The 72,089-nt window shown below is 36.9% G+C and overlaps 3 protein-coding genes across 4 annotated transcripts in view; 2 read left to right on the top strand and 1 right to left on the bottom strand.

Annotated features, from left to right (window-relative positions):
* The window catches only part of ptprga (protein tyrosine phosphatase receptor type Ga), a 308,651-nt gene extending 292,342 nt beyond the window's left edge, over positions 1-16,309 (top strand). For both annotated transcript variants that reach the window (XM_067388598.1, XM_067388597.1), the window contains 14 exons: positions 4,010-4,106; positions 4,335-4,417; positions 4,514-4,648; positions 4,748-4,882; positions 6,884-7,056; positions 7,146-7,281; positions 7,377-7,523; positions 8,315-8,408; positions 8,738-8,814; positions 9,274-9,402; positions 9,613-9,759; positions 11,063-11,205; positions 12,595-12,730; positions 15,222-16,309. In XM_067388598.1, the coding sequence (XP_067244699.1) occupies positions 4,010-4,106; positions 4,335-4,417; positions 4,514-4,648; positions 4,748-4,882; positions 6,884-7,056; positions 7,146-7,281; positions 7,377-7,523; positions 8,315-8,408; positions 8,738-8,814; positions 9,274-9,402; positions 9,613-9,759; positions 11,063-11,205; positions 12,595-12,730; positions 15,222-15,368 (1,779 nt within the window). In that variant the 3' untranslated portion in view covers positions 15,369-16,309. The remainder of the gene's footprint in view (positions 1-4,009; positions 4,107-4,334; positions 4,418-4,513; positions 4,649-4,747; positions 4,883-6,883; positions 7,057-7,145; positions 7,282-7,376; positions 7,524-8,314; positions 8,409-8,737; positions 8,815-9,273; positions 9,403-9,612; positions 9,760-11,062; positions 11,206-12,594; positions 12,731-15,221) is intronic.
* Positions 16,310-22,225: 5,916 nt separating this feature from the next.
* Positions 22,226-44,539, top strand: cse1l (CSE1 chromosome segregation 1-like (yeast)). The gene is made up of 25 exons (XM_067387471.1): positions 22,226-22,317; positions 23,148-23,237; positions 25,531-25,673; positions 26,682-26,783; positions 30,263-30,408; positions 30,831-30,921; positions 31,033-31,140; positions 31,215-31,307; positions 31,429-31,596; positions 32,386-32,515; positions 32,642-32,707; positions 32,786-32,988; positions 35,214-35,298; positions 36,821-36,882; positions 36,976-37,112; positions 37,192-37,295; positions 37,412-37,509; positions 37,989-38,139; positions 40,938-41,146; positions 41,267-41,364; positions 41,455-41,540; positions 41,652-41,733; positions 41,866-42,012; positions 43,469-43,700; positions 43,842-44,539. Exons 2-25 carry the CDS (start codon positions 23,153-23,155, stop codon positions 43,929-43,931), a joined length of 2,916 nt encoding a protein of 971 aa, XP_067243572.1. The 5' UTR covers positions 22,226-22,317; positions 23,148-23,152; the 3' UTR covers positions 43,932-44,539.
* Positions 44,540-45,460: 921 nt separating this feature from the next.
* LOC137021280 (retinol dehydrogenase 10-like) lies at positions 45,461-53,354 on the bottom strand. Its single transcript, XM_067387557.1, has 5 exons — positions 52,905-53,354; positions 48,447-48,545; positions 48,208-48,356; positions 45,694-45,825; positions 45,461-45,584 (listed from the first exon to the last, which is right to left on the bottom strand). Exons 1-5 carry the CDS (start codon positions 53,352-53,354, stop codon positions 45,461-45,463), a joined length of 954 nt encoding a protein of 317 aa, XP_067243658.1.
* Positions 53,355-72,089: the final 18,735 nt, after the last annotated feature.

Raw genomic sequence — 72,089 nt, 5'->3', positions numbered from 1 at the left:
ACAAACATATAATCCTCCGATGTGATCCGGGACGCTATTAAATACAAACCAATGCTGAGATCCTTCTGAAGTCTCTTCATCGCTGTTCAAACTGGACATGTCACACATTATCAACAGACTCAAGTGCGCAGAGTACGTCCAGTGTAGTCCAGTGTATCCAGTGTAGACAGTGTCAGTGATTATAATGGGGTCTATTTGACTGCAGCACCTGTGGACTTGCTTTTGGTTAGCCATGATTGTTTTGTTTTTTTACAGAAATAGAATGTTCTTTTTAGGCTTTAGGCTCCCTAACGATCCCCAACTTCTTTATACTGATGTCCGGTCAGCGGTATAGAAGATGGATGGATTTACATCAGTAAACAATGCTATACAAACAATCATCATCTGTGTAACGAATCATCACTCTTGCTGGGATCCATTTGCATGCTTTCATTAGTAAGAGAGTGGTAATACAGGCAGGGTCAAACAGGAGCAGACAGGTATAACAGGGACAGGCAGAATCGTGGTCAGATAACAGGCAGAGGGTCAGGACAGGCAGATATCACTCACAGAACAAGATTGCAGGTGGGGGTCAAAGGCAGGCAGCAGTGATCGTAGACGGGTAACAAACAGGATCAGCAACAGGAATACAAACAGGGTAATAACGCTCAGAAATGTTCACCAAGGCAAAACAAGACTTCGCAATGAACTGCAGGGCATGAGAGTCTTTTATAGTCCAGGTAATGGGTATCATTAGGCACGGGCTGATGGGAAATGTAGTGTGTATGTGCGTGTGTGTGTGTCAGTACTCGGGAGATGGGTCCCTCCGATGGCCAGAGGAGGGAACCACGGAGTTCATCTCTGTGACAATCTGTCATATGGAGGATTGAATTAATATTCAATTTCTTTTATTAAGATGAAAAGAAATATATCAATGTACCCCGGTACCACTTTTTTTTTTTTTATTTAACGAGTTCGTTTGCCCATATAATCTTTAGGATATTAGGTTAGCTAATTTGGCTTGCTGTCCACTGAGGAGGGGCTCGATGAAGCATCTTCAACTCGAGCTCTGATACACCCCCCAGTGAATAAATATAGGATGTGATTACATAGGGCAAGGTACCTGAAATGAAGGTGGAGTTTGGGGAGGTGGAGGGATGCTGAAACAGCTGAGACTGAAGAGAGGTAAGCTATACTCTGGCTGTTGATTGGAAGATTAGATGGGCTCGCTCCTCCCTAAATTACGTTTAGGAACTTCACTTAACTTAACTATTGATTAAAAATCACAATCTTTTAGCTTCATTTTAAGTGAGCAATATAGTCATTTTTAAACAATAGTGAAGTTAAATAAAACTGCCCAGCAGGTTGAGTCAAATATTTAACCCAACTGCTGGGTCAAAACAAACCAATCGCTGGGGTTGTCTATATTTAACCCAACTTGGGTAATTTTCTTAGAATGTAGAGTTTTTGAAATATGACATTTATTCACAGACATCAAAAAATGATTAAAGATATATTTGATGTTGACTAAGTTAACATTACATTCATTTCTAAATACTGAATTGTAGAGTTTGACATGGACATTTGGTCAATTAACTAAAACGTCTCAGTTATCAGTTAACCATTCACATCGAGATGCTCTCCAGGGTGAACTTGACTTTCAGCCTCCTCGTCTTGGTCATCATCTCAATTCCCTGCATGGCTTGATTTCTACTTTTTTCCTTTTCACAATCGCCTGCAAAGTTGCATTCAGATATTGGAAAGCACACTTTTCAACATCCAATCATTTCCCAATGAAACTATTTTCCTTGCTGAATACCTTTTCATTCCAGTAAGTAAAATAGGTTGGTTAATGGGTTGTTCGTGTTGACTTTAAAAAAGAAACCTCATGTAATACCACCAGCATCACGTACGATCTCACAGGTCACGATTGAATAGAACTGACAGTCGTGGACCATCCTCACATAAATGTTTCTTTCTCCTGTGGCCTTCTGTGAAGTAGCCGGATATGAGCGGGGTTAATTCAGGTGCAGGTAACTAGAAACCTCACAGGTGCGTGTGTGCAGACGAGAGACTCATTGAAAACAGCCCCTGGCAGATTTTCAAACATCTTGTGGTTTTAAACAACCGTGTCCACACACCCTCCAAATGCAATACAAACACACATCCAACCAATGCACACACAGCCAATTCTTGTTTTCCGGTACATCAATTAAATGACTCGGTGTTTTTGTTGTTAACAGACTGTGTCATGTGTTCATGTGTTTATTGAGAGATCTGTTAACAGCCTCAGGATGTTAACTCTGCTGAACCTGCTGTACATGCTACCTACAAACTACAGAGAATTTGCTATTTTCTTTAATACTGTATGTCACATGTAACAATGTAGGAATATCATTGTATTAGATAACAAAATATAAAACCAAATTGGAATTAAAGGATTAGTTCACTTCTGAATGAAAATTTCCTGATAATTTACTCACCCCCATGTCATCCAAGATGTTGGTGTCTTTCTTTCTTCAGTCGAAAAGAAATTAAGGTTTTTGAGGAAAACATTCCAGGATTATTCTCCATATAGTGGGGTACAACAGGGTGAAGGTCCAAACTGCAGTTTCAGTGCAGCTTCAAAGGGCTCTACACGATCCCAGACGAGGAATAAGGGTCTCATCTAGCGAAACGAACAGTCATTTTCTTAAAAATAAATAAAAATGTATATACTTTTTAACCACAAATGCTCATCTTGCATTAGCTCTACAAAGATCATGCGTGACGTAGGCGGAAGTACCGATCCAGTGTCTACAAAGCGAACGTGCAAAGATTAAGTTTTAAAAATATACGTTTTCCGCCCTACCGCGGTACTTCTGCCTACGTCACACAGGACCTTTCAGCGTAATGTGTGGTGCATCACAGAGCTCATTAGGTGCATCACAGAGCTCATTTGGGCTGGGTAAAAAATATAGATTTCTCAATTTTAATCGATTCTCATTTTTACGAACCGATATCGATTCTTAAATCCCAAAAATCGATTAGTCTGTTTTCATTTGATGAATGAGCAGAATATGTAGCGCCTCCCATCCAATAAATCGCAATAATCTTTGTTACTTTTTATATGAAGCAAAGTCTCAGATTTCAAATGACGCCCATCCTATTTTGAGATTCAAAAATAAAATTTGAAAATGAAAAATAAAAAATAAAAATTAGAGATTTTTTTTCCTCTAGAAAATTTGCCATGTACCGTAACTGAAATACTACATCCAAAATAATCAACAAACGAATTGAATCGAATCAAAATCATAATAGAATTGAATCACAAGCATGTGAATAATAATCGAATCGAATCGTGAAAATTGTGTCAATACCCAGCCCTAGAGCTAGTGCGAGACAAGCATTTGTGGTTAAAACTTTTTTTGTTGTTGTTGTTTTATAACCGATCGTTTCGCTACACAAGACACTTATTCCTCATCTGGAATCATGTAGAGTGCTTTGAAGCTGCACTGAAACTGAAATTTGGACCTTCAACCCGTTGAACCCCAGTTAAGTTCACTGTATGCAGAATAATCCTTTTAATATAATTAATAAAAATAAAAAATAAAAAAATAATTTCTTTTCGACTGAAGAAAGAAAGACATGAACATCTTGGATGACATGGGAGTGAGTAAATTATCAGGTAATTTTCATTCAGAAGTGAACAAATCCTTTAAGCAAAACAGCAAATGATAAAAACAATATATATACTGTATAAAATTAATCATATTTGATCACTTTCTTGTTTCATGTAGTAGTTAATGTGATGAACTATTCACTTGTTATATTCATCATTGGAAGTCACTTTGGATAAAAGCGTCTGATGAATGAATTATGAATTATTTTAAAATCACCTTGAAAAGGATCATTTGTTTGCAGATAACACTTGGTTTGAGTATTGGGGAAAATGACATTTCTTTCTTTCCTGCTCTGTAAATATTATGGGTTTTTTGTATGCCAAACTATGAAAATGAAATTCATGATGTCTCATACGCGTGTGTTGTAGGAAGTGCAGCGCTGCACAGCAGATATGAAGATCACATCAGAACACTCCAACCACCCTGACAATAAGCACAAAAACAGATACATCAACATCATAGCCTGTGAGTCTCTTTCTATGTCTCTCACACATATACGGTAGGGGTCCAAAAGTCTTTAAAGTCTTAGAATTTAATTGAAAATGTACATACAGTAGAGTATAGATTCAGTTTGGATTTTTTTTGATGGAAATGAATACTTTTATTCAGCATTAAATTGATCTAAAGTGACAGTAAATCAGTAAATAAAGATCAGACGTGCCTCTCACTGTCCATCTCTCTTTCTTCCTCCAGACGACCACAGTCGAGTGAAGCTCAGGCCTCTGGCAGGCAAAGACTCCAAACACAGTGACTACATCAATGCCAACTATGTGGATGTGAGTGATGTCTGCAGAGCACATTGATGTGAGAGCTTCATTGTGAATAAACTTGACTGTGTGTGATGTATATTTCTGTTTCTCTCTCCTCTACAGGGCTACAACAAACCCAAGGCCTACATAGCAGCTCAGGGTCCTCTCAAATCCACATTCGAGGACTTCTGGAGGATGGTGTGGGAACAGAACACCGGCATTATAGTCATGATCACTAACCTGGTGGAGAAAGGCAGAGTGAGTTCTGACAACCATTACAATTTCTGAATCGTCGAAAAACCATTTGTTTCATATGGCCTCTTTAAACTTTGTTCCCTTTTCGTGTGCATCTCACAGAGAAAATGCGACCAGTACTGGCCGACAGAGAACAGTGAGGAATATGGTAATATTGTGGTGACGCTAAAGAGAACCAAAGTAATGGCGTGCTACACACTCCGCATCTTCGCTATCAGAAACACCAAAGTAAAGAAGGTATACAGTTTTCATCTCGCCTCCATCTCTCATGCACATTCTCATGCTGTACACTGAAAATGGGTTAGAAATGATTTTAGCAATGAATAGCTGATGCCAACTTTTATTATTAATTAAAACAGACATTGTTCGAAACACATTTTTTGACCTTTCCCCGCCCGTGTATTTCCAGCCTCTCCAAGTATATGAAAATAAAAACTAGCAAATTAAAAAATCACAGACATATCAGATAAGCATGTCAACACAATGGCCAATCTGAGGTGTTTACGAATCCGCTCAATAGCGCTCAAATTTTTTACATTTCAGTACCAATTGGTACCGAAGTCGGCACTTTGACAACTCTAATGTTTGTTAAATTAAACTGTCAAGCCTATTACCTTCTCGTTTTGATTCGTTTCACCTTCATGAAGGGTCCTAAGTTCTCAACAGATATTAAAATAAATTTAGCTTGCAATAGTACAATGTGTCATATCATTGTTTCTTGTTTTGACTGCTATGTATACGTTTGATTTAGTGTTTGATATAGTTTAATAAACTGTTTCTGTTTTTTGGGTTCCTCATTGTTCACACCTGTGTCTGTGTATATAAGCCTCAGAGTTTGGTGTGTTAGGTTGTCAGTTGTTTGTTGTGTTCCTACTATTTGTGTTCATTAGTTCCTGTTAAATATCCTGCACTTAGTTCCTATTCTCAGCCTGCCTCCCTTGCTCCCCTGTTACACAATGCCATTTCGCCACCTTGGAATTATAATGTTCTATCTGCATTCTGAGCAGTTTTGAGATATTGAGCTTCAAAGTTTTTGCATTCCATACTCCTTTGTAGATATAAGCTTTTTGTTTTCTAAAAAAAAGCACAACTTTGAAAAAAAAATTTTGAAAAAAAAAGTTACAGAATAAGAATATTTTGACAAAAATGTCAGATAGAACCTTTATAATTCCAAGGTGATTATTTATTATCACTTATACACAATATTTGTTCATTCAGATAGACTGTTGTATATACATCTATTTTAAAATCACCTCATTAAACTGGAAAAGGCACTCATTTAATAGAATGATCCATATAGTAATTATGCATGGTTTGGCTTGCTTTCCTTTACCTGTGTGAAGGATTGTGGCAGGGTTGAGCATTAAAAGCCAGAGGAAAATATCTTAAGGAGCTTATGCAAGGCCCTGGCCTTCACAGCGTCAGTGAGAGCGATCTGCTTTCTGTGTAAATCTCTTTCATAATACACAGAGCCACGCCAAGGCCACTGGCAGCAAAGAAATAAGAGTCTTTTTATAGCAGCCAGTTAGATGTGAGTTTAGGTGCCACCTTTTTATGCGGCAAGGAAAAAAGCATGTATGGTAATGTATGGTTAAAAAAAAGAAAGAAATCACACAAAAGAAATCATTTGCGCTGCAAGTTTGATGTCGAGTAAGGGTAATTTGAATATATGGAGATTAATCGAGTGTTTGTGTTTAATGACTGTCATACACAATTGCATTGTGTTGTTTAATTTATTTATTTTTTTATTTATTTCCCAAAAAAAGCATTTTTTTTTTTTTTTTTGCTACCTGGCAGGGCCAAGTTTCTGAAAATATCCAAACAAATATTTAAAAAACTGACTTAAGGATGATTCTCACTTGAAAAAAATAATAAATGAGTCAGTATTGCAAATATATTAAGGCTTAGGTTAGTAAATATGCAATACGTTGTCAATTTAGAATGTAGCCGGGTTTAAGAATTTTTGGTTGTTATTTGGCTTTGCTTTGCTTAGTTTTGTTTTGTTTTGTTTGTTTGCTTTGTCTGTTTTGCTTTGCATTGTTTTTATTTTATTTGTTTATTTTGTTTTGCTTTGCTTGTTTCTTTGTTTTTTGTTACTTAGCTTTGCTTGTGTCAGATTGTGTTGTGTCTCGTTTTGGACTAATTTAAAAACAGCAGACATCTGTGTTCTAATTCTTTGTCCTTTTATGTTGAAGAGTCATATGTAGTTGTGAGACTTTTGTCTGTTTATGTTTGCAGGGTCAGAAGGGTAACACTAAGGGCCGTCAGAGTGAGAGAACAGTTCTGCAGTATCACTACACTCAGTGGCCAGATATGGGTGTCCCTGAGTACACGTTACCTGTACTCACCTTCGTCAGGAAGTCCTCTGCCGCACAGACTCCAGAGATGGGCCCCATGCTTGTACACTGCAGGTAATACACACACACTTCCACTGGCTAATTGAATGGCTAAAGAGAGCAAAAACAAACAGTTTTACATGTTTTTAATGTATTTTCCTCAGTGCTGGAGTGGGCAGGACCGGAACTTACATTGTGATTGACAGCATGCTACAGCAGCTGAAGGATAAAGGCTCAGTCAATGTGCTGGGTTTCCTCAAACATATACGAACTCAGAGAAACTACCTGGTCCAAACGGAGGTGAGTCACCAGTCCAAATCTGTTCTGTTTGTGTGTCATCGAGCATGTCTCTTTATCTCTCTGTTGTTTTTTTTTGTCTGTCTCTGTGTGTTTAGGAGCAGTATATCTTCATCCACGATGCCTTGATGGAAGCCATTCTTGGGAAGGAAACAGAGGTGCCCTCCAGTCAGCTGCACAGTTACGTCAACAACATCCTGACGCCAGGCCCAGGGGGCAAAACACGACTAGAGAAGCAGTTCAAGGTGGGGACTATCTCTTCCCGTATGCAAAGTCATTTCGACAAGCAATTTGTCTGTTCAAACTGATTGCAGAACTGCTATGTGTGACACATTCTCAGCATATCAGAAGATATTTTATTTTTAATGCACATTTATGCAGAGAAGAATTTTGAACCAAAGTAATTGGCTCACTTTTATCGCTTAATACTTTATCATTTCATACCCGGTTAGCACACTGTGACTTAAACCCCAAGTCTGACAGGTTCTGTGTGGGAAAAATGTGTGATATGTGGTCTGCTTGAGTTTCATGAGTTTATAAAATGTTTTATTGAGCCCTGAAATTTTCACTTTTTATAGTTCTGTCTGGTACGGTTTCAATACCCAAATATAAATCCACATCACGTTTTACAGCTGCGGCACATATTTCCTTCCTGTTAAGTTCCAAAGATTTGAGTTGCAGTACTTAATGTTAGGAATATTTTGTTTTGTTTTGTTTTGTGTTTGTTTTGTGTCATAACAAAATCTTTTGTTTTGTTAAAAATAAGAAGGTCCAGCTCATTGTTTTTTTTTTGTTTGGTTTTTTTTTGTTTGGTTTTTTTCTTTTGGTTTCGGTTCTTTTTTCTTCTTTTCATTTTCCTTGTTTCTTTTCTTTTCTTTTCTTTATTGAGCCCTGAAATTCTCACGGTTTATGGTTCATAGACAGCAAATGGACATATTTCCTTCCTGTTGAATTCAAACGGTTGGCTTTGTCTTATGTGATGTATTCATGCTACTTTGAAATAAAGAAAAAATAATTCTTTGTCCTTAATGAACAGTTGGTGACTCAGTGCAATGCAAGATTTGTGGAGTGCTTCAGTGCTCAGAAAGAATGCAACAAGGAGAAGAACCGCAACTCTTCTGTTGTCCCATGTGAGTAACATAAGCTAAAATATATGACAATTAAGGTTTATTAGCATTGAAGCATCTGTTGTAACCTAAATGTAAATGTAATAGCACACCCAGTTTATTTATCAGGTATTGCTTATTGTGTACTGTGGTGTCTGAGGCCATTTTCTTTTCTTTTCTTTTTTTTTTTGTTCTTTTTCACATACCTTGGCCCTTTATGACAGTTATCTTTACTAATGTTCTTGAATACATCTTTCAAAACTGTGCTTGCAGCACTGTTTGAGCTAATGAGATCACATCACTGACCTGCTTGGTTATTCTGCATCATGATTGGCTGTTTTTGTCCCTCTCAGCGGAAAGAGCACGTGTTGGTCTCGCACCGTTGCCTGGAATGAAAGGCACAGATTACATCAATGCATCTTATATAATGGTGAGTACCCAGCACCCCCACTACAGTTAGACATTAACCTGTATTGGATGTCTAAATAGCACTCAGTGTTCTGGGGAAAACTGTTCTGTTTTACGCTCGTACGAGTGAACATTTGCTGCAGTGTTGGTTTTACAGCACCTGTGCTTTGGTTTTGAGCACACCTTTTTTTTTTTTTTTTAAATAGTACATAGAAAGGGGTTTATACATGGCTCAAAGATGACATGTCAATGAGAAAACAGGCATTAGGAAATCGAACACAAACTTCACATTGTATTTTTTCATTTTTAACTACTACTAAGTGATATCCTGAGCCCTAAGATTTTTAAGTGACTGAAATTAACTAACTAGATAGGGTAGGTAAATTGGGGCACTTTTTGAGTCTCTTTTATAGATGCTACCTGTTGTATACTGAAAGCCAAAATAATTGATTGCATTTTTTGAACGTTTTCTTACTACTAGGGCTACTACCGGAGCAATGAGTTCATCATTACCCAGCATCCCCTGCCTCACACCACTAAAGATTTCTGGAGGATGATCTGGGACCACAACGCTCAAATCATCGTCATGTTACCAGACAACCAGGGCCTGGTGGGTATTCAATACTATCTGCAAAGTTCCTTGAGTGATGTCATGCCTCTAAGGAGGGAAACTCAAGATAATGTTATAGACTGTGCTCCTCAAGGTCAGCTGATGCCTTATTGTAAACAGTGAATTATGGTAATTGGTTGTGAGAGCATCAGTCTTTCTGAAAGTCTTTAATTAATTTGCGTCGATGCTCACTCACGTTTGTTTCCGCAGGCGGAGGATGAGTTTGTGTATTGGCCGAGTCGAGAGGAAGCCATGAACTGTGAGGCATTTACAGTCACCCTTATCAGTAAAGACAGACTCTGTCTCTCCAATGAGGAGCAAATCATCATTCATGACTTCATCCTGGAGGCCACACAGGTCTGTTTTTGAAGGATAAGATGTGGAATGAAACTGAATAGAATATATAAATAACTTGATGTTTTTCATCTAATATTATGTTACTGTATATAATATAATATTATAAGATAAAGTATATTTATTATAAATATTGTTATAATATCAGTAATTGATTATATTTAAATATTAATTTTAAATAATTATTAATATGCACTACCTTTCAAAGTGTAGTGTCGATACAATTGTTAAATGTTATTTAAAGAAGTCAATGGGCCAGTTTCCACCTGGTATTAAGATGCGTTTTGGTGTTTATTAACCCCCTTGGCGTTCGCAGTACGAGTTAATAAACGGAGCCTATTATGCTCAGCAAGGCTGCATTAATTTAAGTAAGCAATAAGGGAAAATATTCTGTGCTGTATCGTGAATAAGTCAAGGCTGAAGGGGTACCTTGAGTACCTTTTTGCTTTTATAAAACGGTTACCACACAATACAAATATTAAAGCCAAAAATATGTATCAATGCAACTTTCATGAAGTAAACTTTAACTAAAAGTCTTCCTTCCGCTGGAAACAAATAGTCCCTGACCGTGAACAGCAACAGAAGTTACATTATTATGCCATTAGATGGCGGCAAAGAGTGTGTCAGTCAGTAGATAGAAGACTTTTACATTGAAAAGACTGAATTGTTGTGAACGTGGAACAAGACACAACTGACAAACGCTTTGACTAGCGCTGAAAACCCCTTAACTGTTAAAAGGACAAGATAATACATCAGACATTTAAACAGATTTTTTATTATGAACATAGGACATAGGAAATGCTAAATCTGAATGCAGGTAATAAACTCGCTCACTCGATCTCTTTCTCACAATTCTCTTCTACATAACACAGTAAGCTTCAATGAACATTATCAATTGAAAACATACAGTTTACGTTGCTAAGAGTGGTTGCTAAGGGTGTTGTGTAGTGATACACAGAACCGTTGGGTGAAGTGGTCATAGCTGTGTTTTATCGTGAATAAAACACGGCTATTGACCAATCAGAATCAAGGACAGGAACTAACTGTACTATAATCAAAAATACAATACCCGTTTTAGTTAATAATTTATTCCTAAGATGGCAAAGCTTCAGTGTCACATTATCCTTCAGAAATCATTCTAATATGTGGATTTGGCGCTGAAGAAACATTTACTATTATTATCCATGAAGGATACTTAGTATATACATTAAACAACAGTTGTGCTAATTAATATTTTTGTGGAAATGATGGTGAAACTATATAAATAATTTGAAATTATTATCTCTCTCTTCCTTTCTCTCTGTAGGATGATTATGTTTTAGAAGTTCGTCATTTTCAGTGCCCAAAATGGCCAAACCCTGACGCTCCCATTAGCAGCACCTTTGAGCTCATCAATGTCATCAAAGAAGAGGCCATGACCAGAGATGGACCCACTATAGTGCATGATGAGTAAGTAATGCTATTTTATTAAAAATGTACCTCTTTTAATTTACAATTTGGCTTAGAAAACCTGTACAAGCCTGATCAATCACAATTTGCATACTAACTATCTGATATAATATATGGCATGTCAGAAATGTAACATACTACAACATTTTTTCTTGAAGCTTACTTCATACTCGCTTTATAGTGTATACTTTTTGTACCTAATGTGCTAATAGAGCATTAACATTAACTCTAGATACGTCAGCTTTTTGGCCATCCTTCATGTTCAGCTCATTCTAGAAATTGGATGGATTTAGTCTCAGTTTTCACTGAGTGAAAACAAATGGCCTTCCATTTAAGACTACAAAGAGTTCACATTCCTTCAAGCCAGAAGTAGCTCTCTGTCAAACCCCAGGGAGACGGTGAGCGCAGAAATAGCTCCACAGGAGAGCCAGATCTTTGCTTCTGTCAACAGCTTCTGCAGGAGGAGCATTTGACAGACTAGCTTATCTACACCGCTAATGAACGCGATGCTAATTAAGACAGCCATCTTTTCGATAGCTCTTAGGGTGATACCATAGTAACATTACACATTTTGAAAAGCTCAATTAGTCCGCCATGTTTATCAGATGAGGCAAGCAGACCTCATTAACATAATGAATAAACATGAAGGGGCCATTGTTAGTCGTTTTGTTGCAAAGTGATGTCTGCTGAAATTTAAGGATACTCGTTAGAGCTAATTGGATCACAGCATCTTAGGGTGTCAAACAGTTGAAACAGTAATGAAATCAATTCCCTTACACTTAAATATAGTGTTTATGGTGGGAGACATTACACTGCTGAAGCAAGAACACAAGATGAAATGAGAGAGAAAATGGCCTGTACCAGATGATCTATAAAAAGAAATCTGTAGAAATAGAAACTTTCCGCTTATAGCGAGCAGCCGTGTCAGTTTCATTCCTCCATCCACTTCAGCTGCCTCCATAATAATCTTCTGATACGGGCCAGAACGTTAGGTGAAATATGAGTGCAGGCCAACCAAATAGGTTGAACGACATTTATGTTTATACTTTCAAAGGACAAGTTGTGATGAATAAATGTGATGTTATTTCCATCAAGAAGTGCATCGATTTTGGGTTAAGATCTTGTATTGACAATGCAAGGGGTGAGCACTCTGTAAAGTCTCCTCCAGCACATCCCAAAGACTTTCAATGAAATTAAGGACTGGACTCAGAAGTGTCAATTCATGTGTGAAAATGACTCTTTAACCATTCTTTCATAATTTGAGCCTGATTAATCTTGACATTGTCATCCTGGAATGTGGCCATGATGTCTCTTCCTACATGAAAAGCTACACATATCAGGCAGTGTATATTACCGTATACAGCAATATAAATGTTTGTGTGTGGACAGGTTTGGTGCAGTGTCTGCTGGGATGTTATGTGCTCTCACCACACTGTCACAGCAGCTGGAGAGTGAAGGAGCTGTGGGGGTCTATCAGGTGGCCAAAATGATCAACCTCATGAGACCAGGAGTCTTTACCGACATTGTAAGTGTTTATATTAAGGTTTAAATGTTTATATACAGGTCGTATTTAAAGGTTTAGTTCACACACAGACACACACACACAAATTAATCATTTACTCACTCTCAAACCTAGACTTTATTTCTTCTAGAGAAGAAATGCTTAATAAGGCACCAAAATTCTGACCAAAATGAAATTGATCAGCAAGCATTATTTTACAGAGCCCCGCACATGACATGCAGAGAAAGAAAAAAACATTATTTGATCCATGGCTAACTAATTTGTTCCCGAATTAATCACAAGGGAACGGGTTAATAAAATGTGGTCAGAAAATTATTTCCCAAATTAGAACGAATTCAGACAACTTAGTGACGATTTAACTAAAATGAGGAAACAAATCAATATAATGTTTCCACAAATTCATTCACATGACTTATTCATTCTTGAATTAGAATGAATTTGTACAACATGGACTAAAACAAAGGGACAAATTAGTAAAATGTGGCCAAAAAATGAATTCCCATGACGTATTCATTCGTTCTCGAATTAGAATGAATTAGTACAGTGTGGTCACGACTTAACTAAAACGAGGGAACAAACAAATTCTTAATTTGGGGTCACAATATCTGTTTTTTTCTTCTGTATGTTATGTGCGGGATCATTCATTTAACAGCAAAACTGTGATCCCTTGTGTACCATTCAGCACTTCACACTCCAGTCCAATAAGTTATGGAAATGTTCTCCTGCTTCTTTCTGACATTTCTACACAAACATACAAACAAAAAAAGTGCGTTTCTGCCACCTACTGGACTCGAGTTGGAAAGAGGGAGCAGAGCCATATCTAGAGACCAGAATCCTGAGCATCCTAGTAAAATCATAGCATTGTGGCAGCGAATTTTGCACGGCCAGGCATCACTCACATGTTTGTTTGTTTTTGTTAGTTTTTCAGAAAATGTTAAAATATAGTAGGGCTGCTCCCTAAAAGTCGACTAACCGTTAGTTGACTAGAAGAGGCTTGGTCGACCAAGATTTTTTTAGTCGGTTAGTTGCAGAAAAAAAAAACCTCCATAGGAAGTGACGAAGTGATGCAGTCTGTGAGGGACGGATCGTTAACAGCAGGAAATCCAAACATTCCCTACTTTTCATCACCCTCAAATTGCTTATTACTTGAAACATGTAAGTAGTAGCAACATTACAAATCCGCTCGCTCTAATGTTAGCTTAGATAAATGTGCGCTATTATTTCACGCATATCCAAGTGTTTGTGTGGAGAGCGCACTTACTGCATGACATGGAGGCGCCGGTGCGATCACTTGCATTTAAAGAGACTATATGTAAGATTTTCACTTTAATAAAGCATAAAAATACCCCAATATGTTTGCAGATATTTAGGAAACATGCTAAGTTCACCTACTTGCTTCTCAGAAAAACAATGCTACAGCCAGACATTCTACTTTGAAATGTGTGTTCCGTGTCGGAACGTCTGTATTTGCTTTGGTCCGTGCAAAACCATGTGCTGCCAGTTTATCCAATAGTATTTCGACATCACAGGTTGCCTGTTGGCGGAAAACACAGCGTATTGCAGCCATGGAAACCAGCAAACAAACTGGGTCAGAGAATTGCAGATTCTACCTGACCTAAAAAGCCTTAAAAATTTCTACGAACGACAGCATATTAAAACACAGATAAATCAACTCATCAGCTTACAGTGTGTAAGTCTCCTCAGCTTTCATTGTCAATTGCACTCCCTCTTGTTGCGTGTCCTCAAGCTGGCCACCCGCATCTTTCATGGAGGGGGCGGGGCAAACAATATTTTGAATTTGGACTGCAGTACCTATTTCGACCACTAGGTCATTCCTACATATAGCCCCTTTAACTTAAATTACTCCGTCATTTTGGTCATACAGATAAGAGTAAGAGTAATGCAAACTGTAAAGGGTCCACTTTTATTTCTGTAAACTCACAATAACAGCAAAACGTTGTGCTTTTGTAAAATAATGAAAAAAGTCAGGATTACCTTTCTGCTGTCTCAGTGAACTTAAGAAACCATGAACCAAAACTCAGAGTATACTTGCCTCACAGACATGAGAAATACTAATTCAAATGGAAAATAAATATTTTCAGATTATGTAAACCATACGAAACATGCATATAGGTGAGTCCACTACTGCGGAGATGAAGAGATTGATTTAATCTCTACACCTGAAAACACAGAAAACATTATCAGTAAATTATTAAAATGTTTAGACAGTCTCCTTCTGTTTTCTCATGACACACTCATAATCATTAGGTTATGTATTATATATATAGGCATTTAAAGGCTCATTATTATGATTTATGGCTTATTAAAATAAACAAGATTAATCGACTAATGGCTTAAATGAGCGACCACTAGTCGACTAGTGGAATCTTTAGTCGAGGGCAAAAGGGCTAGTTGTCTAGTTCTCTAAACGAAACATTACTTTCCTCTGTGCCCCGTTCTATAGTCATGTTGTACGTCTCCCTCTGTTTTTCAGGAACAGTACCAGTACCTTTACAAAGCTATGCTCAGCCTGATAAGCACGAAAGAGAACGGATCCAGCCCCATGTCCTTGGACAGAAACGGCAGTTTGGCCATGTCTGACGAATCGGACCCGGCTGAAAGCATGGAGTCCCTCGTCTGAAGCCCCCGAACAGGCGCGAAGAGGCACTTAATCTAACTTTGTAAAACTTCAAAGACTAAGACAGACTTTTTCTGAGGCCTTTTTTGCCAGAACTCTTGGTTAAAAGAATAACCTGATTACTTTTTTACACTGATAAAAAGTTTTTGATATTTATTTTTTCGCCATTTTATGTCTTAATGTTATCCTACTGAACATTTGCACCGATGTTTTTTGAGTTCACGACAAACAAAACAAAATGAAACACAGTTCTGTCTAGTTTGCACTATGAAACTATCAGTGTTACTGCCTACTCCACCATCTCGACCACAGTCAGTCCGTCTCACTCGCTTGAACTCTCACTGTCACACCGTTGTTTTGACATTCCATTATAAAGCTGCTCTCCGAAGCTTTAGAAACGACCGCCACAAACGAAAAACGATTTCCACGCACACCTCAGAAGCTGGAAAAAGAGATTAATCCCACGGCCAACTTGCGAAGACTCGCCACAAAACGTCAGATTCACCGACGAAAGACCATATGAGCTATATGGACTGTTACTTTTGGTTTTTGTTTGCTTTGATCATTTTGCGCACCCCAAATAGTAGATCTATTCATTATGCTTCTAGTTAAACTCATATTTACTTTTGAAAAGGTGGTATTAAAACAGCTACTGTGAACTTTTGTATGATTCATATTCTGCTTTTAATATATATGAATATATCGTATATCATGATAACTTGTGCTTTTGTAAATGTTAACTGTCACAGTCACTGCGCTCGGTCGAAGGATCCGCAGAGCTCATGACTTCTCTAGCACCCCCTGCTGGTTTGATTTCGCCATTGCTTTATGCTGCAAGCTGCTACTTGTGTCACTTGAGTGCGACCGAACAGGTAATGATATCGCATTACCTATGGACTCATAATGTAGGAGTTAATTCTGTTATTTGCCCACTTAATTTTGTAATTTTATACTCCTCTACTTTGTCCTAGTTTTTTTTTTTTTTTTTTTTTTTTTTTTTTTTAGATAGTTCTCTGTCATAAGCCGTCCCATAACTTTGAGAATAATGTATACAAGTCTCTCGATGCCTTCTGTACAGTCTCATTTCACCTCGGCAGGTGTGTGTATGTGTGTGATGTAGGTGTGTGTTGTGTTTGGTATTGACTGGTTTTACTAGAAACCTGTAGACTAAGCATTTCTTCACTAAACAGACTTCTCACAGTGTCATTTCATATCAAAGATCCTCAGATATGCTAGGAAAAATGGTTACTGTAATATCATAAACGGTTCTCTCATGCCATACAGCACAAAGGCCTTGCTAATATAACATTAGAATCAGTCTTAAAAAACAGGGGACCCGTGATTCATTAATTTTTACCAAAGACTAAACTGTCACTCCATTCACAAAACGTGTGAGAAAGTGTTTAAAAAGAATGTTTTTGGTGGTGTCTGGAAAAACAATGTTGAAAAGGATGATTCCACAGGCAAAATAAAGTTTTTGTTTTTTGCTTTTTTTTTTGACAAAATCGTTTCACTAAAATTGTTTGTTTCACATGTCACTTTTATTTTTTGTTTTTTGTTTTATGTTGCAATTAAAGTGAATGAGAATGTATACAATTACTGATTTCTTTTGATGTGAAATCTTTGTTTGACTTTGGAAATGCTTTAGAAAGATAACGTTATGCTGTTAAGATGGAGAAGACACTTATTGAAGGTGTTTATTCAATTAATGTCTTGTTTCTCCTAAGAAGGAGGCTGAAAAATGAAGTCACATCTCTCCAACATTTGGGGTAATACTCTGACTTTGCTCGTACATCACGTAAAGTCATTGGAGGTGACAAGTTGCTTTTCGAAATCTTTTCTTACATTTATGTCCTGTGGTGTCCCCTTTTTTCCTTTTCTTGCTCAAGCATTATTTGTGGGTTGCATTTGCAAACATATTTGCATTATCATGTACATATCTTTTTTCTTTTTTTTTTTTTTGCTTCATTAACCCATCGCTGTCTGAAAGCTTTGTATCCTGGCATATAGTCGCAAACGTTATATATTTTCGTATAAATCAACTTTGTTTGTTTTAGTTTTGTGTTTAGTTCTCATATTGATGGTTAACACAAAATGTCCCCAGATCCTTCTGAAGGTGGCTGACATCACATTCCAAAAACATTCATAACAATCATAAACTAAGGCAGTGATTGTGGTATTTCTTTGCTTTTTCCTCTTTGAATCTAAATAATTCATTGTCCAGAAGTGCAATAGAATAGCTCTTCTAAGTCAAAGAATAATTCTGTCATACAAAGCAGGTGGGTGTCACCATCATATCCTCTTTTTGTAATCTGGAATAACACACAAAGGATTTTTTCTCTTGTTTTTTTTTTTTTTCCTCTCTTTTTCTTTTTGTTGAAAGCTATATCAAAGCATTCTATTATAGTGTTATTTAATATGTAAATTGTATTGCTATACATAAAATAAAATATGAGTTTTGATGTACTTTAAGTACATTGTGTGGAGTGAGTCTATGATGCTTGATATTTGTTATTTGTATTTGATTGCTTCTTTTCAATAGTGTTGTAGTCTGAAGAATGAGAACAAGACCAGACCAGCACTCCTCAAATTCATCTGAAAGATCCGTGTTTACAGCCTGAGAAATGTCTTATATTTAATCAATAAATATAGTTGGAATAACAAGACTATGTAGAGCTGTTACCAATCAAATGAAATCACTAACAACACTGATAAACTGGTAAAATTACAACCGCATAAATAAATAATGTTGAGATAAATGTTTTAAAAATTGAACATTAGTCTCGCGTAGCCAGACTTTCAGACTGACGGCAGAAGGTCTGGACCGAGCGGCAACCTCCCCCCATTTCTCTCGAAGCCAATACGGAGGTGACTTACACTGTGATTCATCGACTGGCCACTAGGGACAGGCTGCAAAAGAGAGCAGAAACTCATTGAGCCCCATGTTAAAATGCCTAACTTTACATCATAAATATGTTTACAGCCTGGATCAAAGTGTGGCTTTGGTCTATATAGCTAATTTTGCCTTTCATGACAACTGTAAGAGGGGGTGAATTTTTTTTTTTTTTTACAATATTAAGCCTTAAAGTTCTGAATAATTAAGGGCGTGGTCACTTGAGTGACAGGTGGATTGCCGCTGCTGTCTGTGAGCCGTCACTTTACCTCAGCTAATTCCAGCCGCTGAACTTGGCATCTCTGCTGTATTTGTGCTCTTTTCAGGATTATTTCATACAAAATAACATGGCTTGCTGTGTTAAAGGTGCCCTAGATTCAGAAATTGAATTTACCTCGGCATAGTTAAATAACAAGAGTTCAGTACATGGAAAAGACATACAGTGAGTCTCAAACTCCATTGTTTCCTCCTTCTTATATAAATCTCATTTGTTTAAAAGACCTCCGACAAACAGGCGAATCTCAACATAACACAGACTGTTACGTAACAGTCGGGGTGTACGCCCCCAATATTTGCATATGCCAGCCCATGTTCCCAACATTATGAAAGGGATTACACGTCTGGATCTCTGCACAGCTGAATCAACAGACTAGGTAAGCAAGCAAGGACAATAGCGAAAAATGGCAGATGGAGCAATAATAACTGACATGATCCATGATATCATGATATTTTTAGTGATATTTGTAAATTGTCTTTCTAAATGTTTCGTTAGCAAGTTGCTAATGTACTGTTAAATGTGGTAAAGTTACCATCATTTATTACTGTATTCACGGAGACAAGAGCCGTCGCATTTTCATTTTTTAACACTTGCAGACTGTATAATTCATAAACACAACTTCATTCTTTATAAATCTCTCCAACAGTGTAGCATTAGCCGTTAGCCACGGAACACCATCAAACTCATTCAGAATCAAATGTAAACATCCAAATAAACACTACTTACGCGATTAGACATGCTGCATGACGAACACTTTATAAAGATCCATTTTGAGGGTTATATTAGCTGTTTGAACTTTTTTTTATGTTGTTTAAGGCAAGCGCGAGCTCCGTGGGAGGGGAGCGTCAGCATTTAAAGGGCAACACATCCTGAATCGGCTCATTTATAATGATGCCCCAAAATAGGCAGTTAAAAAATGAATTAAAAAAAAAAAATCTATGGGGTATTTTGAGCTGAAACTTCACAGACACATTCAGGGGACACCTTAGACTTATATTACATCTTTTAAAAAAAGGTTCTAGGGCACCTTTAATGGTCGAGACAAATGTGCGTCTGTGTACATGTGCACACGTGCGGAAGATAAACAGAGCACATGTTGTTGGATCCAGGGGGCGGAGATGGGTAGGTTTAGATCCGAGGTGTGGAGATGGGTGGGTTTATATACAGGGGATGGAGATTGGTAGGTTTAGAGATATGTAAAGTGGGAGGAGTTGGATCTAGATCCAACCCATCTCCCTGGATCTTTTGTTCTGTAGTGAGGACCATCTAATACACACTAAATTCACATAGTTACACAATGCTGATGTATCATTAACAATTTGAGAACAAAGTATAACAATAATAATAATTTGCACGGTTTGATGTGATATGAGCTAAGCGATCGTTAGATTTAATCACCATTGGCAGCGCAATTTATTGTAATGCTTGAAATGAAATGTAATGTCTTAAAATAAAATCTGAGACAGAGACAAGACCGAGTGCAAGTGCAAGTCTTGATACAACACCACTTTTTTTTTTCTTTTTATTTCTCGCATCAATGCATCTAATCATATTTGCAAATTCACATTAATGTGAGGGTTCAGTGAATAAAAATCCAAAAGTATAACATTGCCTCCCAGTGTTCATTTTAGTCTTTCTTTTCATTCTGGCAGGTTTGTGTTTTTCCTCTCTGACAGCAGTATGAATGGTCATAATTGTTGTAATTATTACAGTGCCTGATTTAGCTTTTCACAGCTATAGATTTAAATCAGAACAAATTCTGATGTCTGGGGCATAAAAACAATAATCATGAGGAACCAGCGGCAATTATGTGAGTTTTGGCTGGAACCCACAAACAGTACAAGTGACAAAGGGAAGTTAATTACAAAATGAAACAAAGGACAGTCAGACTGCATGTCTTTCAATGTCCTATAGTCACACTGTGTTATAACTATTAATACGTCACAAAGGATATCCCATTATGTAGGGGCAGAAATTTGTGAATCATTTACATCTTTGTATTATTCATGATTAAACATATACAGAGGAGAAATACATCTTTTTTATAGGGCATCTAAAACATTTAAAACAACCAAACTAAAGTATTCAAGACTTGCCAATGTCATAAGCTGGTTATTAAAACTAATATTAATGTCATTTTATTTAATCTTTAATATTTTATATAGTGAAAATTGTGCACCAAATGAACCATAATCTACAATGTATTGTTCTTCTTCTATCTTCTCCATTATATTTAAACTAAGTACACAATAGGTTTCATATGAAGACGGGTATAGTGTGTAATCTCAGGCCATTTGCAGTGATAAAGCACGGATGCCACTAATCTGCTTGCTGTTTGTCAACTTAAAATATGTTTAATAGGTGTGGTCTGCTTTAACGATTCAGATTTTAAACATGCTGTAATAAGTGACAACAATATTCCCATTATTACATTAACCCTTCTGAGCTATTCAGGATCAAATGATGTTTGCTGAAATGAAGGAAAAAAAATGTTCCCTTGATCAAAATGGCAGGAGACTTTATAACGCTGACATCACTTTCTAGAGCTACAAATATACAAAAATGGACAAATGGATGAAATTCATCCTCAAAATCAGCAACAACGCAGAACACACAGACAGAAATGAAGTGGCAACTCTTTAAAACATCCACAATGCAAAATGATCATGCTCTTCCTTCACACACACAAACACGCACATACACACAAACAGAGGAATAAATTAGTGAGACTGTAAAAATTGCTCTGTTATAATTTGTCAAATAAAATCAGCCAAAATGCACAGTCACCACAAAGATAAAGTTATGACACTGTGACACATCCAAGATGGAGAACAATCCGCACACACACATGAAAAGATGAGACAATAAATTTTTAGCACAAACGTCAGTACAAAACTGACTTTGGTAAAAAAAAAAAAAAAAAAACTTGGTCAAGAAGTTATTTTTGAACATATTTATAATATGTAGATATGTATCCAACTGGAAATACTATATTCAATAGCAAATAGTGGAGCTCTGCAGCCATCTACTGGTTAAAGTGATCATTTTTTACTTTTTTCAAAAGATGGCAAAAAATTTAACACTAAACCATGGAAAAAAGTCCATGTTATCTCCATGAATGCACGTTAGAAATGTGGGTGTTTTTTAAAGTGAATTTTACATAAATTATTGTAAATCAATAAATATTTAATATTAATATTATATAAAATATTTAATAAATATTTTTAACAATTTAAAACATGCTATAAATCTCCCCAAAACTGCACAAATGTAGAGTAAAAACATTAATAAAGTATGTACAATTACATTTGTTCTAAAAAAAAAAAAAACAACAACATCATTTTGTTATGAAATCACATTTTATTGTCTGGGGTCTCTGGAGACCCCCACAGCCTGTATACATCCCAAATGAATCACTTACAAAATTATCTCAAGATGCAAAAAAAAAAAAAAAAAAAAAAAACGTACTTGCTTTAAAATAGACTTAATTTTTATGCAAAATATAATTATGTCGTTTTCTCTCTCTCTCTCTCTCTCTCTCTCTCTCTCTCTCTCTCTCTCTCTCTCTCTCTCCATGGCTCTGGTACAAACCTTCCCTATCTATGTTGCAAGTCCCCGCAACATACACGAGGGGGCGGTACATGATACATACATGCGCCCCCACGTGCGCTTCTTTCCGTGTCTCATTAGTGCGCATGCGCGGAGTCGTGACCGCGCACTTGTGTGAGACGTTTGAAACTTCTTGCCGGTGATTAGCACAGCACTGCAACCTACAGCTAACGGTAAGAGCCTTTATATCCCTTTCTCTTCTGATTATTAAAAAAAATCCACTCTCTATTGTCTACTAGTCCTTATTAAACAACGAGATACTGAATTATCTTGTTTTTGAATGTTAACGCACGCAGCGCGCGCTGTTAAAGTGAGCTCGAGAGTTAGCGCATGAACTAACCACATAACGGAGTATTACTTTACATAATGGAGTTTTCCGCCTTACTTTTATTAAATGAACCCCATTTTATTGTTTCTTCAGCGTTCTACATGTTGGTAAAGAAACTGCTGAAACGCTGTTTATTGTGACTATTAGGATGACTAGCATTTCAGTATGCTAACAGCTTTAGCGCGTGAATCATGGCCTGAGCTTCTGTCTTTAAACTCTTTCTGAAACATCCAAACTGATACCGTGGACACATAAACCAGCAGTCTGCCACACACAGATCGTAATGAAGTGTTTATTCATAAATGCAAGAGAGATGCCTGTCAGGCCGCGATAGTAAGCTTCGCTCAGAGCAGGCCACGGGTGCGGGTTGCCATCTGTCAAGATTATAATATCAACAGTTTTCACTAGTAAAATATGGGATCTGCAATAAAACATTAAAGAGTAAGCTTACGTCAAAATATACTTCATAAAGCAAGTCTTTAATTTATTCAAATACATGCGTTATTACTTAGCAGGATGTTCTGTTCTCAGAATGACTTGATTTTAATAATCTAGTGATTCGGTTAGCCTATACGGAAATTCCTTGCTGTGGTTGAATATTTTCTATAATTTTAGTGGGTTATTGTGTTTTATTACCATCTCACTCATTTCTCATACATGTTTTTATTTTTGTAGCAATCATGGAGCTCAATGATGCAAATCTCCAAACCTTGACTGAGTATCTGCAGAAAACACTAAGCCCTGACCCAGCTGTGAGACGGCCAGGTATTCATTCATATTTCAGACTATAAAAAATAAATAGCATTTTCTTTGAATTTGACCTTGAGGAGGTATGTTTGCAGGACTCAACATTAAGGGTTTTTTTCTACTGGCCCAATCAGGCCAAAGCATCTTTTTTTTTTTTACTTTTTACAAAAAGCGTTTTGACCCATTTCATGTTATAAATAGTGCTGTCAATCAATTAAAAAATAACTAATCACTCACATTTTGTTCTGTAATTAATCACGATTAAAACATTGGAATTTTTAATATTTTATATTGTAATAATTTCACAGTTACACTCCACATTAATGTAGAAACAACTTAAAGACAGCATATTTTAAATATTTATTTAATGGCATCTTTTTATGCATGAAGGCTAATGTCTCTATGGCCATTTCCACCTGGTATTAAGATGCGTTTTGGTCGATTGGATCACAAGTAGACGAGGGAGACGCATTCCGTTTACACCTGGTGTTTTTATCCGTCTCTTTTGTCTACTTTCAACCGCTTCTGTCCTGATTTCTTCGAGGGGAGGGTGTGCGGGTGGTTAAATGTGTTGGTGGTTTCAGGTTTGTGCAGGGGGCGGGGCATGTCCGTCATGGAGATAACAAAAATATTTTAAAGGTTTAGTTCACCCAAAAATTAAATTTCTGTCATTAATTACTCGCCCTCATGTCGTTCCATACCTGTAATACCTTTGTTCATCTTCAGAACACAAAATTAAGATATTTTTGATGAAATCCAAGGACATCTGACCCACACATAGGCAGCAACGTCTTTGCACCTTTTGACGTCCAGAAAGGTAGTTGGAAAAAATTGTAAAATGTGACAATAGTGGTTCAACCTTAATGTTATGAAACGAGTCAAAAAAAAAAACAAAAAAAAAAAAAATGACTTTATTCAACAATTTGAGCCGTTGTCATACGTAGAACTCAGTGTAGGCTTCCTTGTTTATGTTCGAACGCCAACTCGGTATTGGCCGAAGCTGAATACGTGAGCAGCACGACACAGGATCTGGCCAATAATGTTGACATAAAAATGACATAAAAACATGAACATATGACTAGAAAAAATAACACTGCTAGATGATGCTTCAATGTTATTGATTACAAATTCTGCACAAAATGACGCAAATGCACACGTGAACTTGACCATACTAGTTTGAAAGGGTAACTCCCATTGTGGATGCGATCTTCCCATAACAACAATGCCGATACACGGGCAACTAAAGCACAAAGAATTCCCAATGTTCTATTACAATCCTGCTGTGTATAATATGGCAGATTGGTGCCGCTTGCACTTAATTTTATTTTTCATGATCAAAGTGGTGATTACAGTCATAACGGGAACAACTTTAACTAAAACGGGTCTGTTGTGTGTGTGTGTATATATATGTGTATATATATATAATATAAACAAAATAACATTGTTGCATTATTAATGTCAATGTTTTTGAAAAAGAAATACCTAAAAATAAAATATTATTAAAATAAAAATAAAAAATATATATATTATATTTTATTTTTAGGTATTTCTTTTTCAAAAACATTGACATTAATAATGCAGCAATGTTATTTTGTTTATATATATATAATGAATGTCTAACCCAAATATAGTCAATAATGTCAGGTAAGCTATTGCATTTGAACTGAAACTGAAGAGTGAATGAACATTGGTTGGTAAACTGCAGCACTTTAGCTGGTTAATAAACTCAAAGAAACTTAAATGAGATTAATCAGATATAGACAACATAAAAGTAATCTTACAACATCTGCACAAAAGGATGTGACTGAGCACGTGAACTTGACCGCGTAACTCTCCCGTAACTTGAACTTGTAACTCTCATTAGAGGACGTGTTATTCCTTTAAAAGCACGCTGATACACAGGCAACAAGAGCACAGAGAATTTACAACATTATATTACATTTGTGTTCTCATTATAATGTTATGTAAGAAAGTTAATGTCAAGCCCTGGCAGCGATTATATTATGCTGCTGTCACTTTAAGACCTAATGCACAGATCTAAAAAACTGACATGCATCTGATTGCCTTTCCAAGTGTTTTAAGTGAACTGTACGCGCTCACTTAAAACATAAGCAAGGAGGTTTGCAAGAATATTTACCAGGATGGGCATTTTGACATAATTTTGCACATTATAAACATGTAGATGATAAACTTTTGTGGCTATGCAGCCAGTGACAATTGTCAACTGTCCCGAGCATAGCCCTGATTTGTGATGCATGCACATGAAAACATGAAATTTAATGATTTCTTGTTCTCATCTCTTTATCTTTAGCTGAGAAATTTCTGGAATCAGTGGAGGGAAACCAGAACTACCCCATTTTACTGCTTACAGTACTAGAGAAGTCCCAAGATGATGTCATCCGTGTGTGTTCAGCCGTCACCTTCAAGAACTATATCAAGAGGAACTGGCGCATAGTGAGTGCCCTGTTAAATATTAAAGGATTAGTTCACTACAGAATTCAAATTTCCTGATAATTTACTCACCCCCATGTCATCCAATATGTTTGTTTCGTTCTTCAGTCGAAAAGAAATTAAGGTTTTTGAGGAAAATATTCCAGGATTTTACTCCATATAGTGGTCTTCACTGGGGTACAATGGGTTAAAGGTCCAAATTGCAGTTTAAATGCAGTTTCAAAGGGCTCTACACGATCCCAGCCAAAGAATAAGGGTCTTATCTAGCGAAATGATCGGCCATTTTCTAAATAAAAAATTAAATGCTCGTCTTGCACTGCTCTGCGATCTTCCACACATTACGTAATCGCGTTGAAAAGGTCCAGCATGACGTAGGCAGAAGTACCGAGCAAGTGTTTACAAAGTGAACGTGCAAAGAGTAAGGCTTTGTCTTAAATGCCACACTTCAGCTGAATCCCAAATGGCACACTTCTATGCACTTCTGGTCTTGTGGATTTACAATGGCTGCCACGTGCACGTGTCTGTTAAGTCCACGAGACTGTAGGGTGTCTCATTCATTATCGCGCATTTGGGATTCAGCCTACATGTGCACATTAGATCTTGTGGACTTACAATGGCTGCTGCACGCGCATGTCCGACAAGCATTTGTGGTTAAAAAGTATACAAGTTTTATTAATTTTTTTTTTTTTTTTTGAAAATGGACGATTTTGCTAGATAAGACCCTTATTCTTCGTCTGGGATCATGTAGAGCCCTTTGAAGCTGCACTGAAACTAAAATTTGGCCCTTCAACCCAATGGTAGCTGTTGAAGTCCACTATATGGAGAAAAATCCTGGAATGATTTCCTCAACCTTAATTTCTTTTTGAATGAATAAAGAAAGGCATAAACATTTTTGACATGGGGGTGAGTAAATTATCATGAAGTTTTAATTCTGAAATGAACTGATCTTTTAAAGTAGTCTGTTGTGTGATAGGTGGATATTTAATGTGGATGTGTGTATGTTCTCTTCAGATTGAGGATGAACCTAACAAAATCTCTGATCCTGATCGGACTGCTATCAAAGCCAACATTGTAAATTTGATGCTGACCAGCCCAGAGCAAATACAAAAACAGGTACCCATTTCAGATAACCCACAAGAAGCAGTGGATAGAATAAAATTGCTTTACCTATGTACTTCTGTGGTTAATCTTGTTATTTGGGATGAGTGCTACAGCTGTAAAATGCACATTACTGGGTTTTTAAAAACCATATTGCTGTAGTCTCTAGATCATTGGTTCTCAACCAAGGGGCCGGGGCAAACTTCAACCAACTTCAAAGGGGGCCTAAAGATTATGATTTAAAGTAAAACAAAACAAGCATTGAAATAAGATGCAACAACTACAAAAAAAAAAAAAAAAGAAGTAATCAAGGTACTTGTTTTAGTTTACCCTTTAAATGGTTGTTTCTGAAGAACCAGGATTCCCTCAGTCTGCGGGGCTCGTAAAATTTCTAAATCCCTGGTTAATTTTACTAACCTGTATAAAAATAGACCATTTTTTTAATGTATAAAATTGGATAAGAGTCGCAACAATCAAACATTTTCAAAACACAAATATTAACAATCGTACATAAAATCAAATTACAGTCATCAATACAAACATTCTTTTTTTTTATTGCAATTTTTGAACAATAAACATACAAATTTAAATTAAATATTCATTAAATGTTATTATAAATAAAATAAAGAGAAAATGGCAAAATTCACATGTATAAACAAGTATAAACGTTACAAAATTATTCAAAGAATAGATAAAAGGCTTTAAAAAAACATATGCGTTTGTATAGAGATTTCTTTTTCTATGAATGTTTCTTTATCCTGACCTGTCTTTTCTGGCTGAATAGAACTGAAATACTGATGTAAATCCATGCGCCTCTACCATTTTCACACGTGCACGCACTTGTTTTTCAAATTGTCTTTACTGCACATGTAATCTATCACTTAGCAACAGTAAATTAAGTGAGAATAACACTCCTCCACAGGGGGGGCATAAAAAATATAAATTCTAAAATAAAGTGCAATCTTACATAAAGTTACAGCAAAAAAAAAGCAGGTTCTTTGAAGGACAAAAACACATTACATAGAACAAGTGTCAGATCTGTTAGTTTGCATTACCACTCCAAGACATAACGCACAGTTCTATTTTGACTTGCTGTATAAGGGGCCGTTCACACAGAACACGTTTTTCTATTCCATTGCGCTACTTTCCCATTGTTTTTCTATGTAAACACGCGTTGACGGACGTGCATGACCGTTACGCTCGCGTCTTTTGCAGCGCCTCTCACATGAGCGCTGCGTTTTTAAGACGCTGTGTCAAGTTAAAAGAATTTCAACTTTTACATGCAGCGCCGCTCATCAATGTCAGTTCCAAAACAGTGGCCCAATCAGAAGAACTCGGAGGCGGTGCGAACGTTGCAAGCTTCTGTTTACAGTAGCAAGTTGGCATGACAACTGTTTTGTATATGACGGCAACATGGTGGAGGATGCGCTCATTATTATCATATTTTCTTTTTTCCCATGTCAAAACTTGTATCTGTCAATTCGGTTTACCTATTTATATTATTTCCGTTGTTGACGTTATTGCATCACATCTCAAAAGCGCGTCTCGAGACACTCGCGTTCTACGCTGCGCTTTTTTTAAAACCACTCCTGAGCGCCACGTCTCGCGTTTTTAGACGCAAAGACGTGTTCTGTGTGAACGGCCCCTAAGAATGTTTTTGTTAAGTTTTTTTTTTTTTTTTTTTTTTTTTTTTTTTTTTTTGTCCTGTCCATTGCCATGGTAATCCCTGTCAATCATCGCATTTTCACATTCAGTCCAACATTTAAAAGTGGCTTTTAATAAGGTTGGGTATTGTTTGGGTCTTTTTACAGTACCGGTCGCCAAATCAATACTTTTAAAACAGCCCGGTGCCTGAACCGAAACGTAAAAAAAAAAATAAAAAAACACGTGACATACTGAATATTTCAATCAACAGCTCAGGCATTTAAGTGGCACCAAATTGAGTCACCGAAATCTGCGTTCTGATGAATATAAGAACAACGCTACTTTGCTCTGTTTATGTATATGGCGAGTCACGCAGCTACAGGGCTATTATGCGTCCCGCTCAGTCAGAAATAGTCTGAATATAAACCCTTATAATAGGCATACAGTAGTGATACTGTAGGAACAGCAAAATCAAGATTTGGGAGATAGAATGAGGTAGTCACTCATAAATTTTGAACAAAAGTTACATGGTGTACTTTTCACATTATCGCAATATACACTATTTATTTACACAATACAAGTTGGCAAACATAACATGATAATATCACTAATACTCAGGCCATCCTTAAAAATATTTTGGTTTGCAGTAACAGTAAAAAAAAAAAAAAGGGTCGGTAGGTCGGTCTATATATTTTTTTTTTTCAAGTTTCAATGTAAAAAAAAAAAAAAAAAAAAAAAAAGTACAATTTTGGTGATGGTGATTACATAGGTATGAATTTAAACAAATTAGCATATTGTGACGTCACTGACTGGGTCTTTCAACCTGTGCCTTTGGGGGCAGCCGTGTTTCCACTGTCGGGCCTAAAGCGGGCATGCTAGTGCGTGGCAGGGCCAGTCGCGTTTCCACTGTCACTTCCGGGGCTTGATCGTGCCTCATCGGGGCTTCCTCGGTGCCAACGGCCCGGGTTTTTCGGCCTGCCAAATGCATTGGTCCAAAGCGGGCCAGCTCGGGCTTGAGGAGGGAGTGGGTACGAGCAAAGGCGGAGTTTATCTGTGTGTGGAGACGGAGACTCCGATGATTACATGTAGGCTATCAGCTAACACCAGCATTAAAGACTTTTAAAATAATTTTAGCTCAACTCACTTTCAGACAGCAGCAAGTGTTTTAAATAACTTATGTTTGTGATCCGATGTGGATTCTGATCACCAAGACTATTTGCGCTATTACCATAGTAAACATGGTAAATACGACGCCTTGAAGAAATCAGAGAAATATACGTAGGCTATCACAATCATGTAATTATTTTATCTGTCAGCATGTCTCGTCTCTCAACGGGTTGAGACGAAGCGGACGCACCGGCCATAGTGTGACATCCGTTAACCAATAGTGTAAACATAGATGACGGTTTTTATTTAAAAGAAAGAACGTAGCCTTCGTTTGTATGTAGGCCTAGGCTATTTATACATTTACAATACTTACTAAAATATAATATTATTTTATTGCTTTTGTATTAGTTGTTTGAAGAGTAAAAAAAAATTGGTCGGTCTTAACGCAAATTTACAACCGGCAAGTCGGACTTATAGCAAAAAAAAAAAAAAAAAAAAAATTTGAGTCGGTCCTCAATTGACAGGGTCGGTCGGGTTACGGCAAACAAGAATATTTTTAAGGATGGCCTCAATGTAACGCTCAGCCCTAATTGTTGTGGACAGCAGGAGTCAAAAAGGTTGAGTACCACTGCCTCTAGGAACTGGGTTGGGAAACACTGCCTTAGTGATCTGCTGATGTAAACTGACATGCTGATTACTATGCAGCGAGGAGCAGTAGATATGACTTATTTTCCCTTCTGCAGCTGAGTGATGCAATCAGCATCATCGGGCGAGAGGACTTTCCTCAGAAATGGCCGGATCTCCTGACTGAGATGGTGAACCGTTTTCAGAGTGGAGACTTCCACATCATCAATGGAATTCTTCGCACAGCACATTCCCTTTTTAAAAGGTATTTGAGACGCATTGGAATAAGATGAATGCAGTGTTGTAGTCCTTTTACATGTTTGTTTTAATCTCCAGTTAATTGTGTGTTTTTAGACCCTTTTGTACTTGACCTTTACTTGGTGTCATGAGCCCCCCTCCCTATTTTAGCCTGGTTTTTCACACCTCTGGGTTGAAAAATCATGGGCATGTAAAGCAGTGGAAAAGTGGGAGAGTAGAGGGTAGGAAAAGGGGAGAAAACCAATAAAACACAGACCTGCAGCACTCATTATAGACACATGGAGGGGGGAAAAACAACACAAAAACAGTTTTGTTGTTTTCAGTGATGTGCAGCCTGTACATATGTTCACATCTCAAAAAAATGTTGGGTTTCATGACCCTTTAAGTTTGATATATCCAATATTTTGTGCATTCTCTGGTGTTTTTCAGATATCGCCATGAGTTTAAGTCCAATGAGCTGTGGTCTGAGATCAAGCTAGTACTGGACACTTTTGCACAGCCTCTCACTGAACTGTTCAAGGTGATGTCAATGAGCGGTTGTAATCTTATGATTACCAATTTTTATATATGATTGTTGCGTCATATGTGCAATGAAAATTCAAATGTAAATTTTTTTTTTTTTTTTTTTTAGGCTACAATTGATTTGTGTCAAACTCATGCAACAGATGTCAACGCCCTGAAAGTGCTCTTCTCTTCTCTAACGCTTATTTCAAAACTTTTCTACAGCCTTAACTTCCAGGTAAGCCTTTTTTCACTTTTGTATATTCTTTGCCTGTATTTCCAATTAACATCTTGTTTTTCCAATCTCTTCAGGATCTTCCAGAGTTCTTTGAGGATAACATGGAGACTTGGATGTCAAATTTTCATAACTTATTGACCTTGGATAACAAGTTGTTGCAAACAGATGTGAGTTTGTGTTCATGTTTAAACGTGTAGTTGCAGAGGAGAAGTGCTCATAAATCTGATCTATTTAACACTGAGATCAAATAACCAAGATTAAGAAACTAAATTGAAACTTTTGCTGTAGGATGAGGAGGAGGCTGGTCTGTTGGAGTTGTTGAAATCTCAAATCTGTGATAATGCAGCACTTTATGCTCAAAAATATGACGAGGAGTTCCAGCCCTACTTGCCTCGCTTTGTCACGGCTATCTGGAACCTGCTGGTCACAACAGGTCAGGAGGTCAAATATGACTTGGTAAGTAGATTGTACTTAACATAGGGCTGCACGATTTATCTATATCGATTTATTTAATCGATATTATCGGTTAAACTGCACACGATTTGGCAAAGGCTGCGATTATTTTATGTGCAGCTTGTCAGAGCTGTACAGCTCTGTGATCAGTAGTAAATGCTTCTCCATTTGAAAGCCAGAGGGCCCCCTTGCACAAACTCCAAATATGCCCTGCTGTTGAAGTAGATAACACATGTCATTCCAGGAAATCCCTATGGGCATCTTATTAAACATGAAATAAACACACAACTGCCTTATTCTGTGTAAGAAGCCGCCATATCTCACAGAATGATGCTCAACTGTCATTATGAAGTGAGTTTGGAGAAAAAAAACATGTTATTAAATGTTGTCTTTTGTTGGACAAGATGTTAATAAATGCTTCTAATGCCTGGGAAGATGTTTGACGTGTGTTGCTATTTCAAATGTACATTATAAGTGACACAAACTCGCAGTGCTTTCAGATGGATTAGCATTTGGAGCCATATTTCATTTACACGCTGCACATAAAAAAATAATCTCAGCCTTTGCGATTTCATAATCACAATAAGAATCATGTTTAAGCACGATCTCAATGTTCTTTTTTGTATTGTGCCATAAATAGTGCAGCTCTAATTTAACATGCATGTTGTTTATACATGTTGCGAGTTGAAAAGTTTCAAGACTTAAAAATAATGTCTGACACTAGATTCTTTTCAGTCTTCATAGTGTTGTTAGTATTCTCTTAATAGTGCCTGATAATATTGTCTGTTGTAGCTTGTGAGCAATGCTATCCAGTTTTTGGCATCAGTGTGTGAGCGGCCGCACTATAAACATCTCTTTGAAGACCAGAATGTTCTCACTAGTATCTGTGAGAAAGTCATCGTTCCCAACATGGAGTTCAGAAGTATGTGTCAGTTTATTTTGTCAAGGTCTTCTATTTCAGATATTAACAAAGAAATCTGCTAATGAGATGTACAAGTAATTGAGATGGATTTTTACACATTGCAAATTGATACTTGTATGTGAACAGGTGCAGATGAAGAGGCTTTTGAAGATAACTCAGAGGAGTACATCATCAGAGACCTTGAAGGCTCAGGTGTGTTGATGCTACACTGTATTGTTCAGGCCCTTGGCTTTCCTGATGTCCATACTAAATGATGACATCTGTCCTCAGACATCGACACAAGGCGTAGAGCAGCCTGTGATTTGGTGCGAGGCCTCTGTAAATTTTTCGAGGGCCCGGTGACTGGCATCTTCTCTGGCTATGTGAACTCCATGTTGGCAGAGTATGCCAAGAACCCTGGTGTGAACTGGAAGCACAAAGATGCTGCTATCTACCTGGTGACATCTCTGGCCTCCAAAGCTCAGACACAGAAGGTGAGATGTGTGTTGGGACCAGCTATAGTTGGTGTTTTGATCAAACCATTTTACTTTTATTACTTATTTTTCTATTCACAATGTTCTCTACGTTTTCATTATAGATGTTCCAATATCCCTTTTCCATTCCCGATTCCGATACCTGAGCTCAGGGTATCGTCCGATACCGAGTACTGATCCGATACCTAGGTGCAGGGCTCTGAAAAACTGGAAACAAACTAACCAGAAACAGAAACTGAATCAGATTTAATCGTGTTGAACAGAAACGCTCATTTGAAATGGTCATTAACCGGTTAATAACGTTATTAAAAATATTAAAAAATAAATATTTCATATTTTGATTTGGAAGTCAACCAATCACGAATTCAAATAGTACATCCTTTGCAAATGTGACACTGATGCCTTCAAGTGGCTCAGCTGTCAAGTCATCATAGGTTAGCGAAGTTACAATGGCAATGCCCTGGCATTAATTTTTTCCAATGATACATGTCACCATTAAGGCCTAAATTTAAGTGAAAATGAATGTCAAGTAGGCTAATATGCAGCTTGTTGTGCGTTGTGTGACACAGCCACATCACGCACATGCAGCGGTTCGGTGAACGGAGAAAACCGAATAAAACTATAGGCTTACATAACACATATACAATAAAAGGGAATATTTAGGCCTATAGGCTACGCGAAATATTCCACCATGTAATTAGGTCTACATATTAACAAATCGAAAGTGGTTCATTGTGGTGCACTCCAACGATCTAGGAAAGGAAACAGACATTCCGCTTGTTTTCGTTTTTTAAATGTCTTTTGTAAATGTATGAATTATGTCTGGCTTTTAAATTACGACCATAAACCATAAATTACAAAGTACAGTTTAGGGAAAAAAAACGTTCCATTGGTCGCGACGGCATCTCATGGCGCACACAAATTCTTGCTTTGCTTACTTGATATCGCAGCTGTTAAATATTAAAATAAAATACAATCAACCAAACATATAAAACTTTACACTGCTCAATTCAATTCTGTAATACAATCTGCCGTCCTGTGACCACCGCCTGACTATGTACTGCACTCGCATTATCGACAACATCCTTCACGTAACAGCAAAGCTTACATAATAGCCTAATAGTTTAGCATTTGTCTCGAAAATGGAAACCGTGCCGAATGAGAAAGGTAGGCTTCAGATTCACTTTAAATTAATTAGTTTAGCATCTTATTTAGTTTTATTTCTAATAAATGACCCTGTTTTTCACTTCTTCTCTGCTCTAAACAGTGGTTGCTTAAGGCAACACAGCACAACTTCCTGTGTTTGCATTCTGAGCCGTGAAGAATTGATTTCTGATTTGCTGTGTTAAGCAAAGATAGCGGGCACAGACATTGTTTAAGAAAATGGTATCGGATCGGTACATGAGTTTAAATACTCCCCGATACCAGAAAAAATTCTAGTATCGGTATCGATGGTATTTCCGATACTAGTATCGGAATCGGAACAACCCTAATTTTCATCTGAATTTTCTTTCCAGTGTTGCAGGTGTTCACAACAGTATCAGTGTTTTGCTGGTGGCTCACTTAGTGCAAATTGCATTTTTATAGTTTAGCATATTTTATAACTTCCACAGAGCTTGTCTTGTCACAAATAGTGGTCGAACATTAAAGATTTCAGAATCACCATCAGTGTATATTTGTGTGCATTTAGTAGAATAAAGACCAGATAATAACATTAATTTTACATGCAGTGAATATGACAGCAGCCAGCTAGATATAGCATAGTGTAGTCGCTCGTATTTCCAGTGAGAGCAGAAATGAGATGGTATAGTAGCATTTGCTGCCTTATTACTAGTAAAATAAAAAGGAAAATGCTCTAATACTGTTTAATTTCTTTTGTTTTAAAAATAAGTCTTCTGACAGTTATTACACAAAAACTTCAGCCAATGCTCATAATTAAAAGTTGCCAAATATCAACTGATATATCAACCATGGTGATATATCTGTTGACCAGTAGTCACAAAGAGCTGCAAAGAATCCATAATGAATCAGAATAATCAAGAGGCTTACACGTGTTCTTCAAAATGTCTCACACTTTTAATATGAATTTTTAGAATGTGAGCCGTAAAAATTGTGCACTTGGCGGTCAGATTATTGTTTTAAGAACTGATTGCATCTGATTTCTTTTTATTTGTGAACTGTTGGTCTGAGGTCTAGTCTGACAAACTTGTACTCCTGTTTTACAGCATGGAATAACACAAGCCAATGAGTTGGTAAACCTGTCCGAATTCTTCATCAACCACATTCTAGTAGACCTGAAGTCTCCCAACGGTAATTGATGTCTCAATGAGCTCTTCAGACTTTATATACAGTGCCTATAAAAAAAATCATACCCCTTTGAAATGGTTACTTTATTTGTTTTACAGCCTGAAATCAAAACCCATTCCTAAAAAAAAAAAAATCTTTCAGCTTTCTTTACAATTTTTGCCTTACAACATCTAAGTAATCAAAGAAAAAGCAACAGTTCTGAAAATTAATAAAATACTGAAAAACTTGAACGACAGGGTTGGAAAAAGTCATCAGTCCCCTGATTTAGTGCTTTTGCTTTAAGTACAGCCATTTATATTTTTGGATATGTCTGTACTAGCTTTGCACAGATTGGGGAATATTTGCCCATTCTTCCTTGCAGAATTGCTCTAGTTTAGTCAAATTCCATGGTGAGTGGCAATGGACTGCTCTCTTTAAGTCCATCCACAGATGTTTCTATGGTCTGAGGAGACCAAAATTGACCTGAATGCAAAATGGATGCTGCCAAGTACATCCAAATTCTTGAGGAAAACTGAAGATGGGCAGGTCTTTCACCTTCCAACACTACAATGATCTTAAAACACACCGCCAAAAGAACAACGCAATGATTTAAGGATTATAAGGTGAATGTCCTCGAGTGACAAAGTCAGAGCCCTGACTTAAAGAGAGAAAATTGTCATTAATTACTCACCCTGATGTTCTAAACCCTTAAGACTTTCCCTCATCTTTGGAACAAAAATGAGAATCTTTTTGATGAAATCTGAGAGCTTTCTTGTCCCTCCGTAGACAGCTACGCAACTGACACTTTGACGCTTCAAAAAGTTCATAAAGGGATTGTAAAACTAATCCATATGAATTGAGCAGTTTAGTCTAAATTTTATGAAGAAACTTGATCACTTTATATCATAAACAGATTGAATTTAGGCTTATATTCATATATAAATAGTCATCAACTCACACATCAGTTGTGTAAATGGAAGCTCCAGCAAGTTTGAGTTTTCATCAAAAAGATCTTCATTTTTGTTCTGAAGATGAATGAATGTCTTACGGGTTTGGAACTACATGAGGGTGAGTAATTAATGACAGCATTTTCATTTTTGGGTGAACTAATCCTTTAAATCTGAAAATCTGTGGATGGACTTGAAGAGAGCAGTCCATTGTCACTCACCATGGAATTTGACTGAACTTGAGCAATTCTGCAAGAAAGAATGGGCAAATATTCCCCAATCTAGTTGTGCAAGGCTAGTACAGACATATCCAAAAAGATAAATAGCTATAATTAAAGCAAAAAGTGGCTCTACAAAGTATTAAATTAATTTCCAGAACTGTTGCTTTTTTTTTCTTTCATTACTTTGTTTTAAGGCAACATTTGTAAATAAAGCTGGTAAAGGTGTTTTATGGAATGGGTTTTGATTTCAGGCTATACAACAAAGTAAATATTTCAAAGGGGTATGATGGTTTTCTATAGGCAGTGTGTGTGTGTAGATATATTATACAGTGGAATGGTATTGCTTAGAAAGTTAGTTTTTTTTTTTCGTCCCCTCAGTGAACGAGTTCCCAGTTTTGAAAGCAGATGCCATCAAGTATGTTATGACCTTCAGAAGTCAGGTAAGCACTTTCTTTTCCATTACATTGTGTGCTTTCCATTACACACGTGTACTTCACTGTGTATGATGGTGTGGCTTCTGTTTGGTCCTCCAGCTCCCTAAAGAGCAGCTGTTGCAGGCGGTTCCTCTCCTGGTGACCCACCTGCAGGCAGAGAGCATCGTTCAGCACACCTATGCCGCACATGCACTCGAGAGACTCTTCACCATGAGAGGAGCCAACAACACCACCCTGTGAGTTTATCCAGTACAAGAGTGGTCATGCTCTTTGTTTTGTCATTATTTTAATTTCTAAACTAACCCTGTTTTTCAGCATCACACCTACTGAAATGGCACCATTTACGGAGCAGTTACTCAACAATCTGTTCAAAGCTTTAGCAATCCCTGGCTCATCTGAGAATGAGTACATCATGAAAGGTAATTGGCAGTTTAATTTTCACAAGACCACATAGACCATGTTTGTCAACTTCATATTGTTTACTTCAATATTGTCCTATTTACTTTTTGACCTTTTCTGTTTGTCACCTCTCCAGCCATCATGAGGAGTTTCTCCCTCTTGCAGGAAGCCATTGTGCCCTACATCCCCACTCTCATTGGCCAGCTCACCCACAAGCTCCTCCTTGTCAGCAAGGTAAGCCAGTCACTAAATCTGCTGTCCTCGAAAGGGGGGCTTTAATTCAGTTTGATGTCCAGTCAGTGTGGTCTTTGTCTCAGTCCATGGCATTGGATTCACTGGCAGGACACACAGAAATAGCCGTCCATTAAAGGGGACATTTCCCAAGCAGGACTTGATCCTAAAGGCAGGACGGAACACCTCCATGCGAGTGTTTCATACACAGGGTGTGTTCAGAATGGCACACTAGCATATTATTCAGCATACTAGTTTATTAGTAGTATTTCTGTAGCGTGCAAATTCTGTTTGCAGAAAATTACCACATTACGTGTTCTGTTGAGCAAGTGGTTATGTACGTAATTGCTTGATAGTAATCAATATGGGTTTTTTTTTTATTATTTTTTTAAACAGCCACAACCCTGGTTTTTGGATGTGTGGGCACCCTGTTGAAATATGAGACACTTTTATATCATTATTTATTTATTTTTTCTCTGCAGAATCCCAGTAAGCCACATTTCAACCATTACCTGTTTGAGTCACTGTGCCTGTCCATCAGGGTCACCTGCAAGGCAAATCCAGACACCGTGGGCAGCTTTGAGGAGGCCCTGTTTCCTGTGTTTACCGAGATCCTCCAGAATGATGTACAGGGTGAGTTACACTGTTTATAAAGTTGTTAAACTCTTAAACCTAATTTTGTGGTGACTTGAGCAGCTGTTCAAAAGTTTGGGGTCAGTATTTGTTTAAAATACAGCAAAAACGGCTCTATATATATATATATATATATATATATATATATATATATAATCAACAAAATCCATCTTTGCAATACAGAGGTGACACAGAATGAGAAGTGGCATTAATATATTTACACAGCATTTACAATTTGTCTACATAAATTTAATTCAATATTTAAATTTTCTAATTTTAACGTTTTAATTAAAATGTCCCTTAAATATGAAACTAACCTAAACCGCCAGTAGGTGGCAGCAAGTCACTGTCTTAATGAGTGAGTGAGTCGATTTGTTCAAATGACTGATTCATTCAGGAACGAAGCTCGGATTCATTCGTTCTAAATGCGGATTCAGTCAGAATAACAAAAAAATTTCTGTTGCACGGAGGCTCTGTTCTGCTGTTCATAATTTTGAAATTTTTGTAGGTGAAATAAAGGGAAAAAAAACAATATTAACAATACTGTGTCTGAAATGTAACTCTCATTGTTCATTTAACAATAAGTTTAAGGAACATTGCATTTGTGCTGATTTGGGGAAAACTGCACTTTTGCTCATGTGATATTGTAAAACAGCTACATCTTATAATATGATATAATGACAAAAAATCGTCGGGGCAATAAAGATGTGCAACAGTTCTGGTGTGGCTTTGTTTAAAACTATTTTCATGAAATAGAGCAAAAACAGACTATACGTTATACATTGACTATACACTAACATTGTGGCTAACATTTTGCCACTTAATATCAGCTTGTTTATTGGACTTCAGTCAGATCAGTAAGTATCACATTTGCAATCATGCCAATTCTCTGAGAGTACTTAACTTGCTGCGATCAGAGTTACCGGTGTTCAGCAGCAACACCAGTTATATCACTTGCCCACCATGACCGTGACTGTGGCACCAGCCCCCACCATTATTTTATAGTAATAATAATCATTTAGTTTAGTTAGAAAATAGACACTACAGTTAAAAACTGAACGCATCTGCTCAATTTATTTCTGCCATTTCGCCTCACTTTTCTGAATGACTAGATGAGGGATGAAGATTTGGTTGAAAAGCGAAATGTTAAAGTGCATATTTAAACGAGTTTGTCATTGTACCGTTTTGTTGTTGTATTTTTCATCCAGAATAATGAACCCACCCACCAATCAATTGCCGGCTCCAAATTGCCGCTACTTGAAAAGTGAAAGTAATATGAGCTCAGGCATTTTTGCTCCAAGCCCCTGTTAATTTTCGACCTTGATTATGATAATCCAAATGTAGTATTTATAATTAATTTGACTGCAAAGAAACAGCAGCATGAGATGGTCTGGTAAGTGCGCGTGGCTGCATCACACCAGTTGCACCTTGTAAACAATCTTAGAAGTGTGGTCCAGAACGCACGTCTTTTGCACTTGTTCTGCTGCAGCAAAGTCTTTGAATGAAGGCATGAAAAGCAGCAGATTGCAGTGCGAAACATAACTGTTATTCAGTGTAGATGCATTTTGCGAGTTGTACTTTTTATTCCGATTGTATTATAGATCTGTTCATGAGAATCGATCGAGTCACTCGCACCAGTGTGCCTGAATATTTTTTTCACAGTTGCACGCAGTTATTTTCTGGCGCAAATGCAAGTTAAATGGTTGCACTGTAGAACCCTGTATAGGCCTGTTTAGTTCCCCTCACTCCACAACAAATCCTTTCACACCACATAACAGTAAGGCCGGGTTCACACCGCAAGCGGCAGCAGAGCAGAAGCAGCGCGTATTTTTTCGGCGCCCATGTTAACAGATGAGAGCGTTCACACCGCGCGCAGAGCAGAAGCAGCAGTGCCGCGATCGTTTCGCCGCTGGGTCTAATTTTGCTGCGCTGCTAACGCTCAAAGTAAAAGTACACCTTTGATGGACAAAATAAATATGATTTCACACAAAAAGTGCTCAAAATGCACAGAATAAGCATATCTAGTGTGTTTTAACAAATATTGAAGTATGTCATGAAATAAAATCAATATTAAAAAATATTTATAGAAGATTTACTCATTTAAACTTTTTTTTTTTTTTTTAAATTATTCAGTTTGGGCTAAAGTATGGTATATTATAGAAAACTAAACTAAACTAAACTAAACTAGCCAGAAAATGATAAACATTAGTTATTACACAGACAGCAATATTGCATACCCAAATCAAACCTGAGTTTGCTGTCTTGTAAACATGTTCATGCGTCAGATGATGTAAAACACAAAGCTTACCTTTTGTGTGCAGCAATTGATGACACGAGGCTTTTATTTATTTATTTTTATTTATTTTATGTTTATGTGAGTGTTGTACACCTTGCATGTTAAAAAACTTTCAAGACTATCAAGTTTAACAATGACCAATTTTATAAAAACAAATTTATAGCTGTCTTTGTAAAGAAATGCTCACTTTATATGTAGCTTCGAGCCGCTGCTGTGACGCTGTACAAACGCTTCCAGTGTGAATACTTGCGCGTCTCTGCAGCTGCAGTTCACGCTCACGCGCTGCTTCCGCTCTGCTGCCGCTTGCGGTGTGAACCCGGCCTAACAGTATTCAGAATAGAACAAGAAAGAATTAAATAAAAGTAGCGTTATAAACATCAAGCCAAAACAAATTAATGTAAAGTGAAACTTTAAATTCTCTTTAAAAAATGTAAACTGTCTGAGAACAGTCCTGAAGCCATGTTTTAATGAGCCCTCCCTCTTGTGTCCCCTGTCCCTGCAGAGTTTGTGCCGTACGTCTTCCAGGTGATGTCTCTGTTGCTAGAGATCCACAACAACTCCATTCCCTCTTCCTACATGGCTCTGTTTCCTCACCTCCTGCAGCCCATCCTGTGGGAACGCACAGGAAACATCCCTCCACTCGTCCGGCTGCTGCAGGCCTACCTGGAGAAAGGAGCTGCCACCATCGCCAGCACAGCCGCTGACAAGATTGTGAGTGTTTTGTGAGAATTCTTTTGATAGATTAATACCCATAATACAGTGGACATCCCCTGAATACCCTCCCATGTAAATAATTTAACTTTTTTTTTTCTCTCTCTTTTTTCCCTCCAGCCTGGTCTTCTTGGAGTGTTCCAGAAACTTATTGCATCCAAGGCTAATGACCACCAAGGCTTCTATCTGCTCAACAGTATAGTGGAGCACATGCCTCCGTAAGTGATGCATTGAAGAATAAAAACATTTTTTTTAGAACGTTGACATGTTTTTGTGCTCATTTTCATTTTTTTCTGCTTGTATTGCAGCGATTCCATCACACAGTACAGGAAACAGATTTTTATTCTGCTCTTTCAGAGGCTCCAGAGCTCTAAGACCACAAAATTTGTTAAGAGTGAGTGATTTCTGTCATTTCTGATCGCAGTTTACTTGCCCCATATTTAGATGGGCCCTTTAAACACTTTATAAATCGCTCACTGTACTGTCATTCTTTTCCTCTTCACAGGTTTCCTCGTCTTTATCAACCTTTATTCTGTGAAATATGGTGCCATTGCATTGCAGGAGATATTTGATGGCATCCAGCCAAAGTAAGTTACTTTTATTATTCTAAATATGTTTATTCATAATTCTGCAGTGCAGATATTGCGCAAATCCTGTTATGTTAGTTTTTATTTATTTGGTGAGCCTTTTTTTTTTTTTGTGTATGTGTGTGTCCCCAGGATGTTTGGCATGGTTGTGGAGAAGATCGTGATTCCTGAGGTTCAGAAGGTCTCAGGGCCGGTGGAGAAGAAGATCTGTGCTGTGGGCATCACGAAGATCCTCACTGAGTGTCCTGCTATGATGGACACGGAGTACACCAAACTCTGGTAAGACATGATGCAGGCTTGTGGGCCAGCTTGAGAAAAATGACATTAATTGGAAAATGCATTAAAAAATAAATTATGCATAAAAAATAAAGTTATATAAAATAAGGTATATCCAAGTTTTAATTTAGGGTTCAAGCACGTATGGAGCATTGTAAGGATTTTTATTAGTAGTATTCTGCTGTAAAATGAATCATGCAGACAAAAGCGTAAGGCCTAGAGCAGTATTTAACCATAAATCTAACTTTAACTCTAGCAGTGGTCAAAACTGGCCCACCAACAAATTAAAACCTAGTTTAAGAGCATGACTCAAACATGCCATTAATGGGCTTATTCAAGTCCTCTTTTATTTTTTGTTATCCATTCTGCATCTCCCACATATGTGTGTTTTAGCAAGGTGGTCTGTGTTGCAAGTTGGTGAATGAAGATACTTGCCAGGTCACTACTCCACTTTAATTTATCCAGTGTAAAGCCCGGACAACACCACATAAATGTGGCAGAGTAACAGCTCAATACGTTACAAATGACACTGTAACAGGTGGTCACAGCCAATTCTAGTTGTATTTTTCATCAATTCATTTAAATTATCCTTTGACTATATTCTGGCCTGCCATCTAGTGGGGAACATTTTTTGGGCCCGGTGCAAAACTTAATTGTTGACCCCTGGCCTAGAGACTTGAAACTTGGCCAGATAGTCCTCAATTTGGGAAGAACCTCACAAGAGATGACCCCAGTCGGCCAATAGGGGGTGCTACAACGATCAAAAGTACAAAATGGTTCATAACTCAGAGACCGTTTGTTGTAGACTCAAGTGTCTTATATTATTGTAATCCTTGGCTCAAGACAAACAAAACATATATATCGATTTTATTTCCTGTATGTCCACAACCTAGGTGCAGAAATGTTCTCTGGAGTCTGAATATAAATAATTATCATAATTCACAGTCGCTAAGGGGCGCCAAAATGAATGATGGGGGCCAGGCCACTTTTACTAAAATGGCTATAACTCAAGAATGAAATGAGATATTTGCACCAAACTCGGTACACATGTAGGGTTTCGATCTTTGGTCACGATAAAAAAAAATCACATTGATTGGACACTAGGTGGCGCTATAACTTGAAAAAAAAAATGAAAACATGTTTTGTAACAACGTTAGTCTGTTACAAAACATGTAACAATGCAAACTGTAACATCACAACCGTTAGTCCGATCAACTTGACTGGATGCGGCGCGGCATGGCAAATTCCTGACCTGTTCTATTTCTGACATACTCCAATAGATTTGCGATGGCTGCTGTCACATCCAGTGTGGACGGCCTCAAGCAACAGTCATGTCCGGTGTAGACATGGTGTTGAGGGCATTCGTGGAGACAAAAAAAATTTAACTTTTTTTTTTTTTTTTACTTAACTGAAGATAAACTTTTTTGCCATTGACCTAAACCTGAGTTATGTTCTTTAGGACTCCTTTGCTGCAGGCCCTGATTGGTCTGTTTGAGTTACCAGAAGACGACAGCATCCCAGATGATGAGCATTTCATAGACATAGAAGACACTCCAGGATACCAGACCGCTTTCTCCCAGCTTGCTTTTGCAGGCAAGAAAGAACATGACCCCATCGGAGATGCTGTCAGCAATCCCAAAATTCTCCTTGCTCAGTCCTTACACAAACTCTCCACTGCCTGTCCTGGAAGGGTGAGTATCACTCATGAGAGGGTTTAGGGATGCTGATGTAATCATTAAAATGTCTTCAGAACATGGCAGGAGCATGCTTGGTCTCCAGACCTAGTAAGCTGCCCTACCCAGAATACCTGCTAACTGAATGGTCTGTAACAGGTGCCCTCCATGGTGAGCACCAGTCTGCCAGCAGAAGCTCTTCAGTACCTGCAGGGCTACCTTCAGGCTGCCACTGTACAGCTGGTGTAACCACACACACACACACCCAGACTCCTTATCGCCAAGAAAGGGGGCCCCTGACACTCTGAAAGCACCCAAGCTGAGACGACCAATGGACTCGACATGAGTGGAGACGTACCGCCCAGTGATGCATGGCCAGACAGAAGGGGTTTTTAAGGGTTTGTTTTAATGGATTCTGTGTGATGAATGGGACCGAGCAGGGAACGATGGTTATGCTTGGGTTGAGAGGGCTGATCAACTCACTGGGTGGCCTCTGCTGATGTTGGCTTTTTCCTCTGTATTAATTGAAGTCCATTCAACATTTTCTCTTATTTAGTTTGCCATCTCACCCCACCATACATTGGACAGTATTTTGAAATGTCGCATTTTACAAACATTTAACAGCACTTAGGAATTGGCAGACATTTGTTGGCATCTTTAAAATCAATGGGAAAAGTATTTTCCATTTGTTCTTTTTTTTTTTTTTTTTTTTCGTTTTGGAGATGTTTTTACTGTATAAATGAGTTTTTGCAACGCAGAAAAAATTAACTAAAAATGTCTCTTGTTGCATGTCATTTACCATGTCTTGTCTTCATGTCTTAGTTTTGCTGCTCTAGTTGTTAATAAATAAAATTAAGCACTTGTTTAACATGTTGGTCATGTTTGTTTTGCTTAAAAAAAGGTTAATGTGCCTGAGGATCTCGCACATGCCGGAGAGCTGAAGACCACAATCGCTGTATTGTACTCAGCTGTTCATTACATCACACGCTAAAGCTGATCTAGCGTATTTCACAGATCACTGCATTCCAGGAAAGACTGTCATGTATTGGTTTTCCATAATGCAGAGTCAAGTTTTCAATTAACAAAGTGAGTCTGTGTAACATTAAATTTACCACTCTATCATCATTACATTTTATGTAAATTTCTGATTCATAAAAGCAATCTAATCATTTTTTTTTTTTTTAGCACATTGATGACTTTAAGCATGGATTACATACTTTCAAACTCACACCACATCACATGTAATCCATTCACAGGCCTGATACAACATGCACTATAGTAATAACAGATTATGCATATTTAACTCTAAATCTAACTTTAACCCTAGTTCAACACATGTAGTTAATTCATTTTGCTAACCAGCTCACTGATTTTAATATCCTGCCCTAGATTTGCCCTGCTTACTTGCCCTACTTGATTGTGTGTGCCTATTTATGCTGTTTTGGTCAATGGCAATTATTTATAACATTTTAAATTAAATATATTATTTTTAAAAGTTACATTAAAATACAACTGTCATATAGCAGGCACATATAATCTGCACAGATGTACCTTGCTCTGAAAAAGGTCTAATAATCAGTCAATGTATGAACAGATTTATTCCAATGTTACAATACAGTAGGTTTTTTGTACAGAAAAATATATATTTCTGTTGGTCCCCATGAAGTACATCTGCAAAATTTTTTTAAAGATAGCAGCCAAATGCTTTACATTCTGTGAATGTACTCTAGGCTTATTGCCTTGAAATGTGGATAATGTGTGGAGCTATTACAAGATAGCTAAGAGGATTTCACATGACCATTAACAACCTGTTGCTGTTGTTTGGCCTTAATGAAGGAATACATGCACTTGTCACCTCCCATAAAACGATATGTTGCAACATTAGCATCCCAGGGGAGCAACCTAAAAAAAAAAAGACATAACGGGGAAAGATTAATGCATATGTTTGAGCTTTGTGTACACTATCTCACTTAATCCAAGTCTAAGGAAACTGGACTGTGGAGGTACTTACGCCCGTGAGAGGATAGCGAAGTACATTACGCGGGGGATGCAAACCATTTGCTGGTCAGCCAGAATGGCTTTCATTGACTCCTGAACACAGTATAGAGGATCCAGTGGTGGAATCAGGCCTTGGAGTTCCTTCCTGTGAATGGAGACACACTAGCGTGAACATTAGAACACATAATAAATAGCACCCAAAAATAAAAACTTACTGTAAATTTATCATGTTGTTCCAAACCCTTTTTTTTCTTCTGTGGAACATATAACATGTTTTGGAGACATGCTCATTTCCAAAGCAAGCATGTGGTGATCACTGGCTCCCAAAAGGACAAACATGAACCATATTCAAATGTGAAGACATTGCATTAGGTTTGGAGCAGTGTTATTTTTATGCTTTTTTATATACGGTACAGTCCAAAATTTTGGAACCACTAAGATTTTTAATGTTTTTAAAAGAAGTTTCGTCTGCTCACCAAGGCTACATTTATTTAATTAAAAATACAGTAAAAAAAAAAAAACAGTAATATTGTGAAATATTATTACAATTTAAAATAACTGTGTACTACTTAAATATATTTGACAAAGTAATTTATTTCTGTGTTGGAAAAGCTGAATTTTCAGCATCGTTACTCCAGTCTTCAGTGTCACATGATCCTTCAGAAATCATTCCAATATGCTGATTTGCTGCTCAATAAACGTTTATGATTATTTTCAATGTTGAAAACAGTTGTGTACTTTTTTTTTTTTTTCAGGATTCCTTGATGAATAGAAAGTTCAAAAGAACAGCATTTATCTGAAATACAAAGCTTCTGTAGCATTATACACTACCGTTCAAAAGTTTGGGGTCAGTAAGAATTTTTATTTTTATTTTTTTGAAAAGAAATGAAAGAAATGAATACTTTTATTCAGCAAGGATGCATTAAATCAATCAAAAGTGGCAGTAAAGACATTTATAATGTTACAAAAGATTAGATTTCAGATAAACACTGTTCTTTTGAACTATTCATCAAATAATACTGAAAAATTGTACACATGAAATGTTTCTTGAGCAGCAGATCAGCATATTAGAATGATTTCTGAAGGATCATGTGACACTGAAGACTGGAGTAACGATGCTGAAAATTCAGCTTTGCATCACAGGAATAAATTACTTTGTGAAATATATTCAAATATAAAACAGTTATTTTAAATTGTAATAATATTTCACAATATTACTGTTTTTACTGTATTTTTAATTAAATAAATGTAGCCTTGGTGAGCAGACAAAACTTCTTTTAAAAACATTAAAAATCTTAGTGGTTCCAAACTTTTGGACTGTACTGTATGTTTATGGTTTTCATTAATATTTTGAATTAGCTTTTATTTTTAAATCGTTTTTAAATGTCAGTTAAATATTCAGTAATTTTGTTTGTGCCATTTTTTGTTTTTGCTATTTTAACTATTACTTTTTTGCTTAGTTTATTTTTCATTTCACCTTCAGTTATTTATTTCCAATAAGTAATTGTTGTGGAAATTTTAACATTTCTAAGTATTTCTAAGTAATGTACACCTGGGGTGGGCTTTGGCGTAAAAGATAGAAGTGGTCTTGGGTAACACTGACCTATGATCTGTAAAAGGTACCCCTGAAAAAGAATGTCTTTACGTGACATACGTGGAGGAACGAAGGGTCAGAATGACTATATATGGAAGGGAGAGTTTAACCTTGAAGAGTTAAGGAGAAGTATAAAGGTGCCCAGGAAAAGGATTGTGTTATTCTTACATTCTGTGGTTTCCAAGTGAAGCTGTCATGACTGTTTGAATCTTTCTTGCAAGAAATAAAACATTAAAAGGCTCTTGGGTCTGAGTTTGTTTCTTAAACAGTGAGTTGCTGTCAATTGTTTGCCACAACATAATTTTAGTGCTTCAAAGTTTTTAATAGTTTTAATTAATGATGATAATCCTTGTTTGACATCAAACGACATGTCAATTCGCTATAGGCCATATTAGGCCTTAACTACAATATCATTTGATACAATAAATATGTATGTAAAAAAATTCAATGCACATGCATTGTAATTGCTTTTAAAATATGTTCAAGGTACACTTAGTAACTTTTGGCCCTCTAGTGGTTAAAAAAATACCATGCATTTTGCAGAAGAACATTGTTTTGGTTGTGTTTTGGCTTTGCTTGACCATGGATGAATATGAACATTTGCATTAGATGATGCAATGAACTCTGTTAGAGAGCTACATATGGCAATTTGTCAGTTCAATAAAATACCTTACTTACATGCTGAGTAATAAAAACAGCATCTCTGTGGCGCTTTTACAAAATTTCAATTCCCTCAGTTCTCGGCATCTCCGAAAAACCAAGCCAATGAGTCTTGTGGGTATTGTTAGTACACATTAAGCCCACCTAATATTTTGTAATAATTCATCATTTTATGTGCTTTTGTCTATTAAAAAAAAAAATAAATAAATAAAAAATTACTATTTAGTGTGCTTTATTTTTATTTAAGTTTTTAGTTATTTCCTATTTCCTCACCTGATTTGGCATCCAGCAAACATGCCAGTGTTGACGATGTACGGGCAGATCAGGGTGGTTTTCACCCCATCCACACCTTCCTCTGTTAACAAACTATGAGTCAGAGATTCATGGAAACCTACAGCTCCAAATTTACTAGCACAATAGTCCTAAAACAGGAAAGATAACACGATCAGTCAGTCAACAAGCTTTTAACGTCACTGAAGCGTTGCACACACAGTTATATTTGTTTAACTCACCTCTACACAAGCGGTACTGAACAGACCAAGAGTGCTTGCAACAGTAACAATATGTCCGTGGTTCTTGGTTTTCATCTGTGGCAGAAAGGCTTTTGTCATCTGTCAAAACAGGAAAACAGTATGTGAAAAAGAAGTGCACTTAATTGTATTGAATGTGCACTTGTAGTGTTCTTCAAATCGTAAAAGCATACCTGTACAGATAATCTAACTAATCAAAGTTCACTTTGTAATAATGTTGAATGAAAGATTTTACTTTGAATTTTGTTTTAATCTTTTGCTGTGCTTAAAAGAAGTACACTTATTTTCATGTGTGGAATAACATACTAAAGCACATATAAAGTACTTGATTCATTTTTGGTTATTAAGATAAGATTATTAATTGTAACCAGTCTGTTGTTTGTTAGTGTGTAAAAAGTTACAATATTTTAAATATAAAAAATTGCAACTTCATCATTATAAATATGTACAGTAATTACAAGTACATTAAATACACAAGATATTCAACTATACAACAGTACAGTACAGTACACTTCAACTATATTTCAAAGACAATAGTAGTAATTATTTAATTACTTATAAAGATATACTTATGTCCCATGAAAAAAAGCACATTAAAGTTGATCTTTTTGCATTTAATATAAATTAAAACCATATAATACATTTGCATTTATTTGCAATTAAGTGTCGGCAAACGTTTTAAAAAAGTATATTCTTCTAAAGCACATTATATCCGTAATAAGTGCTCTTTTAAAAAGGGGTATAGAGGTTTTAAAATGAGATTTAAAACTTCTTACAACCTTTTTTAAGACATGCACAAATAAAATTGGAAGTCAGCCTGAAATGGATAGTCTTTTCATCATGATTGTGATGAACATCCGAGAGAAATGAAAAATGTAGGGCGGCACTTGAATTTGTCCGTCGTGAATTGATTGGATGGTTGTGGTTTGCTATTGGTCGATCTCATATGAGTGACAGGTTGCCCCCCCTCATGCCAGAAAAGATGTTGCGGCAAGAAGGAAGGGATGTTATTTTGATTTCATGATGACCTTTAATTTGATAAAACTGAATTTAAGGCTTTTAAGGACCCACGGGGACACTGAAAATTCTTTTTAAAGGGGTATTTTTACAAGATGTAATATAGTCTCTGGTGTCCCCAGAATGTGTCTGTGAAGTTTCAGCTCAAAATCCCCCACAGATCATTTATTATAGCTTGTCAAATTTGCCCCATTTGGATGTGAGCAAAAACACGCCATTTTTGTGTGTGTCCCTTTAAATGCAAATGAGCTGCTGCTCCCAGCCCCCTTTCCAGAAGAGGGCGGAGCTTTAACAGCTCTCGCTTCGGTTGCTCAACAACAACAAAGCTGGAGAATCTCACGCAGCCAAAATGAGGATTGTCAGTAACGGTGTTCAGCCTTACATTGTTCAAACCGGAATCGACACTGATGGAGAGACTCAGGAAGAAGTTACAACTTTTAGAATGACACTAGACGTTTCTCATTTGTGAAGCAAAAAATGACGGCATGTCAACAACAACTCTTCCTCTTCTCTAAAGCAGCCCAACATGGCCTCACCCCCTTTGTTGTGTGTTCTCGGGGGCGGGGTCTATGTAAATTTTAGGGTTAGTGATGTCACTAGCCCGGGAAGAAGATCGATGTAGTCCCTATACAGCCATTTGTTGTAGTCCTTAAACAGAATTATTTAAAAAAAAAATATCTCCCTTTGAATTGAACTTTGAGTGTCGTAACTTTGCAGAAGTTAAAAAAGAAAAATTATAATCAACCACCCCTTTAACACAGTAAACCAAACAACTTTTGAACAGGAGTCATCTGTTCAGTCACTGCTGCTGTAGTAATCCGGGCTTTGAGTGCTACAGGATAATGCTTAACTGCATCCCTAAGTAATTGGAGCTGTTTCTTGCTGCAGTGTAAAGAACCGTGTCAGGATTTGAGCTGATTGTTACTCATGGTGCTTGCTGTAGGAGGTCACATGACTGCATGCTGCATGGTGTTAAAACAGCGATGTACATAAAAGCTACGGGACTTACTGTGGGCTTCAAAATTCAAGATCTTGAACGAATTCAGAGAGTTTTAGTGGGTGAATGACTCCACATAAGATGTCCACAATATAAAAAAGAAAAATCTTTAAAACATTTATAAAAACAGTTATACCATTTTCATCTTCAGTGAAAGTTTGAAGTTAGTAAATGTAAAAGTGTCATGTGGTGTAACCATCAAGTGGAAAGTAATATATTTTCCTTACACCATAAGTAAAAAGTTACAAATACCACACATTTTTCTTTCATTCAGTTTTTTTTGCGAGTTGCACCAAATGACATTTTACAACTTGATGTAACCTTATTATAAAAAGGTCTAATTATATTATATATCACTTCCTGTTTTATGTTGTTTTCTGCAGGCTTCCCGCAGAAAAAAAGCAGTGAAACAGTTTCATTCAATTTTTTTGTAGCATACTGTTGTTTGGTGGATTTTCATTTAAAAAAGAATCGACACATTTAGTAATTTTACATTAGGGCAAAAAGTGTCCCAGAACAAATTTCACAATGTGTCACAAATTGACCTTTTTTGTGACCACACTCTAAGTCTTTATTATATTCTGGAATTTATATATGACTTGGGTCCCTCCTTAAATGTAAGTATATACAGAACATACTTACATTGATCTGATTTCTTTAAAAAGTAATACCATGCTCTAAATGTTATGCAATTTGAAGTATAATTCATGCCCTTAACACAAACAGTGGGGGGTGAGTAGTGCGACTAAAGTTAGGATTAAAGCTGTGTTCAAATGCCTCAGCAAGCATTATTTCATATTGTTGACAGTTTATATAATAACACTTATGACTGAGCTGCTGTCATGATTAATCACTTGATAATCTGGTGCATAATGTCCTGTTCTTCATTGTATGTGTGATTTATGGTCATATGCACAATAAGCCACTATTATGAACCTTTTTCATCAAGCAGATTACAGTCACTGCAATTTTTCACTCTAGCTTTAGACGGCATTTCAGTATCTCCTTGACTTTGAACAGCATGGAAACACACACACACACACACACACACACACACACACACACAAACACAAACACACAGTCACCGTCAGATGTACTTTGTCAGCACAGGCAGCAATAAATGCTGTCTGTCATTCAGATGAACTTTATATTGTGTGTATTTTTAAACTGAAATGTATGTTTTAATTGAAAAATAAAATATATAAATAAATATGTTGAAGTAACTTCATGAAAATGTCTTGATAACTGAAAATTGGGCAGTGGATTTCTAGTGCCCAGGAGAATAAATGTTGAAATTAAGTGTCATTTGATGTGTTTTTTAGAACACTGCTGTTATGTTTGACATTTAAACAGAGTTTCTGTTGACATTTATGTGGTTACCATTGTGCTGAAGAGTGCTCATGGTTAGGTTGTGGGTGATTATGCATTGGTCAGATGAAACAAAACAAAAAAAAAGCTTTTTGGCAGCAAACCCACCAGATGGGTTTGGTGCACACATGGATAAAAAGTACCCCATGTCCACGGTTAAATATCCTGCTGGATCTTTAATGTTGTGGGCCTATTTTTCTGCTGGAGGTCCTGGACATCTTGTTCAGATACATGGTATCATGGATCAATAAAAGATCAATACCTGACCGCTTCTGCTAGAAATCCAATAATGGGCCGTGGTTGGATCGTCCATCAGGACAATGATCCAAAACAAACATCAAAACCAACACAAAAAATGTGTCACTGAGCATGAAATGAAGCTTCTGCCATGGCCATCCCAGTCCCCTGACCTGAAACCTAAAGAAAATGAGTGGAGTGAACTGAAGAGAAGAAGCACCAGTATAGCTGGGAATCTGAAGGATCTGGAGAGATTCTGTATGAAGGAATGATCTCTGATCTCTTGTCAGGTGTTCTCCAAACATTATATGTGAAGACTCAGAGCTGTTATCTTGGGAAAAGGATGTTGCAATAATTGGGTGACATGAACTAGAGAAAAACATTTATTTCATAATGAGATTTCTCCCCATTTTCAATTGTTTTACTTCAATGATAGGTTAGAATTTGTGAATATTTTTTTAATGAAAGATCAAAAGGATAAACACTGTAGATTTGTTTTCACAGCCACCTTTGCTCATATTTACTAAGGGTGCCAATATTTGTGGAGGGCACTGTATATATAAAAATGACCACGATACGGTTTTTGGACAGTAGTGCAACAGTTCAATCCAAATACTATGGTAAATCATTTTCAGCCCAATGCTATATATCAAAGTACCACAATATGACTATATTTGTAATCATATTGTGGTACTTTGGTAAATAGCATCAGACTGAAAATAAGGCACTTCAGATAATATCATATGGTGGCATGTCCAAAATAGTCTACATGACACTATACCATAGCACTATTTGAGCACCCCTGATTTAAAAAGTCTCACCCAGAACAACGCGTGGCAGTTGACCAGAAGGGTCCTCTCCAGCAGTTCATCCGGGCACTCCAGGAACCGTCGCCCAGCAACGACTCCAGCGTTGTTGACCAATATGTTGACGTCGCCAACCTCTTTCCGCACGCGGTCAGCGGTCTGATAGATGCTCTCGCGCTTGGACAGATCCACTGTGTACGTGTGCGCTTTGCGGCCAAGTTCCCTCACTAGCCTGGCCGTGTGCTCGTTGGCTTCAGTGTTGCAGTCCCACAGCACTAGCTCGGCACCTTCTCTGGCGAACTCCAGCGCAAAGAGTCGCCCGAGCCCTCCGCCAGCGCCCGTGATCAAACACACCTCCCCGTCCACTGATTTGAGACGCGGCCGAAGAACAGTGCGAACCACCGCATTGATGATAGTGTAAGTCATATCCAAGAGCATTAACAATAGATCTATTAGCACTATCATGTTTCCTTTTATTAGAACAATAACATGAACACAACTTATCCAAGCTCCTTTGGTCCTGTGAGCAGATTCAACTGCCTGTGGTTTATATAATCACTGCTGGATTAACTACAGGGTTTAAATATGCAGCACCACCAATTGAGATCCTGCTCTGCTCTTTGTTCTTCACGTCAATTAAGATACCTTGTTTGTTTATTTAATCATATTTTATTCAAAGTGGCTAGATTAACAAATAAACATACGTCACCTGAAAATTGAAAGTATCTGAAATACAAATGTAAATGTACAACCTTTGACAGTGTTTTATGATTCAGCCTCAATTATCACCCCTCACGAACAATTGCAGTGCTTTAGGAGCTACGTCTATGTTTGTTATATCCAATACCCACTAAATTAGTTAAAGAGTTGTTACCTGTAGATATACTACATATCAGATCATTACAATTTTGTTTATTTAAACAGGGAATTATCCAAATTAACATCAGTAAATTAAGGAATGCCGCAAGGGTCTGTTTTTGGCCCTCTGCTAATTAGTTTCCACTGTTATGCCAAAGATACTCGGTTATATTTCATCACTACCAGATGAAATCTCTAAATTATCCAAGTTGATGGAGTGTGTTAAAGATAGGCTAAAATACTGGATGACCAGTAATTTTCTTCTACTAAATTCGTATAAGACAGGTATTATTCACTGAACCAAAAACCACTCAGAATCTCTTAGAATACAATTTGCATTTAGATGGATGTACTGTTAATTCATCATGTAGTTAAAAGACCTGTGTGTTATATTAGAGAGAAACTTGTCTTTCTAAAATCATATTTCATATGTTACAAAAACACCTTTCTTTCACCTCAGAAACATTGCTAAGCCAAGGAACATGTTATCTGTTTATGATGCAGAAAAGCTAGTTCATGCATTCCTGACCTCTAGACTGGATTACTGTAATGCATTACTAGCTGGTTGTCCTGCAACCTCAATAAACAAGCTATAGTTAGTCCAAGTTCTAGAGTTTTTACCAGGTCATGAAAATATGATCATATAACACCAATTTTATCATTTCTATAACAGTTACCTATAAATTTCTGTATTGATTACAAAGTATTGCTACTGACCTATGGGTATATATGTCCCCAGACCCCAGTCTGAGGTCCTGAGCACTCTGGAGAAGGTTTTCATCCAGGATATCCCTGTACTTGGCTGCATTCATCTTTCCCTCGATTGCAACCAGTCGTCCTGTCCCTGCAGCTGAAAAACCCCCCCACAGCATGATGCTGCCACCACCATGCTTCACTGTTGGGACTGTATTGGACAGGTGATGAGCAGTGCCTGGTTTTCTCCACACATACCGCTTAGAATTAAGGCCAAAAAGTTCTATCTTGGTCTCATCAGACCAGAGAATCTTATTTCTCACCATCTTGGAACCTTAAGTGCAGCAGAAGTTTTTTTGTAACCTTGGCCAGATCTGTGCCACAATTCTGTCTCTGAGCCCTTCAGGCAGTTCCTTTGACCTTATGATTCTCATTTGCTCTGACATGCACTGTGAGCTGTAAGGTCTTATATAGACAGGTGTGTGGCTTTCCTAATCAAGTCCAATCAATATAATCAAACACAGCTGGACTCAATGATGGTGTAGAACCATCTCAAGGATGATCAGAAGAAATGGACAGCACCTGAGTTAAATATATGAGTGACATAGCAAAGGGTCTGAATACTTAGGACCATGTGATATTTCAGTTTTTCTTTTTTAATAAATCTGCAAAAATGTCAACAATTCTGTGTTTTTCTGTCAATATGGGGGCTGTATGTCATTAATAAGGAAAAAAATGAACTTAAAAAGATTTTAGCAAATGGCTGCAATATAACAAAGAGTAAAAAATTTAAGGGGGTCTGAATACTTTCCGTACCCACTGTTTATATATATATATATATATATATTATACAAACCCGATTCCAAAAAAGTTGGGACACTGTACAAATTGTGAATAAAAAAGGAATGCAATAATTTACAAATCTCATAAACTTATATTTTATTCACAATAGGATATAGATAACATATCTAATGTTGAAAGAGAGACATTTTGAAATGTCATGCCAAATATTGGCTCATTTTGGATTTCATGAGAGCTACACATTCCAAAAAAGTTGGGACAGGTAGCAATAAGAGGCTGGAAAAGTTAAATGTACATTTAAGGAACAGCTGGAGGACCAATTTGCAACTTATTAGGTCAATTGGCAACATGATTGGGTATAAAAAGAGCCTCTCAGAGTGGCAGTGTCTCTCAGAAGTCAAGATGGGCAGAAGATCACTGATTCCCCCAATGCTGTGGTGAAAAATAGTGGAACAATATCAGAAAGGAGTTTCTCAGAGAAAAATTGTGATCTTCGGGCCCTTAGACGACACTGCATCACATACAGGAATGCTACTGTAATGGAAATCACAACATGGGCTCAGGAATACTTCCAGGAAACATTGTCGGTGAACACAATCCACCGTGCCATTCACCGTTGCCGGCTAAAACTCTATAGGTCAAAAAAGAAGCCATATCTAAACATGATCCAGAAGCGCAGGCGTTTTCTCTGGGCCAAGGCTCATTTAAAATGGACTGTGGCAAAATGGAAAACTGTTCTGTGGTCAGACGAATCAAATTTTGAAGTTCTTTTTGGAAAACTGGGATGCCATGTCATCCGGACTAAAGAGGACAAGGACAACCCAAATTGTTATCAGTGCTCAGTTCAGAAGCCTGCATCTCTGATGGTATGGGGTTGCATGAGTGCGTGTGGCATGGGCAGCTTACACATCTGGAAAGGCACCATCAATGCTGAAAGGTATATCCAAGTTCTAGAACAACATATGCTCCCATCCAGATGTCGTCTCTTTCAGGGAAGACCTTGCATTTTTCCAACATGACAATGCCAGACCACATACTGCATCAATTACAACATCATGGCTGCGTAGAAAAAGGATCCGGGTACTGAAATGGCCAGCCTGCAGTCCAGATCTTTCACCCATAGAAAATATTTGGTGCATCATAAAGAGGAAGATGTGACAAAGAAGACCTAAGACAGCTGAGCAGCTAGAAGCCTGTATTAGACAAGAATGGGACAACATTCCTATTCCTAAACTTGAGCAACTTGTCTCCTCAGTCCCCAGACGTTTGCAGACTGTTATAAAAAGAAGAGGGGATGCCACACAGTGGTAAACATGGCCTTGTCCCAACTTTTTTAAGATGTTTTGATGCCATGAAATTTAAAATCAACGTATTTTTTTCCCTTAAAATGATACATTTTCTCAGATTAAACATTTGATATGTCATCTATGTTGTATTCTGAATAAAATATTGAAATTTGAAACTTCCACATCATTGCATTCTGTTTTTATTCACATTTTTTTTTTTGGAATCGGGTTTGTATGTATATATTATTATATACATTGTATACAAGGCCCTAAATGGTTCAGCTTGCATATTTAAAGCGGTCATATAATGCCACTTTTACAAGATGTAAAATAAGTTTCTGATGTCCCCAGAGTGTGTATGTGAAGTTTCAACTCAAAATACCCCACAGATAATTTTTTATAGCATGTTAAATTTGTCAATTTTTTTGAGGATTAGCAAAAATGCTCAATTTTTGTGTGTGTCTAAAAAGCATGCTAATTTGAAGTATTCAGTTATGTAACATTGCTGTTCAGTAAAGGAACTAAGTCATAAATTTTCTGTTCATTTGTTTTTTTCACACTATAAACAATCCAGTTCCTAAATTCCTTAATTCTCTAACCTCCTTTTTAATATTAAACATTATATATATATATATATATATATATATATATATATATATACAGTGTTCTTAGGTAAATCAGACATGATATCATGTAGTTCAGTAGATGTTTTAATATTTTAACACAATGAAAAAAGAAATAAGATATTTATTTCGAAATGAACAAAAACCTTCACCTAACTGTGTTAAATACTGATGGAGTTGACAAATACTGACAGTGTTGACGAACGTCCAGCTGAGGCCAAACATATAGCATATGTAAATAGAATCAGGAAACAACATTAGAAGAATTACCCATATGCAAAAAGCAAAAAAAAAAAAAAAAAATTAATCACATTATATAGACTTTTTGAGAGCACTTGTCAACCATCAGATGTAAAACCTGATGGAGTTAACAAAACTGATTTTTTTTTTCTACCTTAAGCACTTGTTTTACTGTGGAGCAATTAAGATTTTTTTTTCCTCAGTTGTAGCTGCCTTAATAAATATATCAAAAATGGCAAATGGATGTATCCCACAACTATTTACAGAAACAATTACACTGCAATGATGGACTTGACATGTTAAAACTGTGACCGCAGAGACTTACAATATTGTTTGTTTAAAATATAAAAAATATATAACTTCCAGGACTTTGTGTCCTATTGTGAGACCCACAATGATTAGGAAATAGTAGAGTTAAAGCTGCCCATGACACTGCCTGATTTATTCAGAATTATATTAAAAAAATCCTGACATGAGTTGATGCAAAGTGAGGACAAAGTGAGAACTTTGAAATCTATTTTTTAATGAAAAATATAATTCAAGGTTGACTTTTGTATTTTTTGATCTTAAAGATCTCTGCCTTTTAATGTAACTTAAATAAAAAATAAAAATAGTTTTAGCAGTTTTGCATTGTGACCTCATGCTGAGCACAGGTTGAATGACGTGTTTCCAAGAGTGTGCTTTTAAAATAATACTAAATAAATTATTTAAAAGTATAAGAAATGAATGCCCCGAGTATCCTTTAGATGTAACTTTTCAAGTATTTTTATTTTATTGATATTCTCACTTTTTAACATAAATAGGGCTTTGTGCTTAGGACATGTTTTGTCCCTTATCTCAAAGAATCAGTGCTCTGATAACAAATTACAAAATTGTGCATTTTGTGGAAAAGCTGCTTTGAATCGATATGTTGTAAAAAGCGTTATACAAAAAATGTGAATTGAACTGCAAAATGCACAGCTGGAAGAAAACAAAACTAGTGGTAGCCTATTTCGCATTGCTTGAAAAATACAGTGTTTCTACATACAGTCTAGAGAAAGGCCTTAAAACTACTTTATCTAGATAGATACCTAATTACTCTTCAACAGCGATGCCATAAAAATATACAGAGCTACCACAAAAACTGAAGTTCAAACACAAAATTTTAAAAGATGGCTGCGTGATTAATTGTTTCTCTGGCACAAGTGTGAGAATTAAACTGCAAAAGTGCACGCTCTGTATTCGAACAACAACAACACACACAGACACTAAACTTATTGCGATAAACAAATATTTTTTCGATTGGTTATTTGACTGTAACACTGATTTAAACCCCACCCTCTTATATTATATATATATATATATATATATATATATACAGTACTGTCCTGAGTAAGATATTTTACATAAAAGATGTTTACATATTTGAACCCTTTACAGCAATGACTGAATGATTTTGTGATTCATCTTTTCAAACTGAGGACAACTGAGGGACTCAAACACAACTATTAAAAAAGGTTCAAACATTCACTGATGCTCCAGAAGGAAACATGATGCATTAAAGGTGCCCTAGATTGTTTTTTTACAAGATGTAATATAAGTCCTAGGTGTCCCCTGAATGTGTCTGTGAAGTTTCAGCTCAAAATACCCCATAGATTTTTTTAAATTAATTTTTTTAACTGCCTATTTTGGAGCATCATTAACTATGCACTGATTTTTTTCAGCACGGCCCCTTTAAGAGATGTGTTCCCTCTGCCACACCAGCTCTCGGCTGTACATTAAATAAACAAAGTTTACACAGCTAATATAACCCTCAAATGGATCTTTACAAGATGTTCATCATGCATGCTGTATGCATGCTTCGAATTATGTGAGTAAAGTATTTATTTAGATGGTTACGTTTGATTCTGTGTGAGTTTGAGGCTGTGCTCTGTGGCTAACGGCTAATTCTACCCTGTTGGAGAGATTTATAAAGAATGAAGTTGTGTTTATGAATTATACAGACTGCACGTGTTTAAAAATGAAAATAGCAACGACTCTCTTGTCTCCGTGAATACAGTAATAAACTATGGTAACTTTAACCACATTTAACAGTATTAGCAACATGCTAACAAAACATTTAGAAAGACAATTTACAAATATCACTAAAAATATCATGATATCATGGATCATGTCAGTTATTATTGCTCCGTCTGCCATTTTTCGCTGTTGTTCTTGCTTGCTTACCTTGTCTGTGCACAGATCCAGACGTTAATACTGCCTTTCCTTGTCTAATGCGTCGAATGGGCTGGCATTATGCAAATATTGGGGTTATACATATTAATGATCCCGACTGTTACGTAACAGTTATGTTGAGATCCGAGTGTTTTCCGGAAGTCTTTTAAACAAATGAGATTTACATAAGAAGGATGAAACAATGGAGTTTGAAACTCACTGTATGTCTTTTCCATGTACTGAACTGTTGTTATTCAACTATGCCGAGGTAAATTCAAATTCTGTTTCTAGGGCACCTTTAAGAGTCGGGGGGTGAAAACTTTTGAACAGGATGAAGAGGTCCAAATTTTGAAAACATTTGGAATTTGAAGATCAAGGTAAATTGTATTTAATTTGTCTCCCGGGAAACATGCAGGTATCTTCTGTTGCTTCCGAAGGGCAGTACTAAATGGTAAAAAAAAAAAAAAAAAAAAAAAAAAAAAGATATTCAAGTGAAATAAGAAAAATTTGGACCTCTTCATCCTGTTCAAAAGTTTTCACCCCTCGACTCTTAATGCATCATGTTTTTGTTTTTTTTCTGGAGCATCAGTGAATGTTTGAACCTTTTTTAATAGTTGTTTGAGTCCCTCAGTTGTCCTCAGTGTGAAAAGATGGATCTCAAAATCATTCAGTCACTGTAATAAAGGGTTCAAATATGCAAAACATGCTGGAAAACTTAGAAAAAAGAATTTTTGGGACCTGGAGGATTTTTCTGAAGAACAGAGCTCTGTTTAACTGCTCAGAACAAACAAGGGACTCATGAACAACCATCACACAACAAAAAAACATTTATGAGGTTCTTTCGTTCTTTTATGACATTTTTTTAATGTAAAATATCTTACTCAAGACAGTACTAAATAAAAAAAATAACATGCATTTTGTATGATCTCTTTAATTTTGTTAAAAAAAAATCTGTAAGTAGTTCACATAGGCTACATTTTCTTGCAACTGTATATATTATTATTAACTATATATATAATAAAATATACCCGTATGTTTCTCTTTAACACTTTGCATCAGCTCCAGAATCGCGTCACTTAGAACAGTGCTCACTGTGACGTCGACGCTATTAACGCTATTAAAGTACACTTCTCTCACAGGTACCCACAGACGATTCAGAACAGTCTATGCTTGCAGTACAGTCCAGTGTTTATCGACGATTTCACATCAGTCTTTATATACTGACGATACGCAAGTCTTTAAAGACCTTCTGATAAGTCTTTACAGGTAACGTTAGTTCGGTTTTCACAGACAGATCAGTCTTTACAGACATTTCTGACAACCCTTCAAAATCGTTAACTACCAGCCGTTAGCGACGATTCTGTGAAACAGACGTTACCCGTCCGTCTTCAGCGGCTTCACTTGTTTTACTCGGTCATTCGATAAAATGAGTGAACCACCGAAGAAAACTTACGTTCCTCGGCCACCGGCCAACGTACAAAAAGAGAAGCAGAGGCCGGACGTGAGGAAGCAGTGGGCCCGACCAATACATCAGGTTTATAATGTTATTTACTCTGAAACAGTTTAATGAACAACTAGATGAGTAACGTTACATGTTGTGAATAAACAACTTTGATGTTGTCTTAAAGTTCTAAGTAATGGTTAAAGCTTTAAGTGTGAAATAGTTTTATATACATGGAGAGAGAGAGAGAGAGAGATTTTAAAAAGCTTGAAGAATTTTAGTTTTAAGCAGTTTTAAAAGCTTGAAGTTTAAAGGATTCACATTTGAAGTAGTTTTATGTTTGAATCAGTTTTAAAAGCTCAAAGTTTGAAGGGTGTGAATCCCTCAGGATGGTTGCTAGAGTGTAATGCACACCACGAGTTTAAGAGTTAATTTTAAATGTTGATATGAATAAATAGTGCTCATAAATGGCTAATAAAATATTATTCTCAGTTGAAGCAAGTACTAGAGGCTTGGACCTGGAAACAGTATTATGTATGTCATGACCAGTGCTGGGGAAATCAAATTTTAGTCTGTTATTGATTACAAATCACAGAAAAAGTGTAGTTAGTAACGTAATCAACACACTTTGGGTAATGTGTACTAATCCGACAACTTTTTTATTCTTTATATGTGTTATTGTGGCTAACCTTGGTTTTCTCCTCTTCTTTAGGTGAGCCCATCTCTTTTTCCTCCACTGGCTGTGCAGGCAATCAAGCCCCCCCAGCACAATGGACGATTGTTAAACCGTCCCTCCGAGCCTCAGCCCAAACTCCCATACATCTCTCATGGGAGTGTCTCTGTGAGTTCTTTTGCAATCATTTAAAGCACACAATAGATTAGAATTCCTGCCTGCCATCAATAATACAGTCATAGATCATTCAATTCATTAGATAAGACATTCTAGTGAGATACATTAACATTTTTTTTTAAATTATTATTATTATTATTCTGCAGGAGCAGAAGCCAGGCACTTTGAAGCAAAATGGTTTAAAGGGTGTCTCTGGAAAGATGCAAAAGCACCCAAAAAAGAATGAACCTCTTGATGGCCCAGGTATCAGATGTTTCACCAGTTCATATGTATTTCAATAAGGTTTATTTAAAGAGTGTACAACTGTGTACTAATATGATGAACATGATAGAATCTTGTCTATGTTTTTTTCCGTGATTATGTTTTTTGTCACCTTACTTTGTCAGAGGCATTGAAAAAATATGGCACCAGATTGACTGAGTTTGAGCAGAAGGAGATTCTGGGATACACAGAGATCTGGTACCTCGGCTTAAAAGCTATGAAGATCCGAAAATATGATGATGAGAAAGGCCGTTATATTATGGTATTTGTTTTTATTAATGTTACATGTTCAACATATTAGGTAGGGGACAATGCGCAGCCAGCTAGATGTTAGTGATTATTAAAACATTAACTGTGTGGATGTACATTATCCCGGTCATTACACAGCTCCTGGACACATAAATAAATATTTGGACATAAATATTTAAATATTTGAGCACACTTGTAATAATCTCAAAGCTTTCACAAAGAAAAACAATTCCTAGCCAGCATCTTTTAGCTAAGATGAACAAGTTCAAACAACATGAACATGTAAGAGATAATGCAGGCTGCAGCCATCCCGTTTTTTACACGACTTCTCACCAAACAAATAATTGATTGTGTACATGAGATATTAGCTGTTTCACATTCCGGAGGACGCAGCTATTGATTTGATTTGAAGTTGTTTTACAATCATACTTAAAATCACACAACAATATTACAAAGTATTACAAGCAGCTGTGAGCTTTTGGTTTTGGATATTAAATGTTTCTTTTGTGTTGTTCACAGGTTGCTCATGATCACATTGCCTATCGATATGAGGTGCTTGAAGTGATGGGTCAAGGCGCATTTGGTCAGGTGTTAAAATGTCGGGACCACAAGACCAATGAGATGGTTGCAATTAAAATACTGCGCAGAATGTAAGTCTATTAAATTCCATAATTTGAATGTAATTCTTAAATATTTGTATTTGCGTTACTAAATATGGTTTAATTTTAAATAGACTTAAAACAGAGAACACAAAACTGTTGCTGCTGTTTGGATGGAACTCTCCAGGTTTAACACATTATGTCTCTGTTCGTGTAACAGGAAAGATGATCAAACTTCCATGACAGAGGTCAAGATTTTGGAGGCTCTGCTCAAGAAAGACAAAGACTCCAGCACCAAGAGTGTCCAAATGAAAGACCACTTCATCTTTCGCAAACATCTCTGCATCGCCTTTGAGCTTCTGGGGTGAGTGTAAATGAGAATATGGATTTCAGCAGTTTCTAGCAACTTTTTAAAACGTTGGCACATGTAGCAGAAAGTCAGATCTTAATCAGCTTCTAACAAAAAATCTCTGCATAGATCAAACCTGAATGAGATTCTTAAAAAGCGACACCGCCAGGGCCTTTCCAAGAATCTGGTCTGCCATTACGCCCGCTCGTTGCTGAAGTGCTTGCAGGCGCTTCACGATGAGAAGATCATACATGCTGACCTCAAGCCTGTAAGTTGACTAACACTTGACATCCTTTTAATTTTACATTCTCATAAGTATTCAGATTTGTTTGTTTTTGGTCTTATGCACTGTTGGAAGATCTGCAGTGAAACAATTTGCTCTATAATGCTATTGCTCTGTATAGGAAAACATCCTGGCGATTGACGAAGAGCACTCTGACATCAAGGTGGCTGATTTTGGATGCGGCTGCTATGAAGATGAGCAAGGTGAGTTAAGCTTTAGGTGCTTTAAATGTGAGAGAACAAGTGTTTCAGTACGTGTGAGATATGAGGTACTTTTTTCTCGCATCTTCATGACTCTCCTCTTTATCTCTTCGTCCACTGTAGTTTTCGGCTACATAGGAACTCGGTGGTACCGTGCACCTGAGTTGCTGCTACGTCAGCCCTATGGCACTGCCATAGATATGTGGAGCCTTGGCTGTGTCCTAGCAGAACTCCACACTGGGCATCCCATCTTCACTGGCAGAAATGAGCTTGATCAGCTGTCCTGTATAATACAGGTAAAAGGCAGTAGAAGCCTGCTTTCAGAAACATGAATATTCATTTAATGTCTGAGTTTATATTGATTGTGTTTTACTGTTTAGGTGCTTGGAATGCCTTCTATTGATGTAACAGAAAAATCTGAATTTTGGACTGCGTTCTTTGGTGAGCTCAAAACACACAGACATGATGTGATTTTCCAGTTGTTTTTATTCTGCGTCACTTGTGCTGAACTGGTATTGTGTATTTTGTTCTATTAAAGCTCGCAAGTGGAAAAACAAGACCGTGGCCAAAAACGCAGGCATCAGACACCCCAAATCCAGACCTCTGGTCAATATTCTGGGACCCGCCGATCCTTCCTTTTTGGATTTCATGCAGCGCTGTCTGACGTATGTTCATTTTGATTACTATACAAGACATTTGTGTATCTGATGAATATAAATGTTCTGATCATGTATTACTAACCTTTCTAGGTTGGACCCCAAGATGCGCATGACACCACAGGAAGCCATGCAGCATAAATGGATCTTAGAGGGTCGCCACAGCGGGGCTCATAGCGGGACTCATGACCATCTGCGGCATGAGCCGAAGGACAGCACTGTGAAACCATCTTTCCCCAAACCTAGGTCTGGTCCTTTGAACAAAAGGGGACACAAGGCCTTATTATGTGAGGAAAGGCTGGCACGACTACGAAATGTGTACAATCCGTTGAAAATATCAACCCTCAAGCCCTTAGTGAAGCACCCACCATGAAGTGTTGGAAAATGCATGGTCTTCCCTGAAAGGCAATGGAAGCCTGCTTTCCTGCGTTCTTTGGTGAGCTCAAAACACACAGACATGATGTGATTTTCCAGTTGTTTTTATTCTGCATCATTTGTGCTGAACTGGTATTGTGTATTTTGTTCTATTAAAGCTTGCAAGTGGAAAAACAAGACCGTGGCCAAAAACGCAGGCATCAGACACCCCAAATCCAGACCTCTGGTCAATATTCTGGAAACCTTGGATTTCATGCAGCGCTGCCTGACGTATGTTCATTTTGATTACTATACAAGACATTTGTGTATCTGATGAATGTAAATGTACTGATCATGTATTACTAACCTTTCTAGGTTGGACCCCAAGATGCGCATGACACCACAGGAAGCCATGCAGCATAAATGGATCTTAGAAGGTCGCCGCAACAACCATAACGGGACTCACAACCATCTGCGGCTTGAGCCGAAGGACAGCACTGTGGATCCATCCTTCCCCAAACCTGTGTCTGGTCCTTTGAACAAAAGGGGACACAAGGCCTTATTATGTGAGGAAAGGCTGGCACGTCTGCGAAACGTGTACAATCCCTTGAAAATATCAACCCTCAAGCCCTTAGTGAAGCACCCACCAAGAAGTGGTGACATCACCCTGGGTAGGAAGGAAAATTACAATTAAAATTACAATTAATTTGATTACTTTATTTTCTAAATATTACATAACTTTTGGTATAATAATGGAAGATGTACACATTCAATGTCTACTGAACCATATTTTCATTTTGGGAAAATGTTATATTCATGTTATATTAATTTACTGCAAGTTCCTTAAAACAAAGCCATTGTTTTCTGTTTTGCAGAAAGAATTTTGGATTTACTCCAAATCTTTAAGAATGGTCAAATTTAAAAGTGGAAGAAGACAACTTGGTTCATTGCAGAAATTTAAACCATTAGAAGACCTGGTGGCATGATTCTTTCCTTTTTCGTGTTTTATTATATATTGTGGACTGTACGTAAACATCTCATAATACATTTTTGTTGCAGTGCCAAAAATAAAAATAAAAAAATTATCTCACTTATTTATTTTTTAAATTATTGCTATTTTGCAGATTCTGAAAGGTGTTATCACATCAAATAATAGGCTACTATTCAACAAATAGCGCAATATGCTGATAGAATATTTTAGAGCTGAACATAACTGAGCAAAACTATTTTATATTTTACTAGTATAGTTCTATTCAATTTTAGTTTTTAATTTATTCATTTTCAAGATTTTTCATGACTTGGAAATCACATTTTTAAAATTCCAAGCTACATTTCCAAGTGTTCCATGATCGTGTAGCAATGTATTAATGGTGTGTGCGCGTTTAAATATTGACTAGAGTGCATTTATAAAGGAGCTGCATGTCATCTGCTCAAGTGATTGTCAATGGCCGCCTTGAGAAGGGATCAGATAAGGTGTGTCTTGGAAAACTGCTTAGAAAAAGGATGTGGATGAGGACATGAATGCTTTTTACAAGTTGAAATCTTGTAATTATGGCAATTCTAGCATGGTGTGAGTGAGCACCTGAAGTGCTGAGCATGTCTGTGAGGGAGAACTGTAAAAGGATGCGCGCCAGAAAAATACAACCGCACAATGTTTCTAGTAATTCGCGTATAAACTAATTTAGTGTTTATATATTTTTTACATTTTGAGTGCTATCACAAAAAAATTAGTATCCTGGGGATGTTGGAGGGGCACAAGAGAAATCTGGGGGGGCATTATATTTCCATTTTGCAGCCAGGCGTGGACGAGCCTTCAGCAAGCACAAACTTCCGTGAACGAGCGCCGCCGCGAGTATGCACGCCAAACAGACGGAGTTCAATCTGAGTCAAATACATTTTGCTAAAAATATTTGTTGTTGAAAATTTGTTTTTGTTGGCGAACATAATTATGCCATATGTAGAATTTCTAAAATACAACAGTGTATTTGTACAATAGCCGTAACTGTGTAAAGTGACTGTTAATAGGGTAATCAACATAATAATAATTAGTCTGTTCTATTGTTTTTATTTATTTTCATTTTTAGTTTAGTGTAGGCTTGTCACGGTTGCACACAGAAACAAGATGGTAAGATCCAAGTGCAGCAGTTTAATAAAAGGGAAATCCAAAATCATACATCCAGCACAGGCATGGGTCAAAATCCAGAGTGACAGTCCACAGAAAACAAAAGCCAGCGGTACAAAATGTGCACATAACAGAATATAACAAACCACAACCAAGGACAGAAACAACTGAGACTAAATAGACAGACACTGATAATGAAACACAAAACAGCTGAGTGCAATGATGAATAGTGATTAGTCCAGGGAGTGTGTATGGGAAATGTAGTCCATGAAATGGGTGAACAGAGAGTCCGGGATGGAGTGCCCTCTAGTGGCTGAAAGGGCACTCTCACTGGTGATCATGACAAGGCTATTTAACTTCTCCTTTAAAAAACATTTTGTTTTTAGATTGTAAAGTTAGAATATTAGAATATAGCCTAGGCCTAATGTGATTTGACCCCCTTTTTTTTGCACATAATATATCATATACTACACAGTTACATTCATGTTTGGTTTTTATAGCCTTCAATATGAACATTGTTTCTAGGACAATCTTGGGCAGAATGTGAATTTAAAAAATAAATAAAAAATAAATACAGATATATATTTTTAGATCCCAGCCCTATGGCATGCTTTAAATATTGAATTTTCCACTTTTTAGATAATCAATAATGATACATGATTATATCACTTGTTAAATGATTATTTAACAATTAGCCTATTCATTCCTGCATTTATATATATATATATATATATATATATATTATATATATATATATATATTATATATATATATATATATATATATATATATATATATATATATATATATATATATATATATATATATATATATATATAAAATAAAAAAAATTGCGCCCCACCAAAAGATTTTTGCACCAGCCGCCACTGTTTCACACACAGCAGCACAGAGAAACATCTTTCTATAAACCGACCAAAAAGCCTGTCAAGTGATAGACGAAACTGACAATGATTTTATATTTTTTAAACAAATGAAAGGCAATGTGGATAAACATTCACAGCCACGATGTACAGAACACTCTCAAAGAAATAAAAAAAATTTGGATCAATAAACTTATATATATATATATTAATAACTGCAGAAAGGCCACACTGCAGATATACATTTCATATGTCGGCAAATCAAATTACATCGGCTAAATTGTCTGTGCGAGCAAGCTTTAACTTAATCTACAGCGCAACATTGATTATTATAATAAATTATAATTCTTTTATCAAACATTAATTTACAGAATTTAATTAGAACAGAATGTACCATTCTAATAAATGAAAATAGCCTAATTAAAAAAATGAAATATGATCAAGAACATAGTTAAATAACCCAGAGTGATCAATAAATAAATTAAAATTAAATAAATTATTAAAATAACGAAAGTAAAGCTAGAATTGTCAACTTGTCTTTGTAACTGCAGAGACAAACGCTAAACTGGAGTGGCAGTCTTTTTAGCTAAACATTAACAGCGTCCAAAAATCAAATTACATCAGGCTGAAATAGTTTGAAATCACTTGTATCTACCCTACCTGATTGAGACACAAAAATCCAGTCTTTCACGCGATCTGCCTGTGCAACCCGATCTCACGGCAATTCGTACGTATTTTACGAGGTGGCTAAATCGTATGAATTCATACGACCTCACTCGTACTAATTCATACGTTTTTTGCTAAATCGTATGTATTTTACGAGTTGACAAATTCGTATGAATTCATACGAATGACCTACCCCAAACCCCGCCCCTAAACCTAACCGTCACTGGGGTTTAGACAAATCGTACGAATTCGCACGAGTGAGGTCGTATGAATTTATACGAAATAGCCACCTCGTAGAATAAGTACGAATTGGTCGTGAGATAGCGTTGGCCTGTGTCTGCTTGAGTCTTTTCAAATAGCGTGCTATAGTCAGCTCGTTGGCCGGCAGAAGCGCGCTGCAGTGTTTGTCGTTGTTGAGTGGGACATGAGCTGTTGGCACAACTTGCATTATACGTTTTTTGGATCATCTTTTACCATTTCAAAGTGCATACAATTGTACACTTTATCCCAGACATTGTTGAAGATTTAATCCCTGCCGTAAAGATGCTCCTCTGCCGGTCGGACCATGGAAGTGAAATTTAAATCGGTCATAGGTTGGATTTATTCACGCACATTAAAAAATATTTATTAAAATCTTATTTCTTTTCACATTTTTATTTATAGTATTAACATAATAGGCTGTATATTAACCTATTGGGAAAGAACCGGTATGTGTATGTAAAATCAGATATTGAGCGCCCCCATATCTCTCTCATAACACCTCTGCGACGATTCGACTGTGAGATTGGTAGTCGAATCAGGCTCCTCCTATCGAAGAGTCGACTATTCAGGGTCACCACTACTAGCATGCATGTGCTTTATCTCACATACATGCACCACAGGGGCGTTTCCTCCGAGTAGGCAAGGGAGGCAGTGCCTCCTCAAAAAAATAGGATGAGAAAATAATCCATATTACATATAAAACAACACAAATATTACAAATTATGTCATTAAAAAGAGCGCAAGTCACGCGTATTTCTTAAGGAACACTGCCCAACAGCAACACCCACAGGTAAAGTTACACAGAGGAGTCATGCCTCCCTTTCCTCTCATAGGAATCTATAGAAAATCATCAGAACCCTGGCGTGCGGTGGGTTTTGTGGGGGGTAATTGAGAATGAATGGGGGAAAGTCACGTGAGAGGAGGCAATTGCTGCGTCCGAAATCGCATACTTCCCCACTATATAGTATGCGAAAAACAGTATGCGAGGCGAGTAGTATGTCCGAATTCATAGTATTCGAAAAACAGTAGGTTAGAAAGAGCTTTAAAATATAGACCTTCTTAAATTGACTAAACAAATGGTTTTGCCCATTTGTATAATATTTTCAGCTAATAATGACAGATATTCCAAGAGATAACAGGAAATGGCAATAAGCTTTGTGCTTTGTTACTTTTGATATGAAACAAAGTCTCAGATGTGTGTGTGACCATAACTTGTTAGAAGCCTTAACCCTAATTCTAGAGAGGAGCATTTTGCTAAATATATGCACATTCATTATAATTTATATAATTTAAATATATTACACATTCATTATAATTTTAATGTTCTTCAATATTTAACAGTAGGGCTTCAATCTTCAGCTGGCTGTCAGTGGCTGGTGGTAGCTGCAGTCTGATTCTGGCAGGTTGGTGGCTGGCAGAGTGTAACATACTCCTTATCACTATTGCTACATGTAGATACATTATTATTATAAATGTATTATTATGACTCTTCTTTTGTATAATTGACATTTTAGGGGAGTTTATTCCAATTAAAGTGGTCAAATGAACGTGATCCCGACTGGTTGCTTACGGACGCTCAGTCCAGCCAGCCGTGGTGAATCAGCGAACTATAAAGCATTCTCTATTACTATTGCTGCATGGTAATACAGAGTATTAATTTCATTTTATAGTGCGAGTGATAGAGAACGCGTAAGCAATCAGTTGTGATCACATTCATTTGACTGCTTTAATTGGGATAAACTCACCTAAAATGTCAATCATACAAAAGTATAGAGTAATAAGATTATATTCATAATAATAAAATAATGTATTTCTTGCAGCGATAGTGATAGGGAACACATTATACTTACAGCGCAACTGCAACTGAGACTGCCAGCCACTAGCAGGTCACGTGATCTGCCAGAATCAGACTGGCAGCTGCCACCAGCTGTCAGTGGCAGCTCCTGACAGCCAGTTGAAGATTGAATGGGGATTTTATTTAATCTCATATTTAATGCATGTTTGAATAAATCCGAAGTTATTATGACAGCCACCATTTAAATAATGTATAAATAAGTGATATTGGATCGAATCATATTTAATCGGAAAGCAAGCTTGTGAATCGAAATCGAATTTTAAAATTTCTGTCAATACCCAGCCCTATTACTTACTAATTCATTAACTACACTCCTTCTACAAGAATCACATTTTATATTTTGGCTTCAAAAAGACTAAATTCAAAAAAAATTGTGGAACTTAGTTTTAAGATGTAAAAATTTTATTTTCATGTCCATTTTTGCTCAGAAATCTAAGGGGACCCATGGTTTAAATGGGCATGATGCCTCTGACCATACTATAAGTAGAAGCGTAGACTATGAAATTCATAAAATTCTGTTTTACTTTTCCCAAATTCAGTTTTGTGTTTTTTTCTTTTCTGGATTCTCAATCCAGTTTAATCATGGAAACTGTGTAATCAAATGGATACAAGTTAAAATCTTCAGGCATTAACCATATCTTTCACTACAACAACATTTTTATAACACTGTGTCTACACCAGACATGACTTTTATCACGTCGCACCACAACAGCAACAGCTAAAAGCTGTCTACACTGAACACAACAAAGCCTGGACAATGTCAGAAATAGAACAGGAAATTTGTTTACGGGAATTTGGGATGTCGGGAATTTGTTGCGGCGCATTCAGTCTAGACATTATCACTAATTTTAATGTGTGCTATTGTCATGGTGTAAGTGTTGTTTTTAAGACATTTAAGAGCTTTTTGTGCTTGCAGGTGCTTCTGGTGTGAGACGATGGAGCTGCATCACTGATCAATGCACACGTACGATACATTTAAAAGCTAAACTTGTAAAATTCTACATTTTATAGTTTAATAAAGATAAAGATAAACCTACCAGATAAACCTACTGTATTGCAGCTGTTGAGTGGACAATTCTGGAGACAGTAAATGAGCTGGACATGAAGATCAATCACCTGACTTCAGTGGTCCAGTCACTTGTAGGGAACAGCCGTCTCAATGCTCCAGTGCTGGTGGTGGACAGTGAGGATAATGTCTTTCCTCTCACGTCCATGAAGGAACTGGACAATCTGGAAAGAAAATTAAGTGAAAGAGGGATGATGCAAAAGATGGTAAGAATCATTGACCGTTGTAGGTAGTGAAGTCATTTGTGTCCAGTATATTATATGTGTTTTGTTTGTAATGTTTTGATATTACCTTTTATTTAATAGGTGAGCAGATTGTCCATCAGTGGAGGACACACTATGAAAAAAACCATATGGAGAATCTGCTCCAAAGTCTTTGGTCCTGTAGCCAAAGAACTAAACTGGTGCGGAAGG

The sequence above is a fragment of the Chanodichthys erythropterus genome, chromosome 6 (assembly GCF_024489055.1).
Source record: "Chanodichthys erythropterus isolate Z2021 chromosome 6, ASM2448905v1, whole genome shotgun sequence".
NCBI lineage: Eukaryota > Metazoa > Chordata > Actinopteri > Cypriniformes > Xenocyprididae > Chanodichthys > Chanodichthys erythropterus.
This window is presented reverse-complemented; position numbering and strand designations above follow the sequence as displayed.

Coding starts and splice junctions, on each gene's coding strand:
- cse1l (XM_067387471.1), top strand. CDS start 23,153: ATGGAGCTCAATGATGCAAATCTCCAAACCTTGACTGAGTATCTGCAG. Junction 32,708..32,785: donor CAGAGACCTTGAAGGCTCAG/GTGTGTTGATGC, acceptor ATCTGTCCTCAG/ACATCGACACAAGGCGTAGA. Junction 41,734..41,865: donor TTTGATGGCATCCAGCCAAA/GTAAGTTACTTT, acceptor GTGTGTCCCCAG/GATGTTTGGCATGGTTGTGG.
- LOC137021280 (XM_067387557.1), bottom strand. CDS start 53,354: ATGATAGTGCTAATAGATCTATTGTTAATGCTCTTGGATATGACTTAC. Junction 48,357..48,446: donor TCAGTACCGCTTGTGTAGAG/GTGAGTTAAACA, acceptor TTCCTGTTTTAG/GACTATTGTGCTAGTAAATT. Junction 45,585..45,693: donor TTCGCTATCCTCTCACGGGC/GTAAGTACCTCC, acceptor TTTTTTTTTTAG/GTTGCTCCCCTGGGATGCTA.